The sequence below is a fragment of the Astyanax mexicanus genome, chromosome 1 (assembly GCF_023375975.1).
Source record: "Astyanax mexicanus isolate ESR-SI-001 chromosome 1, AstMex3_surface, whole genome shotgun sequence".
NCBI lineage: Eukaryota > Metazoa > Chordata > Actinopteri > Characiformes > Acestrorhamphidae > Astyanax > Astyanax mexicanus.
The window spans coordinates 86,147,955-86,220,043 of NC_064408.1; the positions used below are offsets into that span (position 1 = coordinate 86,147,955).

Here is a 72,089-nt window from a genome sequence, read left to right on the forward strand (position 1 = left end):
ACATATGTAGCTAGCTGCACATTTTTTTTACACTGAGAAATTGTTAGGTAGATTAGTTAACACCCAAGCTAACAGTTAGCTAGTGCTAATTAGCTAACTAGCTATGGTACACATCAAGGGGGAAAAACAGACAAATCAGTGCTTAATTAGAGTAGTACTGTGTGTAATTTACTGTTTTAAACAATTTAACTAAATTGTTTATTACATTTTTAATTAGTTAACCCTCTGTGGCATAAAATTTATTTTGTTTTGAGGGAACAAAGCTCTGCTTAAAAAGAGGTCTGACCTGTGTTGTCCTGTGGCAACATATAAAAAAAGAGAAAACCTCAATATATTTAATTACATTTACCTATTTTTATATTTTATATTAAAGCTATTTAAATTTAAACATTACATATTATTATATTATTTCATTTTATATATAAAAAAAATCATATAAGTAATTTATTATTTGTTGGCCTCTTAAATAATTCTTATAGTCTCTTTAAACACATGCACACAAATATTATATTTTAAAGTTGCAATATGTGCTTTTTCTGATAAAGTAATATTTCTTAAAGTATCTTCTGACAAGTTACAAAATTACAAATGGCTTAGAACTTGTCTTTTTTATGTTCATATAAGTAAGAATATGTATGTGAACTGTATTTTTAGTGGTTGTAAGAAAGTAATAAATCAAATACATGCTAAAATGTAGCCTTTATTAGAGCATGTTTACAAGTAAGGCTACAGATTTTGGTCCATATCTGCTTTGGGTTTGAAGACGTTTAGCACAGAGGGTGGAGTGGAGCTGGGACAGTGTCCATGTAACTGTTAATGAAATAAATAAATGTGCCACATTTGGACCAGAAATGTAAATGAGGCACAGATCTGAGCCAAATGTAAAGAAATTCACTGTGCCAGTTCTGGCCAAAACTCAAATCATAAGTGCAAAACATAAATAAAATACATTAAAAAAACATAAATTGTGAACAAAATAAGCAGGCCCAAATTTGTCTGTCAGATTTGTTAAAGATGTTCTCACTGCTCTGTGCCAAATTAGTAAATTTGCTATCCGGTGGTCATATTCGTATAACCAAAACAGCTCCTACTACAAGCCCTGTGGTATCTGGCCAAGATCAGATCTTTCCTTCATAGAATCAGCACCCACAGGTAAAAGACATAAGTCTATTTGACCATCCACAACATGGATCAAAAACATGACTCATAACAACAGGTGACCTTCCTTTATTACTTCAAGGTTCAGTCCAGACACTTGTGTGTCCTGTGTAGGTGTTTTGGGCAGTGGACAGAGGTTAGCATGGACACTTTCTGACTGGTCTGTAGCTGTGCAGCTTTGCATTCCTTCAATAACCTTCATTAACATTTCTAAGACTTGTGCCAGAGTAGTTTTTTCTGTTGGTTTTGCCAATCCTCATCTTTATTGCCTCCAATACATAGTAAGCTGTGGCTGTGAAACACCCTGTCACTGAGTATATTTAGTTTTAATTTGTCCATATTTCAAACCACTGTCAATAAAGCTACTCACCACTGTTGACCTGGAGCCCCCTACACCATGCCTAATGCCATGTGTGGGCTAGAGGGGTCTAAAGCCCAGCATTGAGCTGTGGAGCAAAGGAATGATATAGCTCCAGTACTTTTGTGATGAGGTGAGGTGGTGATCATGCAACATTTTGATCTTAATAACGCTCTAGTCACTATACGCAATCAAATACTGTTAACCATTTTCCTACAGACACACATCTGCCAGAGCTACAGCACTGCTGCCTTCTCTGTCCTAGAGAGACTGCAGGCTCTTTAAACTTATTCAGACACACACTATCGGAACATAATGAGATTTCCATCAGGCTCTCTCAGCTGCAGTGTCCTTCAGCTTCTTTCTCTCAGTGCTTGCCTGTGTTAGGTAACGCACTATATTTGATTGAATTCACTTAAGGCTTAGATTACATTGGCAAAATCGTCTTAGCAGACATGACCTTCTGAGATGCTGCATCTCTTAAGTATATTTTTCATCTACAGGTTTTTGCAGCCACTAATATATAGCTGCCAGTAAGGTTATTTTTCTCTCTTTTACCTAATCTATTGACCTTGATCTGTAGATATTTGTGATATTTAATGAAGCAGCTGTCCCAGCACATACAAAAATACTAGCAGACAGGTAAAACAGGATAAATACCCACTTGCTATATTGACTATAATTTCATCAAACTCAATGTACATTAGTAACATTACCTCACAAGCTGCTTTAAGCACACACTTCAATCATAGTAGATAAACAGTTGCATCTCCACTGCTGGGAAACAATATATTCATATTCTCTAATATGTTGTAAAATATGTTGCACAATAAAAAACAAAAAAAAAAAAACATAGTACCACATTTACCCACATGCTTTCTTGTTGACTTAAAACTTATTGGTGCTCAGACCAGTTTTTCACTTAATAAACATATAAAAAATCTCATATTTTGTTAAATTGGATTATGTACAGTGTAAGGTTTGGCTAAACTAGTTCCAAAAACATTACAGTGAACAGAAGTAAAAAGCATAAATTAACAGTGATCTGCATGGAAAGTTTTGTAGTTATCTTTTTTTTGTCCATCTTAAATGGCACAGTGGTTACACTCTGAGGTAACAGCAAATCCAGATAACTATATAAAGCACAAAAATTGGGAACATAATTTGACAAGGTGTCGTACGGGTAGTGTGGGAGTGAGCAGCAGATGGCATCACATGAACACTCTGAACATCGATCTTCCTCAAATAATCTGTGTGCAAACCTTCAACCCAAGCAAAGCAGTGGATTATGGGCATTCATGTTTGTACATTGTACATTATACATTGTTTAAACACTATATATTGCATTGTTATTCTGTTATAGTGCATGGCACAACCCCAAAGTAGAACTGCTTATGCTTTTATACTATAAGAGGCTCAGTTTTGGACACTCCAGAGTCAAGCTTAAAACTAGTGTCTCATTTAGATAACATCAGATCCACAGAGAAAAAGAGGGTAGACTGGCTCATACAGAATAAAGCGGTGCCTGAGATATTAGCAATACACTGGAGAGAGAAAAGAAGAAAAGAAATGGAGCAAAGGAGAACATTAAGAGGGGAGAATAGCTGTGTTTAACTCATCAGTATATCATTACTGCTGAAAAATCTAACAAGAGCTTTTATATAATGAGCATGGCATTATGTAAAGGTGTCAGTACTGATCTACATTTGTGCTGCCACTGCTCGGGTCTTGCTGCAGAGTTCAGATCCACCCCCACTTAATGCCCTGAGAGGAACGCAGCACATGTTTCAGAATCTGTGAGCAAGATCCAGAAAGGACAGCCTGTAGAGCAGAGAATAAAAAGAACTGGACTGGAAGATTTGTTTTAAGCAGTCATTAACAATAATGCAGAGTAATGATGTATATAATATGTGCTTCATTCTTACCTATTCTTAATGTTTTAATGTATTTTAGCCATTTAAAGCTTGAAACATCAGATAATCTAAATGCAAATCTAACAAAAATAGAAACTTTTTTTTTACCCACACCTGTTTCCTCCCCATCAATAGACTTAAAGTAAGCAGCAACTTGACACCTATTCTCCCTCCTACAGCTCTGCAGGATTGCTCCTGCTCTACAACACCTGATTCAGCTGCACTAATGATCACACCCCTCAGGCTAGATCAGCAGTGCTGTGCCACAGCAAACACAGGAGTGTAAAGTGGAGGCGTGCCCCAGGGAAACACTGAGCTGGAAATGTCAAAGGTGGGCATATGTGTGCTTTGCTTAATGCTGACCCTTGTAATCTCAAACACTGAAATAAGATTTTTTTTTAAATCAGTAGAATTTCCCCATATACTCATTTCAAATGAATAGCCTAATGCATTGCATTATTTTGAGAAAAGAAAATAAGTTTATTAACATGTCAACTACAATATCTAAACTTATGATTTATTGTCAAAATATTACTGTAATATTACCATATTACTGTGTAAATATGGGTGATTAGGACATACAGAGATAAAACAAAAGTTGTAGATGAAACATCTTCATTATTACAGAAATTGATAAGTTGTTTGGATATTGTGTTCCATCACTTGAGACCACTTAAAAGTTATGAGTTTCTTTGATTTTGCCAAATTGAAAACCTCTGGAAAATAATCAAGAGGAAGATGGATGATCACAAGCCATCAAACCAAGCTGAACTGTTTGAATTTTTGAACCAGGAGTAGCATAAAGTTATCCAAAAGCAGTGTGAAAGACTGGTGGAGGAGAACATCACTATATCACGGAGATGTCACTACATATCTCTATAACCAAAAATAAATTTGTTGTAACTATATAACTAAAAATGAATTTAATGAGAAATATTTTAGATGAGTCATACAGATGTATACAAACTCATTCACTGATCACAAAAACAAGAGATTATTTACTTGAGTTTGAAGACATAAACTGTGAGCTAAGGACACAGAACCTGCCTGTATCTGTTCAGTAATGAATCTGTTTAGTAATGAAGCAGAAGCTGAACATGCTGTAAGTTCCCTCAAATATCAGCAGTCTATGACCTGGTGAGATTGAATACCTCTTTGTTTGATCAGGAAGTAACTCATGTGAGCCCGACTTATTTGAGTTTTGACTTAAACCTGGCGGAATGTGGTTTATTTTTAAATGGTGTTTAATTCTGGGTTGTATTTCTCTCCAGGCTGAAGACATATTGACGTGGCTTAGTGAACACAGGGCTGACCTCACCCGTGTTGTGGTATTAGTGAGACAGATTAGCTGAGACATCTGCTGAGATTTAGATGGGGGTTTTGTTCTCCATCTGCCAGCCTCTAGGCTTCTGCAAGCTCACATAGCTGTGCTGTAATCATGCCTTAGCCAATGTAACTTAAATAGATATGCGTCATTTCTTTTTGCTTTCAAAACAACACCACACGAGTCTGTGTGGTCAAATTATCATTGGTTCTGTTAAATAAAGAAGGCTTAGATAAAACCCACCAGGCCAGCGGCTTTTATCTGTGAGTGTAAGATTTACATGAGTCACAGTTCAAATAATTATATATTCATTTTCTTTCTCTGAGACATGTTTGGTGTAGTTTGCTTTAATTTAACACTGGAGCTGCAATGCTAATGTAGCTAACAGCTTGTAGAAACTCAGTTTGCATAGTACTAGCTGCCAAAACACTTTCCTTAAACAGTAATCTGTGATGGACTTGACTATGTGGTTTCTGGCACTAGTAAAACCTTATAATTAATAGTAAAAACAAAAAAAAGGTAATGAGTTAATGAGCAACTAAATAATTAATAGCAGTTCCTGAATAATTCATACTAGACACTGGCTAATTCATAATGGATACTACACAATTCATAAAGGATACTTTTAGTAGACATTGGGTATTTTATAGTAGTCCATGAATAATTTATCGTAGACATTTATGAATTCATAGTGGACATAGAAGACACTGGATAATTGACAAGGGTTATTGACTAGTTAATACCAGACACCTGATAATTCATAATGGATACTGACTAATTCATAGTAGACACTGGATAATTCATTATAGATACTAAATAATTCATAGGAGACATTGGATCCTTCATTATAGATACTTAATAATTTATAGAAGACACTGAAGAATTCACAATGGATATTGACTAGTTCATAGCAGGCACTGGATAATACGTAATGGATACTGACTTATTTATAATAGACACATTGGATAATTCATAATAGACACTGAATAATTCATAATGGATACTAACTAATTCATAGTAGAGACTGGATATTTCATTAGGGCTGCTGAATAATTCATAGTACACATTGGATAATTCATTATAGATACTGACTAATTCATAATTGACACATTGGATCATTCATAATAGACACTGAATAGTTCAAAATGGATACTGAATAACTCATAGTAGACACTGAACAACTATAGTTGAGACTGAATGTTAAATTAATCACTGAAGAATGTAAAGTAGAGACTGAATAACAAAGCCTTTAAAGTGAATTGATCACTAAATAATATCATATATGGAATGAGGGATTAAAGTAGTGCCTGTTAAGTGTGTCTGTGTGTGTGAGTGTGCATGTTTTTGTGTGAGTGTGTGTGTTCTTTGGCAAAATAAACAGTGATCAGTGAAGAGTATTTAACCTGTCGGCTGCTAATGCCCCTCTGCCACATGACCCGCAGGCCCACACAGGTTCATTAATCCTCTGTTCAGAGTGTGTGCCCACCCCTCCTGCGTCAGGGCCTGTCTGTGCTGCTGCTGCTGGGCCTGGATCTGGACGAATAGGCTTACAGAACGTCGCCTAGCAACCAGGACCCAGCAGCCACTTCAGCAGAGTGAGGGAGGGAGTGCATGTGAATTAGCTGCTCTCCCTTAAGATACAGAACACAGCCTCTACACTGCCTCTGATCTGCTGCTGGAGGGAGGGAGAGAGGGAGAGAGAGAGAGAGAGAGAGAGAGAGAGAGAGAGAGACAGAGGGGGTTATGAAGTGAAGCAAAGAAGAGGAGAGAGGAGTATGCAGTGTAAACTAGAATAGAAGCTGAAAAACAGAGCAGTAAACACAGAGAAAGAGGTTCAGGGATTTGTAGTTGTGGAATAACCGGCTCAGTGTGGAGAGAGAGAGGAGCTGAAGGTAGGTTTTGAGCTTTTACACACTTATTTTACACAGGTTTATACACACTTATGTATAAACCTGTTGTGCCTGCAGTGTGCTTTACTGCTTTATTTGTGATTAGTAATAAAATAACTATGAGTTAAGAAAAACAAAGAGATAATGCCGATTTCTAAAAGTACTTTATTTCAAATGTGCCTGGTATGTTTCTGACACACATAATTGCTGTCTAAGCACAGCGCAGGTGAATGCTCTTGATATGCCTGATAGGAAGTTCCTTTGTTTAGTGTGTTTCACAGTGATCATTCTAATTTTTTAGATTTGTGTTTAAGAACAGTTTAGATACTATTTGTTCAAATGCATTGGAGTGTAGATTAACATATTTTAAGATAATAAAAAATAATACTTTATCAAATCATTTTATCAATTAGAGTGTTCTAGCACACATACAAGCACAATAGATGTGAAAAATAAAATAGAATATAACATAGAAATATAACATAGAATAGAAACTTACTTAAATAACTAAAACACTCCTAGATTAGTATCTAAAGATTAACTCCTAAAGATTTTTATTTCATGTATATTCATTTGTGTATCATCCATGACTAAAGCCTCATGTGTGTGTGTGGTAGGAAAAAATAATTTGTTTTAGGTTCAAGCTTCATATGTGATCACATAAAGTTTTTTTTAAGTCCTTCTTCATGTAGTTCCTAAATGAGATCAGATATATCAGCCAAAAAATGAATGATTAGTAATCATCCAAGGCCTAGTGCTGAAGGGGAGTTTGGTGCTGTTCTTTTGGTAAATACACTTGAGAAAGTTGTTAGACCCCTGAGGGGGTCAGACCTTAGACCCTCAGGATCACACATTTAAGGCACTACAGAAAGCAGTAATAGTCCCTGACTTGTCTGCTTGACTAACTAACTTATCTTAATTTCTTACAGATAGCAGCTCAAAGTACCTTCAAAAGCACTTTATAACTTGATTAATCTCTTATGTATTAGTATTTTATTTTACTGCAAATGTTTGTTAAAAGCAATAACATAGGATCATTGAGTAAATTAATTGTAAAATGTATACAATAATCCGAATTCAAGAAATATGTTTTTTTTAAATGGTTCTTAAAAATGTTTACCGAGCTTGACTGTCTAATAAAAGATGAAACTGACTTCCACAGATCGGAATATTCATAGAAGTAGTAACAAACAAAAACAAACTGGCCTCTTTAGGTGTATATCTACAGATTAGGTTGCATAGTTGTCCTAAGTCAGAAGGGTAAAACAAGCTGTTCTCTTTTTGACAGCGATGTTTACTAGAAGATGTAGCTTGATTTTTATCCGAATTTCACCACTGGACACCAACTTTACTTCAATTTAGAGCGTTTACAGATGTGCATAAGAAGGAAGTTGACTCATGGACAAGGAAAAATAATAACAAAAGTGACCCTAGAACAGACCCTTCAGTTACAACATATATTTTCTAGATGTTCTCCAAGCATAACAAACTACTGCTCTTCAGTTAGATAACATTTAAACTACTTTTCAAGACAGACCAACCTAGCCTAACAGTGTATTATGATTTATAATGTTAAATGCTGTAGGTCTAAAACTCAATGTTTGAAACAAGGCAATTTCTGTGTAACAATACTATCTGATGTTTCTGTTTTTACACCAGGCCCTGTATACTCTACAGTATTCCAGGAGTGTGTGAGTCTGCCCTGCAGAGTTAACGTGTGTGTTGACTCAGGGTCATGTCGTGGTTCATGTGGAGTGAGCCTCAGTACCGGCGGCCCCGGCGCGAACCCTCAGAGGTGGTGACAGACACACTGATGCTGGAGCTCAGCTGGCAGCTGAAGGAGGCCCAGCGGCTGCAGCGTGAGCGGGACAACCAGTACCGCAGGATGAACACTGGTGTTGACTACAGCTGGCTTATGAGCACGCCCCGCATCACCTACGACATCAGCCAGGCAGAGAGGCTCGGCCTGGAGCAGCTGTGTGGCAAAGTGCAGCCATCATACTGTGGGGCACTTATACTCAGGTAACACACAAGAGCACAGCCATGACACAACATGCCAACCAAGGGTCACCCAACTGTTTGTGGGTGCCATAGATTAAGGATTAGGTGTGTGCACACTGAACAGAGATGGATAGTAACAAAGTAGGTCTACTTTACTACTGTATATTCATACTACAATATGTATCTACTAGAGTATTTTTTTTTTGTCCTACTTCCACTTTTATCTACATATTCTCTATAAATTTGGCATCCCGTTCAGGAGGGGAAACATACAAAACATACAAAAGAACCCTCTCTGTTTTGCTTGCTCTTTATGAATATGAGGGAAGTGCCTTTCTCTCCCTCTCTTTCTCTCATGCAACTGGGGGGAAAAAAAGACTGTTGCATGCGTGTGCGTTTGTGTCTCATTCTAGATTCTGGGAGATTTTATCTGACTTACAGGCATTAGGGAGCCATTATTGATATGCGCTCTACTCCCGCCACTTTCAGGAGACTTGCGAACTCTGTGTAAAGAATCATTCCGGACCCACATTGTCACTAAAGCCAGAGTGGTAGATGCTCTGCACTGTCACCGGGTTTGATGAAGCTACTCATCAGTGAGTGAATCAAGAGATTAATCTGATATTATAAGAAGATGCTGCCTTTCACTCTGAAAACTGTCCACTGCTTTCTATAATAACTATATAACACAATATAATACTTTTACTTTTACTTTCAGTACTTGAGTAGAACATTTTAGAATAAACTACATGCAATACTTCAGTACAAAATGTTGAATACTTTACTTCTACTTTACTGTACTTCTACTTAGTGTGGCACTTAAAGAACATTTCAGTGACACAAAATCTCACAGTCAGTGAGATTTTTTTTTGTATGTGTATGTATGTAGACAGATGGATGTACACTGGCAGATGTAGCCAAACCTATCTAAGTTTGCTAACTAGCATAATGGCACAAGCAGACACCTGTTTATGTATCTAGCTATCCAACTAATTAGAACAAAACTAGTTATCTACTTAGATAACTACCTAATTGTTGGTTTCAGATAGGTTACTGGATTTTCTTGGTTAACACTCAGCATAAGGTAGTTTATGGACAAAAATATTGGCTAATTGACTTTAATATTAGCAACTTATGCTAGCTAAAGTCATTACTTTAGAACTGACATTACTGTTAATTTTTCTGTCTTCTTTTAAACTCACTTCCTGAGCACCAGCTGATGTAAAGTCCAGTTTTAAAAACAGCCTGTCCTAAATTGGTTCTAAAAAAGCTGTTGAGCTATTTACAATTATGACCAAAAAAATCTTGACATCAGTCAAATCCTTTACTAAAACATTTAGAAGTCTCAGACAAATCTTGGAATCAAATGCAAAGTATTAATGTGCCTAAAAATATATTTTAAATTTAGTTGTTGTGAAGGGGTTCATATTCAGCATTACCTATATAAAAAGACACATGTAGCTTGCTTCCCTGGTGGTTTTGGGTAGTAAGTAAATCATAGATTTTTTATGTAGTCATTCTTGTGTAGTGGTCCCTGATTCGTCTAACTACCACTGTAAAGAAACTCTTGAACTAGAGTCTGGAACAGCATATTTAATCACTCACTAAAGGACTTATAAATTAATATATCTCACTGAATCACACATATATTACACATATATTTTATTTGGTCTAGTGGTCAGATTACAATCAAAAATAGTTTCGTTTAAAATGCCTGTTTACATTTGCATTATTACAGAAATGTAATTGTATTTCCTTTGTTAGCTTTCCTGCAGCCACATGATGCTAACTAACCCAGCTTAGCTGCGATGAACATCTTTAAATGTGTGGTAGATTTCCAAAGCATTTGCCTCTCAGTTGGTCTAGCATAATATGACGGATAATTAGGCACATTTTGACCTCAGGAACCTGATGCAAATCATTTTTTTACGATCTGTTAATTGCAGCTATCACAGGAACACATCAATATCGCTCCCTAATGGCTCGTTATATAGATAGGACAACCATTATAGCAGCTGCTGTATGCAGTATAGCCTTCATTATGGCTCTGAGCACAGTAAGCACATGGGTGGGAAGGAAAAATGACTCTCAGTTTTTCACATGGAAGCAAAAAATATGTTTTTTTTATTCTGTGTTTGTGGATAGAAGATTGCTTTATGCAAAGCTCTTTTAGGAACAGCAGGATAGACAGTGATTTGTTGGTTAGTGTCTGCCCTGCTAATCATATTAGAAGTCCATTTAGGCCTCTTAGAACTTTGTACCTACTAGAAGGCTTTATCCAGGGTTCATATGATCCAGAATGCTTAGAGGTATATTGTTTTGCCAAAGTACGAAAAGCCTCATTTTGCACTTGTCAGTTTGTCTGGAGTTATTCATTGGTTTATTATAAATTTAAATATACGATTACAAGAAAAAAATCCCAGACATGTACTAAGCCTATTTGTAATTATATATTTTTCAATTTAACATTTCCATTTAAAATGTTGTGTAGTCCAATACTAGGCTTAATCCCTGTCTGAGGAACTCATAAAATATCATAAATAGCATAAATTTCCATCTTAATTTAAATTTTGTTTTATCAGAAAAAAACTGTCTATATCTATATCTTTGCAACATGTTTGTTGATGTGAACTGTTTGTTGTTTGTACACTGACACAAAAGTTGATTCTGTTACACCAGCACAAATTGAGTTGAAATTAGGATATGATTGAACCAAAGACTAACTTAACTTTGATTCAAGAAGCTTAGCAACAACCAAGCATTAAACATTTAAAAATAACAGTATTCTATATAACTACAGACCAATCCCCCAATTTTATTGGTTTAAAAGTACTGAGACAAATGAAATATGAAGCTTATTGAGTTTCTTTATTTGTTTTCAGTTTTGTCATCAGTAAGTGAAAAGCTACTCAAATTATATTTCTGTAATGTAAGATGTTTTTAGGTTGTTTTTGTGATTTGATTTATATTATTGTGGATCTTTACTGTGAAGCACCATTTTATCAGTTTTGCAGTATTTGACTGAATCTGAGAAGAAAGTATAGCTTTCCATGCCTGAGAATTTACCCTGCTATTTCTGTCAGCAATCGCATCACTAATAAACACCAGTGACCTCATTGTCATCATAACACTGCCGTTTGACAGATGATGTGATATTACTTTAAATCTGGAGCAAAGAGATTTTTCCAGAGCTAGGCAAAAACACTTTGGGTTGGTTTACTGAACAGATATTAAGCGGGATCTCACACTAAATTTTCATTTCAATTAGAAATCTCAAATTTTCATTCTCCAAATGCTGTTTAGACCAAGACTAGGCATAATCCCAATTTTAAAGATGGCACACTTATATTCTTGACTTGAATGAGTGTTGAAAAATGTTCACAGAGGAAAGAATTCTGTGATCATCTACTTTTGTTGTCTATGGAGTATTTTCAGGTTTTTGGGTGTTGTTGAGGTTGGCAGTTTTCTTCACTTGCATTAACACTTCTTTATATCTCATACTGAGAGTTCCCACACTGTAAAAAAATAAATAAACCTAACCTTAAGTTTGGATAGCTATAGTGCACAAACTGCTAAAGACTACCGTAATTTAGCAACTGGAATCAACTCCAGACCTCATTCTGTTTGTCATAAAATAATGGAGAAACATGGTCCATACCTGGACATAAAAATTGCCCTTATCAGGTGTTTATCGAGTTAATATAAACCTGTGAATGATTTTTTGATTAATCCACACCTTAATCCACAGACTTCTAGACACCTTATAAATATAGAAGTTTTAGTGTTTCAGAAAGAGCAAGCACACGCTGTCTGATTTAAATGACAGAGATTAGTCTCAGTACAGTGACCTATTTTAAGATTTCCTAGGAACTTGTTGGCCTCTGAAGAGTAGAATAAGTGGCTTTGGCAGGCTGAATTCTCAGCACAAGACCTTGATGAGCTGTGAGCTCGAGTGCTGCTCAGACACACAAAGGGCAATTAGCAGAAATACAAGCATATGCCAGAGAAAACATGCTGACTTAATCTGCTGAATTAAATAGGGATAAGAAAAGATATTTAATAAATAAAAATAAACCGTTAAATGGTTACAAATTACTTTGATATTTAATGGTCCCCAAAATCTCTTTGTCTATAATTCTACTACCAGTGACAGGCGAAGTATAAATAAAGAATAAATAACCTTGATTATCTCATTTTAGTGGTACCAGTCTGAAGGTGGAATATACTGTATATGGCACCGGGTGAACAGTCAGTTTTTGAAAATGATGTGTTGGAAAAAGGAAAAATGGACAAGTGTAAGAATCTGAGACAATTTGGCCAGGGCTGAGTTGTGATGGCTAGACGACTGGGTCAGAGCATCTCCAGAATATATGGCAGGTCTTGTAAGGTGTTCTTGGCATGCAGTAGTCTCTAGTCAGTACCTGACAAAAGTGGGCAAAGGAAAGACAACCAATCAAACGGTGATCTTGTGAGTGAGGTCAAACACTGACCAGTGGGCTCATGACAATGTGATGTAAATAAGTTGTGTGGGCTTTAAACATTCCTTGATCCAGAATGTCATGTGAGTATCTTGGAAAACATACCAGAAAGCATTATCAGCTACAGGGAACAGTGAACAGCACAGTGAGTGGTAATGATCTGTCTACAATTGTCCAAACAAACAATGGCATGCATAGACGTGTCAAAGGTATTAGCATTCATTACTAAGGTAGAAGTATAGATACTAGCGTTTAAAATTCTTCTGTAAAAGTTAAAGTATGAACTCAAGCTTTTTACTTAAGTAAAAGTGTAAAAGTACTGTTTTTTTTACTGCTATAAAACTAAAAGTAATGTAAGGGGAAAAATGTTATTGAGGACAAAAGCCTAGGCTGTGCCACATGAGCCTATAGTGCACTAACCCCACACATTTTGAATTGATATGATTTATCTTTAGTGATCTTTTTTAATCTTTTGCGACTTTTTGACACTACCTCTTTTCTCTTCTGCAGGTTTCGGCAGGTGTTGATGGAGAACGAGCCAGAGGTGCAGGAGGTTTCTGGACTGTTCCGCTCCGTTCTTCTAGAGGCTTTGGACCGGATGCAGGCAGAGCAGGAGGCACAGCGTTTATCCCGTCAGTGGAACAACAAGCGCTCCATCAGCATGTCCCTCCTCAACTTTAAGTCACGTGTGCGCATCAACCCGTTTGGCAGCTCTGTAGGTCTGACTGCCAGCAATTATGGCTCAGAGGAGAGTGCTGGAGAACTTCAGACTGTGTCTCAGGATGTGGAGAAGGGCCTGCAGTACTCAGACAGGGCACAGCGTTTCTGGAGCATGCCCGACTTCAGACAAAAAGGCATCAATGGAAACGTTTAAAAGGGCATTCGACTGGGAGACTCCAAAATATGACTCCACTACAGAGGATCTGGTGTTTCCTACTACAGCGATGAAACACATCTACAATTTCAGACAATAGTTCAGCTAAGAATCAAATAACTCATTTTTTTCTGTTTCTCGTAATGTAGACATGTTTGCTGTCTCAGTTTTCTTTTTCTCCGTTTTACACTGGAGCTCTGAGGCTAATGTAGCTAACAAGGACTGTCCCTACTAACAGCACAGCCAAATAATCACATTCACATGCTTAAAAAAATATATAAGTTGGCTAGGTAACACCATTTGTTGGTCATTATCATTTTATCAAATTGTCTACATTTACCTTTGACACATGTTTCATTACCTTTTAGGTGATCTACTTGCATTTGAGAGAAAAAAATGTGGATAGTGGATAGTGCTGTGTTGCACGATTTAATGAGACACAAATAAATGCAGGTGATAAACTGTATAATACTACGGCTTTTACTACTGTTGATATTCAGTGCATCCTTGATTTTGAACTCGAGTTTGGTAAGACTTTCCTGACCTGGGGGTGTGTTCTAGTTGACATTTCCTACTTGGCACTGTGAAATCATCATCATGATAATGAGCGGAGAAAAACATATTAGAAAAGTTACTTTAGCCTCATTCCACTGCATTACATTATAAAGCAACATTACTTAATTGTTAGCTACATTCGCTACATAAACCCTGTCTAGAGCAAAACTAAAGATACAAATTCAACTATTGCTTTATGCTTAGTTGTAAACATGGCAGTGTATAAACCATATAGCCATTAACATCAGTGTTTCAGTGAATACAGATACAACAAAACCAGTATATAGAAAGGTTTTCTTTAAACATTGCACCTATACTTGCAGAAATGATCATCCACAGTGAGGCAAAGGTCCTACAAACAGAAACCTTGTGCAATATATTATAAAAGCTAAGCAATGATTTTTTTTCCTCTTTAAACTGCGTATGTATAAACATGTACATTACTACATTTATGTATAAAATACAGGCCTAATCATTTTTGAGTGTGTTTGTATATCAGAGATATTTCATATATTATGTACCTTATAACTGCAGTGTGTGAATTTATATTAAATGATATAATTAAAAGGTGAATGTCTCTTTTTAAAACTAACTGTGAAAAATACACAGAAGAGAAACAACCACAAGAAACTATTAATAAGATTAAATAGTACAAGGTAGGGCTTTCTGTGTGTGTTTCAATATGAAAAATCATCTGCCCAAAACAGGGCCACGTCTGCAATTCATTTCTACTAATAATCAAACTCTAATGAATGTCTGAAACACATTTAGGATGTGAGAAACAACAGGCCATCTAATCAGAACTGATCCTCAATTATCTTCATCAGAAGCCAGACACTCAGCAGCACAGAAGAGAAAGAGCATCACAGCACTTCCATTAGTGTACTGACACAGACACCGTTTTGTGTTTTGATCAGATGATCACAGATGTGCATATATCTTATACATACAGTAAAACAGCTGTACTAGAATAGCGTCACTCATAAAAACTATATGAAAAACCATTTAAGTAGGCAAATCCATGATCCAACCCTTTTATGTCATCAATTTTTGCATACACCATGAACACAAAGTCAGACAAGAAAGCTGAGCATTGCACTTATTACTAATCTCACACATGCATATCCAGCATGAATCCACTGTATGTAACTGTTACAGTCCCACAGTAATAATTATACCAGTCAGTATGAATCTGCAGTTTGTGTAATTGTCAGTCTGATAAAATAATAGCATTTAAGTGGTTTCAATCCAGTATGAATTTACAGCATTAGCACTGTAACATTAATAACTGTTGATTGAATTTAAACAGTATGAATCGGAAGTGAAGCGAGTTTAGTTCTTGATGACTGACAATAATAACAGTAATCTTGTTCTGATCCACAGCTTGAGAATATAAAAACAACCTGCACAAAACTATACAAAAATGTCTCTGAAATGTCTGATCATAACTTTGACAGCAAATTACACTAATCCATTTATCTCAGCAATATGATTGTTTTTACCTGAAAAAAGCACCACATATGATTTGAACAGGTGCAAATAAACTTACATACAGTAAAACATGACAGGGAATTCTCATTTTTAACTAAGTATGTTATATCCTGTGAGCCAAGCGGAAGAAAGCGTATATCCAGATTTCTCCTGGATGCTCCTTAGCCAGCATGTGTATATGTTCAGTTCCCTCAGCAGCTCACCTGATTTACCAAATTTACCAAACCAGGTGTTTATTAATATGATGAGAACTAGAAATAACTCTATTAAACTCAGATGAGGAGAGATTAGGAGCTGTTTTAGCCTGCTTTGTGTAAAATTGCTGTTTGTATTTATTGTAATGCTGGTGTTTTACTGAGCTAAACACTTACTTCACAGATAAGAAGCGTAATCTTTACAGAAATTCCCACAGGTGCCTAATACATTTGCACTATACTGTATATAAATGATATGTGTGGCGTGAGGAGGTGGGGGAGTTGTGGGTCTGCCCCACGCCAGATCGCAAAGCCATGCCTGTCTCAGCTGGCCCGCATGAGGGCTGATTGAGCCGCCAGTTGAGACAGGCATATATACTCAGCCACCGCCATCATTAGGGAGGACTTTGACTGGGGAGCTGAGGGCTGAGGCTGCACGGACTCGTATTTAGCCTTTAAAGTAAAACTAAGTAATTCTACAGACTCTAGAGCCCCATTGGGCTGAGTTATGTTTTGAGTTGTTTTTGGGTGTGGTGGAGGGCATTTAAAATAAAAGGTATGATTTGAGTTCATTTACTCCCCGTGTCTGTGTATCTCTGTGAGCTTCCTCCTTCCGGGTCACAGTGGTCACGCCCCTAACCCCAGGGGCCTACCACATATGATATATAAAGCAGTGTTTATACATTTTCCCCAGGAAAAAAAAGGCTATCAAATGTGTTTGCGCACTGCAGGAATAAACTACAAACTGCAAAGTGTGAAATGTTTTTTATTACAAGAAAAACGCCACAGGTTTTACTGTAAGAATCAGGTATATTTTCACTTCTATCACAACAGGACAAGGACAGTGGTCAGACAATATTGAGATTCATTACAGAACTGACCTTACTTCTACACTGCCTTGACAGATGCAACGTCTATACACTGTTCCCATACAAATACAAACTATTTTCTATGTTCAATTTTTAGCTACGTTTTTCATGATTATGTGAAACAACATTTCACCACACATTTCTAACAGTGTGGAAAGGTCCTGCCTCTGTAGTTTTTTTTGGCAGTAAAAAAATAATAACTCTTAATAAAACAGAGGTTTGGGGAAGAAGAAGACAGAAAGAAAATACAAGTATCCTGCTCAAATAGCATGAGGTGCTATTTCTTTAAAGGAGGATGCAAACTGATAGAAAATCTATTATAAACACATTTGGAGCTCATTACCTTATTATCTTAATGATCTACAAATAGGTCAGAAGACATTCACTTATAAACATTAACAGCTAAATAAAACGATCAATGTGTCTAATTTTTAAACAGCTTAAAGACACTTAACAATTAAACCGCAAGTAGGGATTACATTACTTGTAGTTTAGACACAAGAGATAATAAAATAAAACATAATAATAAAACTCTCCGACAGCCATATGTAGCCACACAGTACTGTCCGTTACAGAAGCTGGCCTTTCCCTGAGAGTGGCGTGGCCTGGGTAAAGGAAAGACTGAGGGAGAAGCACAAAGCGTCATCTGCATCAAAATGTAGAGTTCAGAAACTCCAACAGTTCAGCACGATTTTTATCTCTCTGAAAATCAAAGAAAAAGGAGAAAGGTCAGGTTCATAGTTTTGTGCAAACCCTTCTGGAAGAGAGTAATGTTCACTTTTCTCAGCAGCAGGTGTAACAGTGGCTACAGAATAATACACAACATTTTATTAACCTGCTAAATTAAAGTTTAACCCCGTTTCTCCCCTACACTCATTTGGCAATTCTAAAACACCCTTTTTACAAAATACAGTTCCCTACATTACATACAGCAATACAAACTGAACACCCTGTGACTGTGAATGCCAAACAAATTCCACACTCATATAACTCAGTTGAACAAGGTGAGAACTCTTCAGGATATTATTTACAAATCAGAAAGGATGAAAAAATGATCCGGAAAAGAACACACAACCAACATGGATGAGATCTGGGATGCGGGAGCGTGGAGGAGCACACGCAGGCAAAGTACGCAGTCAAAGAATAAAGCGAGAAAGGCTAATACAGATAATGCACACCAGAAGAAAAATTTTAATACTATATTTATAAAACATACTAACAGTAACAATATTAAATTAAAAAAAAACCTGCTGTTTATAAATAAAGCTGATATTCTGGCCAAGTTCAGCAAACATTTCTGCATATATTGTGTGATTTGTTTTTCATGTAATTATCATGACAGGCAGGCCATAATCTAATATAAATAAAATCAAATAGAATAAATACAGCATTTTGAAACAAAGTTGACATACAGATTCACATTAATAGACTCGATAAGTTTAATTATTGAGGGTGATTCCATTTATTGTATAATAAATTGATAATGTAATTATTGTGACAGGCCTATTTAAAACAATAGATATTGTTGAAATATGCTAAATAGTATTTGGAATTTGTTTTGTCTTTCAGTTGTTGACATAAAACACTGACAGAACTACTAGGCTTCTTCAGTATACAGGACATAGCCTTGAATCATAACACAAAATGACGACGGTCCGGACCTTGGCCTGACCAATTTTTTTCTAACTGGACCGTAGTGACTTATAATTAAATAGCACTGCTCTACACTATAGCAGGTATCAGACAGTGTAAAACAACTGAAGTATGAACATGTACTAGTATGCTATTATATCATATACCATACTGTATATAATTTTTTACATTTTCAAGCCTATTTTGTAATTGACTTCCTGCCGTTATGTGTGTAGTTCAGGCGTGCTTTGCAAGCATCATTCTCAGTAATGCTTGCATTTTATCTCCTTACGTCGCAGCACCTGACCCACATCAAGTTTTACTTATCATCACAGCGTATTTACATTTAGTTTTTCACACTCACCTGCTTGTCCTTTTTTGATTTCTTCACCTTCATTTTGATCTTCTTCCCTGAGATCATGCTATATTTTCCGCTTCGCTTCTTCTCCTTCAGATACTGCAGTATACATCCGTATATGTTAGTACAAAACAAACTTTACATGCAGTTTACAGTTTGAGGAGAAAATTGAGTTACCTTTGATATCTGAACTGGACCAGAGACGTCTTCCTCTACTTTGTGCTTCTTTTCCTTCTTTCGCTTACGTGCTTTCTCTTTTTTGCGTTTCTGTTGTTCAAAAACACCTTGTTACTGAATGGTTTGACAAAATAATAATATATATTACAAATAATAATAATAAAAACTGTTTTTATAAGCCAATTTTGTAAGCGTTTCCAAAAAAAGGGAATAACCCTAACGCATTTTTACAAAATGAATGAATGAAAGAATGAAATAATAAATAAATAATTAAATTTAGGGTGTAGAGCACAGACAATAATTTATTGCACTCATTCGTGTTTGATCAAGACTTAAAGTAGGCTGTTATACAAAGGTAAGAAGCACCACCAGAACTTCCACATTTAACATAATTTAAGTCTCAGTCACAATTTGTGGTTTACTGTTATCATACTAGATAGAAACTGACGTTCACATGTAAACATGTGAATAAGAGATTTACAGACAATTTTAATACATTTTAAGCAATCTTTATGATACAGTAACATCACATTGTTGTGGATCTCCTAAAATATTATGTCTGTTTGATGCTAATTATTAAAAATATTTAACATGGCATGGTAATTAGAATGACCTCACTACAGTGAACAAAATATGCAGGTTGCCCTGTAAAGATTCATTTCTCAGTGTGTTTACACTAGCTGGAAGAGGCCCACACACTGCCTACTCTGAAAATGACTAAACCTAAACTATCTATATGGAGATTTTGTAGGCTTCATCACCAACCGAAAAAAAAAACCACTTAATTGAAATACTATTATATAACAATTCTGAAGGCAATACTTGGTTGCATTAGGTGGTGTTGACCAGAACAGAATAAGGGAAAAAAGTACCTTTTTGCCAGGTGTCTCCTTTTTCCGTTTCTTTGAGGCCTTTCTTTTCTTTTGGTAAGAATCTGGTGGGTAAAATAGAAATATTGCTAAAATAATAAACTATTCTTTTCGTCCAGTAAAGCCAAATCATGAGAAATTATTCTATTAGTCCCCATACTAGTATAGGCCATCTTTAATAACAGCATCTGACCATTTTTAACTGAAAACACCCTTCAAACACACACATAATGTAAAGATGTGAGCAGATGCTGAAACTTGATAAACATTTAACTACCGGCTGCAACAGACTGGTTTGTGGGTACTGACTGCCCTGCAACTGGTATTTACATTGTGTCCATCACTTCAACTTCCTACATATCTTTCAGTATCAATCAGTATCAATCAGTATCTATCAGTATCTAACTATCTATAAAGAGAGCTTACCGTTGCTACTGGAGCTACTCCTACTGCTGCTTGAGTCATTGCTAGAAGAGGACCGTGAAGACGATGAGGAGGAGGATGAAGATGAAGAAGAAGAACTCGCAGATGATGATCTGCTTCTGCTACGTTTTCGCTTCTTCTCATCTCGTCCTACAAACACAAAGTTGAAAACAAAACTTTATACTACTCAGGTGTCTAGACAAAGGCCCTGTTTACACCTGGTTAGTTCACATGACTAGTGTCCGGATAAAATCCTGACAAGATCTGAGCCACGTGCATTTACATAGTCAGACCAAAATCTGACTGATGTATAAATGCGTCTTAGACAACCTCGTGAAATGGTTTAGATTTTATGATCTGCTTTACATGAATCTCGGGGGCCTTTACAGTTAATGTTTTTTGTGAGGCAAATTAAGCTAGAAGAGAAAAGATGACTAACATTCTTCAGTGTGTAACTCTAGTGTCTTAACGTATCAGACAATAAAACAAATGTTCTGTGTAGAATGTGTACAACAGGTTTGATGAATTATCCAACATATTCAAGTAAGAAAATCATTATCCAAAAGACATTTAACATTTTGACAGCAAATTTCACCAATACATAATAAAAACAGCATATACAAACAATACTACCTTATATTATGGGTCATCACACTGCAAGCTGGTTGGTCACAGATGTTTCATATCAGATGAGAGAACTTACCTCTACTCCTCGATCGTCTTCTCTCTTTTGTGCGTGTGCTGGACTCACTCCTCTCCTTCAAATCCACGTTTCCAGACTGTTTAACACAAACACAGAGCATCAACACTGATCAGTGAAGTAGTTTCAGTATTGAGGAGACCAGAAGGTAACCGTCTTACAGTGCACACTCTGCTGTGTATCATTTCACCCTAATGGAAGGTTTAATAATGAGCTGAGTGGCCTCAAACAGGTGAAGACCAATTAGCTACTGAGAGTAAATGATCATAGCTAGATTAGCTAAGATAAGTGTCTAAAGAAATTTAACAATAACCTGCGGCTCTTCTAATGATTAAGATCTGACTGAGTTATTTAATCTTTCAGTCTGCGGCATACCTGACTCTTTCAGGTAACACGGATGTGTGTGTGTGTGTGTGTTATTGGTGTATATTGGTGTTGTGGTGAGTTAGGTTAGCACACGGAGCTAACGCTAATAATCAGTCTGTACCATGGTGATGAAGAAGCCGCGCTCTGGAGGTGAGCGCTGTTCGTCTTTCCCCCGCAGACTCTTCTAGAAACTCTCCATTATTGCTGTAGTTCTGTAATAAAACCAGCGCTACTAAATGTAGTTACTAAATACCAACGGACTTCAGCTACACAAACACACACACCGCCTCTCCATCTCTCCGCTCGGCGTTTCCTCCTGTGAACTCCACAGCGCCGCCCGCAGGCCGGAGACACCACAACATCCCGCCCACAAACACAGCCGACCAATCAAATCAAAGACCGTAGAATAATAAAACAGAGGTTAAAAACAGAATCAATACAATAAATTATTTTAGCGATTCCTCGACGATAAAAACCCCACTTAAGCCCTATCCAGACGGTATTAGTTTCTCAGGGGGTCCTGGGATAATGTTCTCTTTTATGGGGGTCCTCTGTGATTTTATTCCCACCACCTGGATTTAAGTATGTAAATGATGTAGGGTTCATGCTGCAGTTGGTCAGTTGGTGTCCCCAAACTCGTGGTTCAGCGAGGCAGCGTCACAATGTTTTTTGCTATTTAAGATTTAAATTGGAAGTTACACATTTAAACTAGCTCAGTCTAACAAAATATTTTTCTTTACTATATTCTTTTTATAAGTCATATATAACGTACACCGTTGCACTGACGTTTGATCTACTTGTGCGTAGTGGTGGCATGATATTGACTACGAAAGAAACTATAAAGAAATTATATTTTTCTATAATGCATTTTATTTTACTATCATTACCATTATTATTATTATTATTATTATTATTATTATTATTATTAGTAGTAGTAGTAGTAGTAGTAGTAGTAGTAGTAGTATTACTATTATTATTATTATTATTATTATTATCTGTGTATAAGTCAGAATCTTGGTAATTTATAGTTATTTCGTTATTTTGTTTCTGCTGAATGTCTAAATCGGTTATACTGTATATAAAAAAATACCATTTATTTGCTTTCTGTGACTACAACTACTACTCTATTGCTAACTACCGTACCTTGCGAAAATAGAATATGTCAAAAGCTAGCTGGCTAATAATCTACTCACACTCAAGTTAACCTACTTTAATCAAATATTATGTACAGTTACCTGTCAACACTATCATCAGTTTCTAAAGTAATGATAGATACACTATTATTATATTTACTATATAATTTACAAATATTTTATTTCAAAGATATAACATATAAACACTCAGCTGTTCATGAAGTAGCATAAAATGAATACGGTCATTTTTTATCCAGTGTGGTGCTTTAGAGGAATAGTGATCAAAATATTTTTCATTCAAAATTTAAGAAAAGAAAAAAGAAAAGAATGATGTATTGCATCGGCGTGTGTGAGAAGAAAATTATTTTGTTTATGGTAAAATGTACAATGGCTGGATTAAAGGTAAATTAAAGTGAAACAACGATTGGAAATATCGAAAACAGTTGTAAAAGACAGTGATTATTATATGTAAGATATAGGGAGGTTATTTTAGTCTGATCAACATTTACATATTCAGCATATGTAATAAATAATGAAATAATTTAAAACAAAGATATTTTGTGAACGACCAGGACCGTGAATTATATAAAAATGTAGTTAGTGCTGATTTTAATGCAGATTTTAAAACATGTTTATTTTTTAGATAAACAGCCATTGTTCAGGTTTTTAGTGGAAGACAGTGGTTTATATCAAATTGATCCAAGGTCTAAGCGAGCACACATGGTGTGTGTGTGTGTGTCATCATGTTCCCTTCAGGAAACATAATATATATATATATATATATATATATATATATATATATATATATATATATATATATATATTTAGATAGAGAGAGAGATTTGCAGACAGCGTTCCAATGCGTTTCTGTAAGGTGACGTCGCAGCGGTGTGTGATGTCACGAACTTAATCGCTTGTTTCGCTCGTTGTTGGTCATTCCACTGAGAGCAGAGCAGCAGAGTGGTTGAGGCCGTGTGCTGTGAAGTCTATAAAGACTGAGCCCCAGTGTGATACTCCATTCAGCCCATGGAGGTGGAGGGAGAGAGGTCGTGTGCTATGAAGTCTATAAAGACTGAGCCCCAGTGTGATACTCCATCCAGCCCATGGAGCTGGAGGGAGAGAGGTCGTGTGCTGTGAAGTCTATAACGACTGAGCCCCAGTGTGATACTCCATCCAGCCCATGGAGCTGGAGGGAGAGAGGTCGTGTGCTATGAAGTCTAAAAAGACTGAGCCCCAGTGTGATACTCCATCCAGCCCATGGAGGTGGAGGGAGAGAGGTCGTGTGCTATGAAGTCTATAAAGACTGAGCCCCAGTGTGATACTCCATCAAGCCCATGGAGGTGGAGGGAGAGAGGCCGTGTGCTGTGAAGTCTATGAAGACTGAGCCCCAGTGTGATACTCCATCAAACCCATGGAGCTGGAGGGAGAGAGGTCGTGTGCTATGAAGTCTATAAAGACTGAGCCCCAGTGTGATACTCCATCAAACCCATGGAGCTGGAGGGAGAGAGGTCGTGTGCTATGAAGTCTATAAAGACTGAGCCCCAGTGTGATACTCCATCCAGCCCATGGAGGTGGAGGGAGAGAGGCCGTGTGCTGTGAAGTCTATAAAGACTGAGCCCCAGTGTGATACTCCATCCAGCCCATGAAGGTGGAGGGAGAGGTCGTGTGCTGTGAAGTCTATAAAGACTGAGCCCCAGTGTGATACTCCATTCAGCCCATGGAGGTGGAGGGAGAGAGGTCGTGTGCTATGAAGTCTATAAAGACTGAGCCCCAGTGTGATACTCCATCAAGCCCATGGAGCTGGAGGTAGAGAGGCCGTGTGCTATGAAATCTATAAAGACTGAGCCCCAGTGTGATACTCCATCCAGCCCATGGAGGTGGAGGGAGAGAGGCCGTGTGCTGTGAAGTATATAACGACTGAGCCCCAGTGTGATACTCCATCCAGCCCATGAAGGTAGAGTGAGAGGCCGTGTGCTGTGAAGTCTATAAAGACTGAGCCCCAGTGTGATACTCCATCCAGCCCATGAAGGTGGAGGGAGAGGTCGTGTGCTGTGAAGTCTATAAAGACTGAGCCCCAGTGTGATACTCCATTCAGCCCATGGAGGTGGAGGGAGAGAGGTCGTGTGCTATGAAGTCTATAAAGACTGAGCCCCAGTGTGATACTCCATCAAGCCCATGGAGGTGGAGGGAGAGAGGCCGTGTGCTGTGAAGTCTATGAAGACTGAGCCCCAGTGTGATACTCCATCAAGCCCATGGAGCTGGAGGGAGAGAGGCCGTGTGCTGTGAAGTCTATGAAGACTGAGCCCCAGTGTGATACTCCATCCAGCCCATGGAGCTGGAGGGAGAGAGGTTGTGTGCTATGAAGTCTATAAAGACTGAGCCCCAGTGTGATACTCCATTCAGCCCATGGAGGTGGAGGGAGAGAGGTCGTGTGCTATGAAGTCTATAAAGACTGAGCCCCAGTGTGATACTCCATCCAGCCCATAAAGGTGGAGGGAGAGGCCGTGTGCTGTGAAGTCTATAAAGACTGAGCCCCAGTGTGATACTCCATCCAGCCCATGGAGCTGGAGGGAGAGAGGTCGTGTGCTATGAAGTCTATAAAGACTGAGCCCCAGTGTGATACTCCATCCAGCCCATGGAGGTGGAGGGAGAGAGGCCGTGTGCTGTGAAGTCTATGAAGACTGAGCCCCAGTGTGATACGCCATCAAGCTCATGGAGGTGGAGGGAGAGAGGTTGTGTGCTATGAAGTCTATGAAGACTGAGCCCCAGTGTGATACTCCATCCAGCCCATGGAGCTGGAGGGAGAGAGGTCGTGTGCTATGAAGTCTATAAAGACTGAGCCCCAGTGTGATACTCCATCAAGCCCATGGAGGTGAAGGGAGAGAGGCCGTGTGCTGTGAAGTCTATGAAGACTGAGCCCCAGTGTGATACTCCATCAAGCCCATGGAGCTGGAGGTAGAGAGGCAGTGTGCTGTGAAGTCTATAAAGACTGAGCCCCAGTGTGATACTCCATCCAGCCCATGGAGGTGGAGGGAGAGAGGCCGTGTGCTGTGAAGTCTATAAAGACTGAGCCCCAGTGTGATACTCCATCCAGCCCATGGAGGTGGAGGGAGAGAGGCCGTGTGCTGTGAAGTATATAACGACTGAGCCCCAGTGTGATACTCCATCCAGCCCATGGAGGTGGAGGGAGAGAGGCCGTGTGCTGTGAAGTCTATAACGACTGAGCCCCAGTGTGATACTCCATCAAGCCCATGGAGGTGGAGGGAGAGAGGCCGTGTGCTGTGAAGTCTATGAAGACTGAGCCCCAGTGTGATACTCCATCAAGCCCATGGAGGTGGAGGGAGAGAGGCCGTGTGCTGTGAAGTATATAACGACTGAGCCCCAGTGTGATACTCCATCCAGCCCATGAAGGTGGAGTGAGAGGCCGTGTGCTGTGAAGTCTATAAAGACTGAGCCCCAGTGTGATACTCCATCCAGCCCATGAAGGTGGAGGGAGAGGTCGTGTGCTGTGAAGTCTATGAAGACTGAGCCCCAGTGTGATACTCCATCAAGCCCATGGAGCTGGAGGGAGAGAGGCCGTGTGCTGTGAAGTCTATGAAGACTGAGCCCCAGTGTGATACTCCATCCAGCCCATGGAGCTGGAGGGAGAGAGGTCGTGTGCTGTGAAGTCTATAAAGACTGAGCCCCAGTGTGATACTCCATTCAGCCCATGGAGGTGGAGGGAGAGAGGTCGTGTGCTATGAAGTCTATAAAGACTGAGCCCCAGTGTGATACTCCATCCAGCCCATAAAGGTGGAGGGAGAGGCCGTGTGCTGTGAAGTCTATAAAGACTGAGCCCCAGTGTGATACTCAATCCAGCCCATGGAGCTGGAGGGAGAGAGGTCGTGTGCTATGAAGTCTATAAAGACTGAGCCCCAGTGTGATACTCCATCCAGCCCATGGAGGTGGAGGGAGAGAGGCCGTGTGCTGTGAAGTCTATGAAGACTGAGCCCCAGTGTGATACGCCATCAAGCTCATGGAGGTGGAGGGAGAGAGGTTGTGTGCTATGAAGTCTATGAAGACTGAGCCCCAGTGTGATACTCCATCCAGCCCATGGAGCTGGAGGGAGAGAGGTCGTGTGCTATGAAGTCTATAAAGACTGAGCCCCAGTGTGATACTCCATCAAGCCCATGGAGGTGAAGGGAGAGAGGCCGTGTGCTGTGAAGTCTATGAAGACTGAGCCCCAGTGTGATACTCCATCAAGCCCATGGAGCTGGAGGTAGAGAGGCAGTGTGCTGTGAAGTCTATAAAGACTGAGCCCCAGTGTGATACTCCATCCAGCCCATGGAGGTGGAGGGAGAGAGGCCGTGTGCTGTGAAGTATATAACGACTGAGCCCCAGTGTGATACTCCATCAAGCCCATGGAGGTGGAGGGAGAGAGGCCGTGTGCTGTGAAGTCTATGAAGACTGAGCCCCAGTGTGATACTCCATCCAGCCCATGGAGGTGGAGGGAGAGAGGCCGTGTGCTGTGAAGTCTATAACGACTGAGCCCCAGTGTGATACTCCATCAAGCCCATGGAGGTGGAGGGAGAGAGGCCGTGTGCTGTGAAGTCTATGAAGACTGAGCCCCAGTGTGATACTCCATCAAGCCCATGGAGGTGGAGGTAGAGAGGCCGTGCGCTGTCAAGACGGAGCCCCATCAAGCCCTTGGAGGTGGAGGGAGAGAGGCTGTGTGCTGTGAAGTCTATGAAGACGGAGCCCCAGTGTGATACTCTATCAAGCCCATGGAGGTGGAGGGACGGAGGGAGGCAGTGTGCTGTGAAGTCTATGAAGATGATGAGGAAAGTCTGTGGCTGCTTCTACTCTTTATTTGTTTTGAGGAAAAAGCTTAACATAAAATGTACTTCTTGGAGTACATGGTCATCCTTACAGTAGTAGATGCTTTTAATGAAGAATAATAAAAGCAAGACGAAAGAAGTTTGGTGTTTCTAGCTCATTCTTTTAAGTACATTATTGTACCACATTGAGGTGTTTTCATGTGAAGGCAAAACAGGTGGTGTTGAAACGGAAGGCGACAAACTGTAATAAGTAATAAATGAAGTAAATATTTTTCACAACAAGTCTTTCACTCACTTACTGTTAACAACATATTACTAGTAACCTCCTCCACCTAACAACCAAGTTGCTGTGGTCATTTTAGTTTTCATCAGTAAAAAGCTATAGATATAAAGCTAAGGACTGAATTAAGAGGAATTAACAATTAAGAAAATGGACCCTTTCTTAAATCCTGCTACCTTATTATTAGAACTATGATATTTATACAGGTATTCTATATTAACCATGGACATCTACTACTAAAAGTACCTCATGGTTGGGTTTACAGAAATACAGTTATAGTAGACAGAGTATCTGTCAAAAATGCTTTTAGAATATATTCGAAAATTATAATTTTGTTTTTTAGAATTCAACACAAACAGATGACAGCTGGGGTCAGTGAAGCTGCTGACTGCAGGACATTTCTGAACAGAGTCTCAGCACAAGCCAAAGCTAATTTCCCTTTTTCTGCGGTGTAATTTTTGGATGGGACAAATCAAACTGTTCTTATACTGTTCCTACCAGTTTCAGCTAACTGGCATTATAGTTATTATTATATAATTGCAATATTATATAAATACATCAGTACACGTGAGCTTCATCCTGTCTTGGTCTGCCATGTTGCCAATTGATTTTAAAGTATAAAATCAGCTCAGGCCAGGCTAATTTTAGGTTTTCCTTATAGGAGGAGACTATAACTCTTCATGTGATGTGTATTTGTTCTGGCCCAAGATGAAAAAGTCCTTCAAAATCACACAGAAACTTCAGCTTTATATTCATTTTTTTTGTGCATTATGGCTCGGTCTGCCATGTTGCCAATTAATTTTACAGTATAAAATCAGCTCAGGCCAGGCTAAATCCAGGTTTTTTTTAAAGTAGAAGACTAGAACTCTTTATGTGATGTGTGTTTATTCTGGCCCAAGATGAAAACATCCTTTAAAATCACACTGGAACATCGATTTTATATTTATTTTTTGTGCATTATGGCTCGGTCTGCCATTTTGGCAATTAATTTTACAGTAGAAAATCAGCTCGGGCCAGGCTAATCCTTTAAGTGGAAGACAAGAACTCTTTATGTGATGTGTATTTGTTCTGGCCCAATATTTAAATAATCCTTTAAAATCACACTGGAACATCTTCCTCATATTTTTTGGGTGCAATCGCTTTTAAAATATAATTTTATTAAATAATAATGTTTTATATATTACACTGTTAATTATATATCAATTAATAAAAGTAAATATTACAGTATAAATTATCTCGGACAAGGCTAATGCCAGGTTTCCCTTAAAGCAGGAGGCTACTTCTCTATTTAAGATATTTCCTACTTAGGAATAAATTAGAACAACAAATTCATGTTGTAAGTAAAACTGAAAAATGATGGAAGATCGTGTATATAACATTACATTTAGTAGCATAGTGTATAAAGCTGTTCTGCTTTCCTTCATTATACCTCCTTCAGTATTAGTCTATGAGGTGTTTAAGACAGTCTGAGCAGCAGCGGTCCAACCTATGGTGGTTCAGTGAAGCGGGAGCCGCGAATATCAAACCAACTTTAGCCGGGGAAAACGAGGCTGCAAATATAGAGCCAAATGAATCTGGAGCTACGAATATAAACCCAACTTCAGCCTCGTGGTCAGGTCTAGGTTCAGTAACAGTATGTGCTGAAAGAATGAGATCAGCCGACTACCTGAATACACTGAATATAGACCAGGTTATTCCATCAATGGATTTTTTCTTCCCTGATGTCACGAGCATATATTCCAAGATAATAATGTCAGGATTCATGGGGCTGGAATTGTGAAAGAGTGATTCGGGGAGAATGAGCTCATCATTTTCACACATGTATTGTTCACCACAGTCCAGATCTTAACCTCATTGAGAATCTTTGTGAAAAAATAATGCAACGCTGCATTTAAAATAAATCTTCTGACACTGCAGATGTTTATTGAAACAATGCCACAAGACAGTCCAACCTGCAAAGCAATAAATAATGTCCACAAAATTAAAAGTATTTAAAATTATAGTGTTTATTTCAACTTCTGAACAATTATTAACACATTTTTATATATGTCTTTTATGTTTGTATTTTTATTATATTTGATACAAGTGTAATTTTAGCTACAGCAGTTTACGAAAACAAATAAGTCACACGATTGTTTAAAGACTTTATACCCATGTGAGTTGCCTTTTATAATTACCCCATACTTGCTCAGAACCATTTCTAAACAGTGATACCACATTCATAACTAAATCAGAAAATTCAGTAAATAAATGGTTCTAGTTATTTTCTTGCTGTGGGCACATGACTAATTTGTTTATTTTGAGGTAAAAATACTGATGCAACAAACAACACAACAACTATTTCACAACTGGTATTTTCACACCATACTCTAGAAATCAGGTCAGACTAGTTATATAGAATATAAAACATTTAATTAAAACATGGTTCTGTGACACTGATGTAAAAATGAATTAGAACGTTGAGCCACTTCACAGAAAATACACATAAATGTCACAGTAGATTTAAACCCTTGTTACCACATTTATTTAAATTTTGAAAAAATAAAACAACAGCAGAATTAATAATTCTTTATCTTTTTTGTTGGTATGGCACAGATTCATTATATACTGTTGAAGTGGACATGTATGTCGCGGGTGACGGCAGGGGGCGCCAAAATACAACAAAAATACTAGGTGTGCTGTATTCAACATTTCACAGCTTTCTCTTATAAAACCAGACAATAACACGACACCACGGCCCTGGTATTTTTGGTTTAGACCGGCCCCTCATAATTAGCGGAGCACTACTGACTTGTAATTTATGTATGTGGGGTTAGAGAAAAGTATACTGTATTATCAACATATTAAATATAAGAAGTTAAGTGTAGTGCTGGGCAGTATACCGGTTCATACGGTATACCGTTGTGCAATTTTGAACCCTAGAACATCACCACCAAAGAAACATGCTGTGTGTCCAAATACTGTCACTCTAACTCGCAGTTCCCAGCTGCGTGAAAGAAGGGCATTGTGGCTGATTTTAATACTGTAATGGTTGTAATAGCTTAAATTATTTATTAAAATATTTAGTTTTGTAAAGTAAACCGTGTTAAAGTTGCTGGTGAATCTCTTTTTAAAGTCTGTTGTTTATATTCTTCAGCTGTTTTTCTGCTAATAAAGTTTGATTACCTCAAATATTGTGTAATTTTATGGGACAAAGTAAACCCAATAGTAATCAAAGTCTTAATTTAAAGCCTTTGTGTTTCATATCATATGTACTCCTAAAAGGACAGTCACAAACCTATATAAAAGCCAAGTCATGCAAAAATATATAAGTAAATAATAAATAAATACAGTTATATACCGTGAAACTGTCAGAATCTTGAAAAATACAGTGATATGCATTTTTGGTTATATCACCCAGCACTAGTTTAGTGTCTATTCTTAAAAGCATTTGACACTGTTTTACTCTTATTCACTGTGGGCATACCTTTTGCTAATGTTACTTTCATACTTTTTTACACTTACTTTAGTCATGCTTAAATTGCAAAGCTTTTACTTATCATTTATCAATGTTAAAATCTGTTATTTCACTTGTTTGAGTGCTTTTTAAAACATGTTGAACCACAGCATACAGGCTACAAACTTAAATTACTATGCAGCTTAAACAGCTTTAACCTAAATATCTAAAATGCTATGATGCTGCCTAAAATGGACACTTGCTGCTCATCCAACACTTCTTGACCGTTTGCTATTTTATCAGAATAAGGGGGCGTATGCAAGTAGTCAAATGCCAATTAATATCGATACTAATCAATGGCCACTGCTAATCGTTCTCATGTAATAGAGCTAACAGTACCTCCATCACTTCAAAGTCTCTGTGTTATCCTAACTTTACCTGCTTACATACTACACTTTCCTGCTCAGTCTGTCCCTCGGTTTCTCTGCCACAAGCCTGCATCTCTGTCTGCTGCTGCGGAGGACGCGGAGGCTACAGCAGCGACCATGTCTGTGATTTTTACACATTCTGTAGCAACTACAGTGAAACTTTTCAGTTTCTTCATGTGTAACTTCTCCGCAGCCCCTTTCTGACGCTTCTGTTTCACCATGCAGCCTCTCCTTTAACATACGCGCTCAACACTGAATGTAGTGAGAGTTACAGCGGACATAGTGGGAGTTCAGTGGACCGCACTTTGGTCCTATATCCTGATTGGTTCAGTCAACTGTCTTTATTGAAGATGTGCCAATGGGCCGCCACATATATATTGTGGCCCAGTCTCTAAGAAAAAAAGGGGAAGAAAAAAAAATCCAACAGCATCGGCCCCTGAAGACTGTCGGCCCTTTTTTGTAATGTATTGCAGCCCTGAATTGCAGAAATTAATGTATTCATATACAGTGTTGGGCACGTTACTTTAAAAAAGTAATTAGTTATAGTTACTAGTTACTTCTCCAAAAAAGTAACTGAGTTACTAACGGAGTTACTCCACTATAAAAGTAACTAGTTACCAGTAAAAGTAACTATTGCGTTACTTTTACTATTCGCCCTAAAAAAAGGAAATCAATTATGTAATTACTATTATTATTAGAAAAATAACAAACAAAAATAAACCCAAAATGTTGACAAAAATATAATCTAACGAATTTCAAAAAAAAACAAAACGAAATTCTCCACACAACCAAAGAAAATACTAAAACTTGTAATACTGAAAAAAACGGAAAAACGCATCTGGGGATGAAATTAAACAAACCAAGCCACACTCAAAGGAAATATGTATATATAAACTAAACAAAATAATGGACAAAAACAACAATTTAATGACTGTTAAAATGGTATTAATATAACAGCTTCACCAAAAGAGAATAGAGCTTAGATCGGGCCCAAAAAATCCGACCCGACCCAGCCCGAGCCTGAGCGACTCAACCCGAACCATAACCATCTGTTTTCGGGCTGAGCGAAATATAATCAGAATTATGTTAATTAACACTGTAACATAGAAGCATAGAACTATTATTTAATTAACATGATTTTAAGAACAGCTACACACAGTGCTGCAAGTCAAATGCGGAGGCCTTCACGTGCGCCCAGAGCTACGTGATTACATTTTTCATTTTTATTATAGTTTAATTTTATTTTGTTTTACTTTTTTCTGTTCAGTAAGTTTTAATTTGTTTTTAGGGTGGGCTTGCTATTTTTTTATTATTCACACATCTCATCAGAGAGATCAATCTAATAAACATGAGAGAGAAAGAGAGAGAGAGAGAGAGAGAAAGAGAGATTTCTGGTAAGAGTTACTCACAGGTAAATGTTCTCACATACTGTATCTCCTGTTTCTCTTTCATCTGCCTGGCGCTCATATTGTAATCCCATACATATTTCTGCACTTTCAGTGTTTTCTGTCGCATTTTGCGGCTAGCGCGAGCGCTTTACACAATAACTAACGCCATGGACCACGAAGTGCCGCGCGCTCGGCACAACACCGCCCGCTGTACAACTCCGCTGTACAACAGCGCTTATAAATAAATTAAACACGAAAATGAGGGTAGGCCTATTCTATCAGTAATTTCAGTTCGTTTTAGTTAGTTTTATGAACACAAAATACAGTTCGAGGTAGTTTTTTCCTTTTAATTACAGTTTTTATTAGATTCAGTTAACACAAATGTTTTTTCACTCTCAGTTTTCGGTATTTCGTTCGCTTTAGTGAACAATTAATAATTGGTTACTTAGTAACATTGTGATTATCACACCAGAGCTTTATTTAAAATAAAAATAGGAGCCCGATTTCGGGTCGGTCCTCGGGTCAGGTCGGGTTCTGGCAGAGAATTTAAACTCTAAAAGAGAAAGCAGCAGCACCACAAAAACCGGAGCAGCTAAAAAGAGCTTAACGTCCCTAAATCGGAACTTGGCCTGTCCACAGCAATCACTGAATTGATTAGAGCACGCAAATCGTCACAATTGTGCCTCACTTCACCACGCCAAACCACAGGCACAGCGGCCAGAAGCTTAAGTTCACCGGAAAAAGGAGGGGTTAACCAGGGCAAAGCGAAGTTAAAACAAAAAAAAGCGGCTAAAGTAACGTGCAGTAACGGGGTGTCGGAAATAGTAACGGCGTTATAGTTACAGTCAGAGTAATTAGTTAGATTACTCGTTACTGAAAAAAGTAAAGGCGTTAGTAACGCCGTTAGTTTTAACGCCGTTACTCCCAACACTGTTCATATAAAAGTGATAAAACAAACATGAAATATATTGGCTCTATATGCATTCAAAAGTTCAAATAAGTTATCCTTCAAACAGGGGTAAGAAGCACTGTTATTGTAATTTAGAAACAGCAGGCTGTTTAAATAATGCCTGCTAAAATCAGAGTAAGTAATCCAGACAAGACAGCATTGTATAAAAACATATTTATTAATAAAGACAGTATATATTCATTACACTTTTATTCTTCTTGTAATACTTCTGGTTCTGCCAAGCGGACTACATTTGCCTAACTACGCTAGTGGCTTGAGCATGAGATATAAAAACACACAAACACACACATGCACACTATCAAACATTCAAATACAACATGCTTCATATTAAGTCGGCCTTATCTCTCTTGCTGTCTGGTTTGTGCTGGTTCTGACTGGATTGTCCTTTCAGTATTGTCTAAATCCTCTCACACAGACCAACAGCAAGAACACGAAGACCGCCTGTGTCCACATTTATTAAAGCGACAGTTAAAAGACAAATCAGATTTATACAAATCCACCCCTTTACCATAAACATAACCTATCTGCAAATCCTTTGCTTGCTTCTTTAGCGGCACTGATTTTTTAAGGCTAATGTAGCTAACAAGTGGTGGAAGTGCATGTAGCCCATTAGCAAGGTGCTAATTAAATTATCACACATTCGCCTCAGGGCTTGTTTGTAAGGTAATCACTATTAGATTTACTAAAGTAATTTTAAAAATACATAAGAGTTCGAAACACACACAGAATGTGCACAATGCTAACTGGTGTACATAGGCTTTCAGTACTGGTTAGCCATATTAGCCTGTTAGCTCCAGTGCAAAACTAAAGAAGTAAACTTAAACAGACACTAAACATGTTAACACTAATGGACTACATTTAGAGTAAAGGTGAGTACTGTGTCAATTAGACTGACATGTGAAATCTAAAAGTAGACTGTTCAAAAATAATAAGAAGAAAACAAAATTGTGAAAGTTATTTAAAATATACTTAAATGTTATACGCTACATGTTAGAATAATGTGGTCAGTTACAATTATACATATATAGATAGTTTCTGCATATTAACTTTAACAGTGAGGAATCTCATTTTAATGGGCTTCTTTGTATTAGCTTATTTGGTCTAATTGTATTCTTTCTTACATTATAATGCAATTCTGTAGTGGAAACTGTGTAAAGCAACACTGAGGAAAGATTGTCCCTAATCCTCAGGCTATGGCTCAGAACTTCAGCAAGAAATAATGACCAAATGTCATAGCCTACAACCAGTGTTTCTCCATCCTGGTCCTAGAGACACCCTGCCCTGCACATTTTAGGTGATTTCATGCTTTATCACACCCCCTGACACTCTGGAAGGACGTAAAAATGGACAGATTAGTTGAATCAGGTGTGTTGGGTGCAGGAAAAACACTAAAATGTGCATAGCAGGGTGCCTCCAGGACCAGAATTGAGAAACACCTGGACTACAACTATCCACTGAGAAATTGCACTATAGCTAAAGAACTAAATAATTAACTAAAAAAAATTAAAAAACTCAAACTAAAAAAAAAATGGTTGGTTCTAACTAGTTGTATTTGCTTCATGGATTTAACTAGTTGGTGTATTTAGATGGTTTTGATTAGGCGGGTTTAACTAACTGGAATAAGCTACATGGGTTTAGCAATTTGAGCATTTTAGCTAAAAGGGTTTTGCTAATGGTGTTTTAACTAGTTTGATTAAGTTGCTACTAGAATTCTATGCTTGCTGTTTTTGGACCTAACTCATAAGCCAGATCCAACTATTGTGGGATTGTTGGTTTTGACATATCAATGGAACATCTACTAGAATGCTGATGTGTTCCCCCATGTGCACTAGTCCACACAGGTCCCTAACTTATTTTGTGCAGATCTGCTTTTATTTTAAGTTTTTATTGCACACTGTGGGTCAGTGGGAACAACATGTTTGCTGGTAAATTGGGTTTATTTTCTAGTTTATAATAATTTGCTCCATCTGGGACTTGGTAAAATGGTCCCAGATTAAAATGTATCAATATTACAACCACCCAGAAAAAAGCTTTAGTGAGGGCTGAATGGTTATAAGAGTTAGTTTAAGGTTTACAGAAGCTGCTCTTGAAATGATGTGCTGGTGGTTGAGTACCCTGAGTTGGTTATGGATTTAGATTTGTGGGTGTTGGTTCTCTGTAAAGGGTTTATTAGGGCTCTGATTTGTTCTTCGAATGATCAGCATGAGCCAGACTCTCGCCGGCCTCCTCTTCCTCCTCAGGAACCTGGAGAACAACCATACAGTTTAGACATGGATGTAAAGCAGCAAAAAAAATATATATATATGAACACTAACAGCGCCCCCCTGCATCAGCCAAGACTGCTCCTTAAAGTTTCTTTACTAAATGAATGCCTAAATTATAACAAACCAAGTGGAATTGTTAAGTGTCTCCATGTCTCCCCCTGCTGGGACGTTTCAGGTAAGACTTCAGACTCCCAGCTCTAGCTCTTTTTGAGCTCACAGCCTATCTGGAACCTAATTTTGATGCAATTTTTTACCTGCTTGCCTGTGTTTATATCCCTGCTTGTATGAATTTAATTAAATTGAGTGCTGAATTGCCCCTAATGCAGTGGTTCACAGAATGCAACTTGTCACACCTCATACATCACATTAAGTATTTTTTTTTCTGCCAGATTCATTAATTCTGCAGCTAAAGGCTTACCTCCCAATAGATAGAGTCGTCAAAGCAGTTCTGGTCAGGTGGCTGCCCCCAGAATGGAAGCTTCAATATGAGACCTTATGGAACAAACAGGATTCTTATTACTGAAGCGACCAAACAAAAATACTCACTTAAAAAGGGATTGGAATATTTCAGAACTATTTGTCAGCAAAAAAAGAACCTTTAATATATAATGTTTGACAAATACTATCCATAAAATATATCTAGTCACTCACCAGTGATTGCACCTCCAACCAGGGCAAAACCAATTGATGAGGCCAAAGCTGCAGCCTGAGTGCCTGGAAACACACTGATAGAAAAATACAATATCAGTGCATCATGAAATATCAGGTAGAGAAGCATTACATTCTTATGAATATAACGTTTTTACAAAAGCCCCAGAATATTTTGTCACATTCTGCTCTAAATGGTCCTTATCTCGAGTGTGCACGACTAGCAAAAATGTTTAGCTGATATTATCATCTTTCTATTGTGTGAAATTTGTGTTTTTCAATTATGTCACTTAAAGTTCTTTAAAGTTTTTACACTTGCTGTTCTACATCATGATTAATTTAACATTATAATAATAACATTTTATAATAGCTACCACAAAAGATAATGTGAAAAAGAAAACAAAAGAAGATTATGGCTTAATTTATTAAACATATAAATTCTTATAGTCTAAACTTAAATGCTGTGATAATGATAAAATATTTTTAAATGATAGAACTGATGGGTTAGTTTGAAACGCCAACTAATGGATTCTTAAACGGACCATTTGGCAGTTAATAGCATTTACTTTTTTATGTATCATGAATAGTTGTCAGTGCATAGTTTAGACTATGCTGAATAACAATTATTAAAAGGGCCTGTGAGGCAGTGTTTGAACAGTGTTGTGCCTGCACTGTTAAAGCTGCAAAACACATAAATATAGAAATGATCCCTAGCGCAAGAGGTTTATGTCCAAGACACTGCTACCTTGCGTGTGTATTGTCCTCTATTTAGTTACACTTTCTTTCAGGCTTATTCATTTTGTCTTTACATATGTGTGTGTATAAATGTGTTGTTGTATGGTCTTACTTTTCTTTCTTTCCCAGTAGAGCGGCTAAAATTCCAGCCAAGCCACCTAGAATGCCGGGCATGCCATGCAGGTTATGCACTCCACAAGTGTCCTGAATTCCCAGGCTGGATGCAAGGATGGGCTACAGAGAACACAAGGGAAAGAGGTGATAATATCAATTTACTGCCCAAAAACGTTTAATTTACCAAGCAAAACTGACTGACAGGCTGGGTATTTAGTACTGCAATAGTCCTTAAACTAACATTCAGTCCAATAGACCTGTTCGGCGCACACTACCTTAGAACAGAGAATCATGTTACAACAGCACAGGATCAGCTAAACAGATGGCTGGCACAGGCCATGTAACATAGCTGGGGATCCATTGCTTTCCTCTTTGCATGATGGCTACTCAGAGGGTCCCCCATGGCTAGGTGGGTTCTAGGTGGGCATGAGTGGACTCAGAGTGGGTTTGTACATGTATTTTTACTGGGAAACAGTTGGGATTTCCAAATGGACCAATCATTGCAGACTATCTAATTCTCATGTAGTGTACAACCAAGATGTACTGACCCTGATGGGGCCCATCACTGACATCCATATGTGGGATCAACATGGAACCTATTAACAAAACTTGGTTCCCAGGTGGGCTACACATACAAACCCCACATTACCATCTATCTGTGAAATACTAATATTTGAATAAAGGCAAATTAACATTAATATAGTAAATTATGATTTGTGGTGTGTGATCTACTGGGGGATAGCCATTATTTCCAGTTCATATCCAGCACCTACCAACTACTTTATTTCCTTTATTTGCTTCTAGTGGAACTAAAAACTGGAACTAAAGTCAACAACCAAATCTATGATTTTGTTATGTGATTGTGTAGACTGTGTTTTAATATGTATGTATAGCTGGATGTACATACAGAGAGGAATTTGAAGCCGAGAGTGGAGATAATTCCAGCACAGACTCCGATCACCATGGCTCCGAAAGGACCAATGGCCATATCAGCACAAGTTCCAACAGCAACTCCACCGGCCAGTGTAGCGTTCTGGATGTGGACCTGCAAGACAAAAACATGGACGTTTTTAAGAAACATAGGATTTAATATTATTATAAACATATTTTCTCTCCATATAGAAATGTGAACATTTAAAAGCTTAATTGCAAAAACAGGCTGTTTTTCAGCCTTCCACAGTTTAGCTCTGCTAACTGAAACTGAAGTTCTTAATCAGAGTTAATTTCTCTTATATCAGTAAAATCACATAAAACCACACAAATGTGGACCTTAAGACATACATTGTAGGATATGGAGTTTTTAGACGTTCTAAATCGTTTTTGAATATCCTTGTAGATATTTAATCCAACTTTATTTTTTTCAATGTTCTGTAAATTAAATTTTCTCTCACCATGTCCAGTTTTCCCTTTCCTTCCACCAGGCTGGAGGTGGCATAGGCAGCCAGTGTGCACGCAGCCAGAGAGAAGTAGGTGTTAACAATGGCCCTGAGCTGTGCAGCTCCGGGTTCAGCGATGGCAGAGTTAAAGCTGGGCCAGAACATCCACAGATACACAGTACCTACAGACACACAATTAACAGTCAAAAAAGGCAAACAGGAAGTAATTAGACAACATATTTAAAATATGAAATTAAAAAATGCATGTATTTTACCACATCCTAATTAACTGTATTGCATTTTATGTATGCAAACTCATGTTCAGAGAGTTGTTTGCTTTTTTCACTGAACTTTGTAACAAATCATTTTGCATTTTCACATTGCTAACAACTAAACATTCCTCCAAACTGCCAGCCACCTCCACTGTTTGGTAGCATTACTGTTACTGGTTATTATTAATGATGGTCTTGCGTACTGTACTGCAGCTGTAAATGAAATGTACCTGATCAGTTACTGTCAGTGTGTAACTGCTGTATGTAATTCCTGGTAGAGTTTTTGCACATACCAATCATTGCAAACAGATCAGAGTGGTAGACAGAGCCTTCATTATCGTGGCCGTTACGCAGACCAGGACGGTAAAGCACGCGAGCCACAGCAAGCCCAAAGTATGCTCCAAAAGCGTGGATGGTCATGGAGGCACCAATATCAGAGGCCTGTTAACAGAAAAAAATTATTTGTATAATATTGAAATTATTGAGTAAGTACTCATTTTCACATTTTCACATTTTTTTTTACTCCCCAGTATATTATTTTTACAATTAGAAATCCAGGTATTTACTCTACTTAATGCGTTGTGAATATAAAAGATATAGTGATGATCGTAGAGGGAGAAAGCCTAAAACATCTTGGCTAAATGAATTGAGATCTGCATCATCCACCATGACTTACATACACTCATCTTTGACTTCAGTGTCATGATAATGTTGAGCTGTTTGTTTTGGTCGATCACTCTTAACGCCCTGTTAGTGATCACGATTGATTAAAGCTGGGTTGCATATTTTTTATTTTAATGATTTATTTCAAATTCATGTTTTATCCCCGATTTAGCTAGGCCGACTCTCCCATCCATTCAGCTGTTAGTCAGATGTATATCCAACATCACAAGTGATGCTATAACACCAGGAGGGTGAAGACTAGCACATCCCTCCTCCACAACATGTGGTCAGCCTCCGCCTCTTTTCCAGCTGCTCCTGATGCAGCATTGCTGAGCAGCATCACAGCACTCTCAGAGCCTAGCGATCTCCTGATCATAGTGGCAGTTTTTAGTCCGCTAGACCACTCAGCTTCCTGTGATTGCAAATCTAAGAAGAATTGTCAATGATTTTTATGTCAGTATTGTGTCTTCAAGCTGCTTCTTAATAAACTACCCAAATTCTCACCGTCAGCTCAGAGAAACTTGGTTTAAAAGGTCAGAAATTACTCAAAGTCAGTGAGACACAGGCCTGCAATAAATTGCAAGGGACTGGATCAGCAGTGTCACTGTCTACAGTGAAGGACAACATATTTAATATGTAACATGGCTAAAATGTGGACACAGCTGGGTGTTCCAATAGAACATTGACCCAAAATATACATCAAAGCATTTTTGTTGTCATGCTTTGTGTCTGTTTATGGTGAAAGCAGGCGGGCCAGACTTTTATATATTTACCTGTGTTTAATTTAACCACAGGATACATTCTTTTCAGTTTCCATGTTTGTTGTTTTGACCAGGTCAATCTGAAGCCATAAACTCATCCATACTAACCATAAAGTTTCACAAAAAGGCGGTAAAACAAGCAGTATTCAATTTTTATTTTATTATTTGTATCATGCTATATCATGATATACTTGGGTAATAATTTATGTCTAACCCCACGTAATAATAATATATGTTGTCCACATTCTAATCTAACCTATTCATACATATGTAGATCTGGTGATTTTGTGGAGAATTGTCAAGCTTTGAGTTCTGAGGTCTGAAATTGTTCCAGTAAGTTAGTGATTAAAACTAGGAATGAATAAATCCACAATGCATACCCCCAGCATTGTGACAGCCAGGTGCTCATTGATGCAGAAGGTGGTGATCTCCAGCAGGGTCATGATGAGCAGCTGCACTGGACTGGTCTTCCCCAGTACGGCACCAAACGAGATCAGCACTGTGGCTGTGCTGAAATCTGCGTTGATCATGCTGTGTAGAGAGGAGCGCAGGTTCCAGTTAGCTACTGTATATTATAAGCTCTCTTACAGACCCAAGGCAACTACTAGAACCAATGTCCTTGAATGAATGGTTCTGTGCATTTTTAAAGGACATTGGTAAAAAAAAAGCATTTAGCAGAATCTTCATAGTACCTTTTTTAAAGGTTACATATAGCATCAAAAACGGTGTAAATTGTGTAACACTTCCTATTAAACCTGTAATAATAATGCATTATGAATTCATAATAATTTATAAAAATGCCATAAATTTTCTTATAGTGACATCCATAACATGTATGTGTGGTAACACTTTCTATGAATGTCATCTTTATTAGACTCTATATCTATATTCATAATATATTATAATGCATTCATAAGGCATTATAAACATGGCTATAAATATTTATAAAAATGCATAACCCACTATAGCCATGTTTATTAAGCATTATGATCATAATACATTATAAGCTATGCTTATGATATACGTGTTAAAATAGTATATATCTATCGTTAAAAATCTAGTCCCACAATGAATCTTAAGACCTCGGCTGTTCTTGCAGACCTTTCCGCATCTGCAATTAACGATAAGCAAGTGCAGATGCGGAAAGGTCTGCAAGAACAGTCGAGGTCTTAAGATTCACCAAACCCGGATGAGATGTTTGGAGGAAGAGCAAGCGCCACAACGCACAGGTACTCAACCTGATGAGACGCAGGAGGAGCCAGGCCCGGAGATACCCCACAGAGCCAGGAACCTCCAAGTGCCGCAACCAATTCCTCGAGACAGACTTCCGGAGACCGGAGTACAGACTTCTGGAGACCTTCCGGAGAGGATTCAAATCAAATGGCCACAGGCCTGCAAGACAGCAGTCTGGCAGCAGTTTGATGAGGATGCCAACTCTGTCTTAGATGCAACGGCAAAGGGTGATGCGGACCGAAGGCTGCAGACGATGACGACAATCATCGTCAGGCTAGCTGTGGAAAGGTTCGGAGTAGTGGAGAAGAGGATAGGAGGAGCACCCTTCACCATGAACCAGAGAGCAGCAAAAATCCACCGGATCCGGCAGGAGCTCAAGTCTCTCAAACTGCAGTTCAAGGAGGCAAGTGAGGAGCAACGCCCTCCCTTGGTAGAGCTGCGAACCATTCTGAGAAAGAAGCTGCTGACCCTCCGCAGAGCTGAATGGCACAGACGGAGGCGGAAAGAAAGGACCAGGAAGCGAGCATCCTTTATAGCCAACCCCTTCGGCTTCACTAAGCAACTCTTGGGACAGAGGCGTGGTGGGAGATTGGCCTGCTCCAAGGAAGAGATCGATCGGCACATCCAGACCACCTACAGCGACCCTGCCAGGCAGCAGGACTTAGGCCAGTGCAACACCCTGATACAACCACCTCCGCCCACCAAGGAGTTTGATGGCAGGGAACCACTCCTGAAAGAGGTGCAGGATGTTGTGAAGAAGGCACGATCTAGTTCAGCTCCCGGTCCAAGTGGAGTGCCCTACAAGGTCTACAAAAACTGTCCCCTGTTACTGGAAAGGTTGTGGAAGATCTTGAAAGTTATCTGGAGAAGAGGAAAAGTGGCGCGGCAGTGGCGATTTGCTGAAGGAGTCTGGATCCCAAAGGAGGAAGTTTCCAAGAACATAGACCAGTTCAGGATTATTTCCTTGCTGAGTGTCGAAGGGAAGATTTTCTTCAGCATATTAGCAAGGCGGCTGACCGACTTTCTCTCTAGCAACCACTACATTGACACTTCAGTACAGAAGGGCGGCATACCTGGAGTACCGGGGTGCCTGGAGCATACAGGAGTGGTGACCCAGCTCATTAGAGAAGCCAGGGAGAACAAGGGAGACCTGGCAGTGCTTTGGCTAGACTTGGCTAATGCCTACGGCTCCATCCCACACAAGCTGGTCCAAACAACCCTGGAGAGGCACCATGTGCCGGGCCAAGTGGCTGAACTCATCATGAACTACTATGACCAGTTCAGCATGAGAGTATCAACAGGGTCCATAACATCAGAGTGGCACAGAGTGTAGGTTGGGATCATCACAGGCTGCACCATCTCCGTGATTCTTTTTGTGTTGGCAATGAATATGCTTGTGAAGTCTGCCGAAACTCAATGTCGGGGCCCAAAGACCATGACAGGAGTGCGTCAACCACCAGTCAGGGCATTCATGGACGACCTGACTATAACCACCGAATCAGTACCCGGCAGTAGGTGGATCCTTCAAGGGCTGGAGGAGCTATGTGGGTGGGCTAGGATGAGATTTAAGCCCGAAAAATCAAGGTCGCTGGTTTTGAAGCGGGGCAAAGTTGTGGATAAGTTCCGCTTCAGTATTGGAGGGGCATCAATCCCAACTGTCTCAGAGAAACCAGTGAAGAGCCTGGGCAAGGAGTTTAACAGCAGCCTGAAGGATTCAGTATCCGTTCAGGGAACCTGTCAGGAGCTGGAAAGCTGGTTGAGAGCGGTGGACCGGTCTGGGCTTCCTGGTAAGTTCAAGGCTTGGATCTACCAGCACGGCATCCTGCCAAGGGTACTGTGGCCTCTGCTCGTTTACGAGGTGCCAATCTCAATCGTGGAGGGCTTAGAGAGGAAAGTCAGCAGCTTCCTCAGGAGGTGGCTGGGTCTGCCTAGGAGCCTTAGCAGCATTGCTCTCTACGGACGCAACACCAAGCTCCAATTGCCCCTGAGATCACTGGAAGAGGAGTTTAAGGTGACAAGGGCCAGAGAAGTAATGATGTACAGGGACTCCAGCGACCCTAAGGTGGCCCAGGCAGGGGTCAGAGTGAAAACCGGGAGGAAATGGGTAGCCGATGAAGCCGTATTACAGGCAGAGTCGCGGATACGGCACAGAGCTTTGATTGGAGCTGTAACCCGCGGTAGAGCTGGCCTGGGGACCTTTTCAACACCTCAGTATGAGAAAGTCAAGGGGAAGGAGAGACACAGACTGGTGCAGGAGGAAGTGAGGGCAGAGGTGGAGGAGAGGAGGATTAGCAGAGCTGTCGGTTTGAGGCAGCAGGGTGCCTGGACAAGGTGGGAGCAGGCCATGGACAGGAAAGTCACATGGTCTGAGCTGTGGCGGGCAGAGCCGCAGCGCATAAAGTTCCTTGTCCAGGCAGTGTACGACATCCTGCCCAGCCCATCAAACCTCTCCATCTGGGGCAAGACGGAGTCTCCCAACTGTCCGCAGTGCCCAGGCAGAGGAACATTGGAGCACATCCTGAGCTGCTGCCCAGTAGCTCTTGGGCAGGGGCGATACACCTGGCGCCACAACCAAGTCCTGAGACCCATTGCGGAAGCCATCAGCATGGGAATCAGCAGTAGCAAACGGTCCCACTCCACCACCCAGATGATCGCCTTTGTGAAGGCTGGCGAGCGCCTGGGGAAAACCACCGGAGCCAGAAACCCAGCAGGACTGCTGGCGACGGCGAAAGACTGGCAGCTGTCGGTTGACCTGGAGAAACAACTGAAGTTTCCCCAGCACATAGTCGCCACCACCCTGAGGCCAGACATCCTCCTGGTCTCAGAGGAGACAAAGAACATCCTCCTGATTGAGCTAACAGTTCCATGGGAGGACCGATTGGATGAGGCCCACGAGAGGAAAAGGACCAAGTATGAGGAGCTGGTCATAGACTGCCGCAAGCAGGGCTGGAAGGCAAAGTGCATGCCCATCGAGGTAGGCTGTAGGGGGTTTGCAGGCCAATCACTCTACAAGACCCTGAGCGCTCTGGGCATAACTGGGATGGAGAGAAGAAGGGCCATCAAGAAAATCATGGAGGAAGCAGAGAAAGCCTCCAGATGGCTCTGGATCAGGAGAAGTGACCCATGGAGTAGTAGCAAATGCCACCTGAACACAAGCCGGGTCTGATCAACCTAGGCTGGGTCGCCAAGGAGAGGGTGTATGATGTTGAAAGACCGGAAACACCCGAGGACCCTTGGTTACATCACTGACGATGTGTTCAGGAGCATCCTAGAGATGTATTTCATCAAGTAAGCTATGCTTATGATATACGTGTTAAAATAGTATATATCTATCGTTAAAAATCTAGTCCCACAATGAAAGTCTACACTAAAGTGTACTTGTAGCCACATTATTAATCAGTATATTTTGAAGAGTGTTAAAATTGAACAACTTTTTTGTATTTATTATACTATAAAAATACTACAAAAGTGCTATTTCAATTGTGCTTAACTGTACTAAAATGGAACTATTTAAACATACTACTTCATGTATTTAAGCCCATATTTTAAATATTCTTACAGTAAAATTATAATACATTTAATGAATATTACAACTGTATTACTATTATACACAGGGTATATTAGGAATGTACTATTGAATTGATGTTAAATATATTTACATTAGAGCACAAATATGCTTCTTGTTCCTGTCTTTTGTACGTAGCACACTTCTAGTTTACTTTGTTGGGTAAAAAATATATTTTAATATACTGTACTACAATTTTTAGCCTGTTACAAATTTACTTAAAATTTTATAAATGTAGTAATTTAATTTACGTTCTAAAAAGTTACATGATGCACTTTAAGTGAACTACTGTATCAGTTGTTTTTAACACGCTTTGCTAAAAATGTACAAAAAAGTATATTTGGAAATAAGTATTTAAAAAGTATTTTGAATTACATTAAACCAAAAGTTTACTTCATAGTAGTCTATTTATTTAAAATACACTATATTGTACTTTTAAAAAATACGTTCAAGACATGCTCTGAGAAAATTACAGGCTGAATTAGCTACTGTTTTTCACTGAACTCCATGGCCCTCTGGTAATTTTAATCCTATCTGGACACAAATCTCTGAGTTTTGTAATCTTGCGTTTAATACAATAACTATTTGTTCACTGCTACACACCGTAATTATACTTTGGGTGCACGTTTCCACGGAGATTCACGTAAACACAATAGCGAGTGCAAATGGAGGAGCTACTGAACTTGATGACACTGCAGAATGTATTAAATGTACTGTCTTAAGCAGATACACTATACTGAAGACATGTGTGTCAGGACCTAGGTCTTTGCTACTAGTAAATCTTGGTATAATTTTTCCACAATAGCTTTTTACAGAATTCTGCAGGCTCTTTATTGTAAATTGTACATTTTTGATCATTTGGTTTTGTGGTTTGCCTAAAATATTTGTGTTTATGAAGTGTTTTACAGAGAGTATTCTCTGAAACATACACCTGTTGAAGACTGTTTTTGATTTATTGTACAGCCAGTTAAATATTGTTCTGAAGATTTAAGAGTTTTTTTTTATGCATCAGCAATGGAGGCCTTTCTTTGCCTACTAGTCTCTTTGTGAATATAAAGCTCATCACTGCATTGTTTTTCTTAATAATATTCCTCACAGTTGGTTTCAGTAATTCCAAAGTTTGGCAGATGTCTATAATGGCTTTATTCTTGTTTTTAAGATTCATGATTCATCATTTGAGTTCCACTGGCACAGATCCTGTCTTTGTATTGACTCCAAAGGTGTTTTAATTAGATTAGAAGCAAGCCAATATATGCCCATAATGCAGCATTGAATCAAACCTGAATAATCATTATCAGGCAGGCAGGCAGGCAGGCAGGCAGGCAGGCAGGCAGGCAGGCAGGCAGGCAGGCAGGCAGGCAGGCAGGCAGGCAGGCAGGCAGGCAGGCAGGCAGGCAGGCAGGCAGGCAGGCAGGCAGGCAGGTAGGTAGGTAGGCAGGCGATCCATTTACCTTCCGACAGAAACCATGATCTTTCCATCGTGCATGTGCCACATGTTCTGCAGGAGTAAACCCCACTGCAGACCGAAGGCAGCCAGCAGCAGGTTGAGTCCCACACTGCTAAAACCATATCTCTTCAGGAAGGTCATGAGGAAACCGAAGCCAATGAAGATCATCACGTGGACATCCTGAAACACTTAAACACACATAGAGAGGCTTTCATCAGAATGCTGCTCTGAGCTTAGTAACAGGGGAATTTAGACATATTGTAGCTACTCAATTAGTTGATAATTATTGCTTAGTGCTCTGCTGCACTGCTCTTTTCACTTCACATGACTCTAATCATACTGAAACAAGCACCTTGTTTGTGATGTGATGTGGTTATTGACCTTTGACATTCATACCCAGTTAACCAATTAAAGCACAGTTCAGAAGAGTAAATATAATTTTTTTTTCAGTGTAGGATATTTGTAGATAATAAAGGACCATCAAAATAAAAAAACATATAGGGTATGCATTAAATCAGTTCCAGCCACAGCTTACCAGATTTTCTTTAATAAAGGAGTTGGTCCTAGAACTGGAATAAATATTGGGCACACAATACATTACATATTACTGCATTACTGAAATTAATATTTAAGGATTAATTTTACATATTATATTTAGGCCAATAAAATTTGCTACAGATTGATGAAGGACGTGGTGTTTTCTATGTGGTGTTGGTCTGCTACGTGTGGGTGGAGGGTCCGCATTTCATATTAACTCACAGGACATTAACTCCATCATGTTGCCGGAGATTGGAACTGATTGCAGCGCTTCCACTTGGCTGGAGACTTTAGACAATGGAGTGTGGAGGCGTGTGAGGCGTGGTGTGTGTACTAGAATTAAAGGATGCACTCCAAACTTCCCCAGAAAGGTTTCCAAACCTTTGTAATTGTTAATGAAATAAGGTGTGTCTCTCTACTAGAGGAAGCCGGTACTGTACATCAGTATCAGCATTTCCGCTCCAGACGCCACATCTGGTAAACTCGTCACACACAGCACAACAGCTCATAACAACAGTGCTCAATCAGAAGATCAGCAATCAGCCAGAAAGCAGAGAATGAATGCATTTACTAGAAATGCAAAGTTGGTGCTACATTAGGGATAAGCAGAAGAACTATGTAAGCTGATGTGTAGCTTAAAAACTTTCTTTGGAGAACAATTTGGACTTTCTTTTATAGTCATAGAGCATTTCTTTCAGACAAAAAACATAAAAATGCCTTTTAAAAACAATCATAACAAATACGTCATTAATAGCACACAATTTTGATGGTCTGCTGGAGTTGCTGTGTAGATGTACATCTTGTTGAGTTTCACAATAATTTGAGCATTTGTGGGTCATTTATAGAATTTATAGACTCAGGACAATGAGATTTGCAGGGGAAACAGGACTTTGTATAAATATTTTGGTGGCCCAGATAATACTTAATAGTAAATTAATCAGGAAACATACAAAAGTTGAATTGAAATGAATATAAATGCAACTAAAGGCATTTCTGATTAATTTAAGTGCTAGTTTTGCCTTGTTTGTCCGTAGAAAGTTTTGAAACTGAAATCATCTCTGTTTCCACTGTTACTGTACTTATCCTCTGGATTAGTCTAGAACTGAAAATCCATGCTAACTGCTCAGAGACAATTATGCAGAGATAGAGGCTCAGACTAAACAGGAAAAACTCCCCTTCACAGAGATTAAAAATGCTAATTTCATTCTTATCAAAAATTCCATTCTTATCATAAATACAAGTCATGGAGAAGAAGTACACTTCTTCTACAGAGCACCGCCCTGAAGAACCTTCTACACATTATTAACTAGTCAGTCTGAGGCACTGGATGGACAAAACAGTTAGAATCATTTGGTGGCTTTGTTTATTGTGGCCTATATGTAAAAATGAATGTCAAGGGTTTTTTGTAGTAAATGCAATGATACAATGACATTTAAAAGAACTCTTTGGATGCTTTTAGGTTTGTTGTTTTTTTTGTCTTGGTTAAAGGTGCCTTTGAATTGGAGGGAAGCAATATTATCTGCCAACAATGTTACATTATCATTATGAGTCAAATACTTTTTTTTTAGCACTAGTACTAAAAATAATGACGTGTTACTGGAAATGTACCTCACAAATGCATTAGGCCTTATAAACATTTCCATTCAAACTAAACCGCTGCAACTAGCAAATGTTAGCTACTTTTAAAATTATACCTTATGTTTCCATAAATGTTGTCAATAATTGCTTTGAGTAATATATACTCAGTGTATATATTCCTGTGTGTTTGTACTGTATCTTTGCTAAACATTGCCAACTATTCACGTTGTATAACTGAATGATCTTTCTGTTTATTTTGTTGCTGGTTGTAGGTTGAGATTTGGGGAAGCTGCTTTTAGCAATTACGGCCCAAAGCGTTTGGAACGCTCTTCCTGCTTCAAGCCATTTCAGCTTTGTGCATTTTTAAAAAGAGTATTTAAACATTTTTATTTAAATGAGCATTTTCATAAGGTAAATGTATATATATTTGGGATCACTTTGGGTTGCACTTGTGTATGAAAAGTGCTGTATAAATAAAGATGATTATAGTTTTACATAGTAGATTAACAAGCAATAGTTGAATATTATCGTTTAAAAAATAAGGCTTTTGGCTAATCCACCAACTTTTGAGCAGAAATAAATGAATGAGTTGTTCTCTGTGGACTGGTTAGAATGTGTGGTCAGAGATTATCAGCTACAGTTTGCTCACTCTAGTCCTGCCATTTAATCTTTTCATTCATCCATTGATCTAATATTTCACAAGTCTGGAGCACGTTTGCAGAATGTGCATGTTTGCAGAAAGAACATAAACATGAGAGGCCAGATAAAAGCTGTGTAGTGTGTGTGTGTGTGTGTGGGTGTGTGGGTGTGTGTGTGAACACAGGCAACTGGAAACATGCTGTTCAAGGCCATTCTTAGACTAATAACCCATGAAGCAGATCAGACTTTCACTACAGGTGTGTTTTACGCATTTCAGGCCTTTAACTCCCTCTTTTATCCCCACAGTCTACTTTTACTTATCACAAACCAACAACCCCTCTTTGAACCATACAAGTTTTTTTTAGCTCCTATTCATGCGCAACACAGCTCCTGATAAACACCTCAAAGGCTTTATTTGTTGTAAACTGGAAGGAGTGACTCAATTACTTTCTATCAGCACTAATTTGGCACCTGATGACAAAGCTAATGCTTGTGAGCGTTTTGAAAACTGCATTCCTCACCCATTTTTTTCTTCTTTGAAGCTCTAATCACGAAAGTCTGGAGGCCGCGTACAACCTCGATTAGTAGAGACTGACCACTACAATTTTCCCACAGCAATCCAACATCTGGGACCCGCTCTGCATCACGGCCTTCTCTTTCATCTGCGCTTATCATCTTTTTCCCTTTTTAGGAAATTGTTTATGCAAACGGGTCAGAAGGTTCATTCAAGTGCAACTGATGTTTATATGATTATCACTCCTTCATTAAAGCAAACAAAAATTGTATTTATGAATCTACAGTACATTGTAAAACCCAAAAAGTTCACTAGACTCGAAACTTTTGTTGTAACCGGTTACCTAAGAAATTTTAAGTTCATGTAACATAATTTTTTAAGTAAAATTAAGATTTAAGATTTAAATTAAGACTTTTCTGAACTTATTCGCTTATTAGTTATAAAATTGAATAAGAAACATTCTTTTTTAGACTAGTGTTTTTTATATAATTATAGAATTCCATAATAAAACAAGCACCATGTAAGAACTTGAAAGTTAAAATAAGTAGTTTATAGGGCTATGGCTTGTTTATAGTCATCATCAGAAAAGGTAATGTGATGGAACTTTCACAGCCTTATGACGACTCTATAAAGACTCCTTAAACCATGTCCCAACACCTAGCTGCCATAGACTCCTTTGCCCAGCTGTCTAGCACTTACAATTAAAATAATTAATACCCACAAAGCAGATCGATAGCCATTTTCATTTAATTGTGAAATGGCAAAAAAAAAAAACAATGGTATTGAAGTAGAGTTCTAGGAATTTGATTGCACAAGACCTTCAGGATGATATAGAATATTCTGGAGTGGTGGCGCACTGTTCTACTGTGCAGCAGTACCTGGAAAAATATGATTTCCATGAAAGAGTCAACAAAAAAAGACCTTTCCAGTATGCTTACAACAGAATTTACAGTTGAAAGCACTGAAAGCAACAATTAAACAAAATTAATACAATTTGAAAACAGAAAATATTAAAACAATTTAGCCAAAAACTAGCAAAAAAATGTTTGAAAAAAAAATAGTGCAAAAATAGTGCTTCAGCTGTTAGGCACAGTTTGGATCAATCATGTTTAGCTTTATGTTGCAAGTAGTGACGAGGGAACTGTTTACTGGATGAGGGAATGAATTCAGTCAAATATTAGCAAATTCTAGAAGCAAAAATTACATAATCTGTAAAAAAAAGGCTGACCAGAGAATGACTTCTACAGCTAGATAATGGTCCTAAAGATTATTAGAGGTAAAAGCTGACGAGATGAAGCCATGTTCCTCAAAATCTCCATCATTATATATAAAACCTCTGGGTAGACCTTCAAGAGCAGTTCACTGAAGGCAGGTCATGAATCCCAAAGAACAATGAGGCTTTTGCAAGTAACAAAGAATGAAAATGTGAAAGTGTTTAATAAAAAAAAAAGACCACACAAGGTACCCAAACTTTGTGTAAAAAAGCCTTTCAAATCTTTTTTTTTTGCTTTTTTGCTTACACTATCAAATTTTTCATGCTACAGTACACGATTCTCTTCCGCATGCAGAAATTTCTGTTCTACGACACAACCCCACAATTTTGATCTCGTCTGCAAGTGAAAGCTAATCTTGAACGCTCACACACTCCCCGCCCTGAAGTGGGCTTCTGTCCAAACGCGTGGCATCAGTGCAGGATGAAGATAAAAGTAACTGTAACATCTACAACAGGATATTAAACACACACTGCCAATGAAAGCTTTGGTTTTAAATAAGTCGGTACTAGTCCATAACAGCTTAATATAATAAATAGAAAGTTGTTTAGGTGTTTAATCAGTAGTAATTAGTAAGACGAGAAAAGTTCTATCATGGAAATAAAGTCAAAGTGGGCCAGTCACCAGTTTATCCATATTTTGGGGAATTAAAAAAAAAAAATTGAGTAAAAGCTGCTCTTCATATCCAGGAAGACACTTTTAAGAACATAAAGGAAGGATTTTCTTAATTAATTGAAAATAAATGGTTAGTAAACATCAATTTCAAAATAAGGCAAAGTAAACCCAAATGTGCCACTGATCCCTGTTCAGATGTTCATACATTCTCTAAGCTTAATGCATTTCTGTGCATTTTAATAGGACAGGATTGATTTCAATGAGTAAAAAAATCCAATGGCAAAAATAAAGCCTGAAGTTTGATTTGATAAAGGTTTGATTTATATGAATGAAAGACTGATGTGGACTTGGTCTATTCCACAGACTTTCAAATGAAAAGTATATCATCTGCATTAGATTCACAATAATCACAATAATTAGCACCTGTCCTACACAATATTCAGTGTTTGAATTGCAAAAACATTCATTAAATGCATGTTACTATAGAAACTTTTTTTTGCCCTGATAATGATGATCAATATGATCCACCATCTCTGTAACTTTCTTTATTTCTCTCACTCCCTCCTATCTAACCCCACCCTTCTCCACCACCAACTAACTCATCATTGCAGGGTGTTCACTTCCTGTTTGTTGAATGTACAGTATGTTAAAGCTCAGATGAATGAATTCAAACATACAACCAATTCCAATAAACAAAGAGGATTTTGCAAGAAAGAATGGGTTAAGGTATAATTAATAAAGTGTAATATGTAACAGTTGGTATTAAATTAGTGTTACATTTTTTATTAAACTGTAGTTTGCATATAAGTAGCCACATTTGGTTCAAAACTGAATAATAGTTCAAACCAATAAACATATTAATAAACATGCAAAACAGTATCATCAGTCATTACAGCAGCATGATCCCAATGCAACACTGCAGTGAATGCAGGGCTGTAAGAGGGGGTACTTACTAGGGTACAAGGCCACAGGGTTGCTCTTCTCATGATGAGGGTCGCTGCTGTTATCTTTGTCATCATGACCTGAAGATTTGCCATCATCGTACACCACGAACAGCGCGTACAGGAGAATGGTGACGAGCTCCAGTATCAAGGCCAAGATGGGAAACTTGAGCCTCATGTTGGTGGAGTACGCCGGCATGCTGAGACTCTAAACTGCCCTCTGTCTCTTCCTCACTATCTGCCCCCAGCCTGCTGTGATCGGGGCAAAGGCTGAGGTGTGGTTTTAACTTGGCCCCAGGTTTGAGGATGACCAATGATAAGAGAGAGAGGCAAAGCCCCCAGTCACTCCCCCTACTGCCTCTTTACTCAGGGAGATCCCACTGCCCTCCTGTGTACAGCTAATATAAACAAGTAGCACAACAAGAAATGTCATTTACTGCACTGGTAGACAGCTTGTAGGCTGTGCTGATGCTGCAGACATGAAAATAAAGCTTAATTTAAAAGATCTGCCTCTGTACACTGACAATCATATGTTATTTATTATTATTAGAATTATTTTTTCCTAGAATTATTATTTTTTTTAAATAATTGTTTGTTAACTTTTATTAATTTAATATATTTTTTTTTATTTAATATTTTTTTATTATTATTTAATAATATTTGAGGCGAATCCAAAAAGTACTTTATTGTAGTTGTCTATTTTAGTACAACCCCAAAAAGGGTTTGGACAGCATGGAAAATGCGAATTTTAAAAAACAGAGTGCCTCTCATATTTACTTTGAATTTTATTTTATTGCAGACAGTCATTTTTATTTTTTATTTAATTTTTTATTTTAATGTCTTGACTGGTCAATTTCTGATCACTGATCATTTAATTTATTTAAAGGTCTCATTACATAGTTTTTTCATTCATTTCATTGTCTACTTGTGGTCTCTAGTATAAATTAATATAATGTGAGACGTGCTCAGGTGTTTTTATTTAGCCCTGCTTTAAATCACTGAATAAGAGGTCTGAAGAAAGACAGGGTTTGGCTCTTGCTCATGAAAATTCATACATGCAAATATATCACCTCTGATTGGCTAACAGCACTGCAGCAGAGAACGCCTACATGCCTCACCCCCACAGTCAAATTTGCCGCTCTAAAATAATGTTTTTATAATGTTGATAATGTTTCTTTCACCTACACTAACGCTACTAAACTCGGACTTGGTGATTCGGAGCTTGGGAGTTCGCTCTATATCATAAAATCTGACACGAATGGTGCCTACTTTGACCAGTGTTCTATCGAGTTGTGCTACCTTGTCAAACCGTGCTCCCCTAGTGTTTATTTTAGGTCTTGGTAAAACATGGAATCATCTGATTTAAACCTATAGTAAACAAAAGCTGTTAGCTCCGCCTCTGCGCAGTCCTGAGCCGAGGTGGGCAAGTCACTGGTTGACGTAGACACCCTAACGTCTCTCTGATCAACTTTTTTTCCCTGAGGATTTTCTTTTACTAGCTACTGCAGACAATGGAGGTTGAGGAACAGTTTTATTTTAGCGGAAGGAGACCTTAAATATATACATCTAGTCCATTTCAGCATTTGGGACCTGATAAAGCATTTAGCACTTTGTAAAGTTATCAATTCTTCTCATGACACTTGCAAGATGTGTTAGCATCAACAATACCAAGCAATTAAGTGTTTAAGATGTTATTTTGTCCCGTTCTTTCTAAAAATGTGTCTTGAGGTATGCAGCATTACACGGTCATCTTTGTTGCATTTTTACTGTAAAATTCTCCAGACTGGGGACATGTCAGAACTGCGGACAGGTCAGTCCAGTATATTCTTCTTACACTAACAAAGCCTTTGTAATGTGTGCAGCATGTGGTTCTGCATTGTCCTGTTGAAAAATACATGGATGTCCTTGATGTCGTATTGAAGGAAAAATACAGTATGTTTCTCTACTTTTATACAGAAGTGAACTGACACAACCCCATACCACAAAGAGTTTACATTCTCTGCCTGAACCAACACCCAAGCTGTACTCGGGACAGGTTGACACTTCCCCCCACTTTCCTTGAGCCCTGTTGGGTCAATCTGAGACATAGGTCCAAGTTTTTTTAAGGCTTTTTTATTTGATATAAAGCTGTGGCATGATAACAACAAATCACACTGTGATCGTAAAAAAGTTAGAATGCAGATTGGGCTGCCAGGTAAGACAACGGAAGTACAGACACCTACAATTCAGAATTGTAGTTAAAAGGTCAGTTTTACAGCTCTACTTACTTAAAAATGTTGTTTTCACAGCTTTTTTAGAGTTTTTAAGTGGAATTTGGAAAAGTAACTCTGTATTGTAGTTCTTATCAAAGGTTTGCTGAAGTAATCTCCTGTCCGTGTGTTTCTATCAGTTATTGTTGAACGTGTCATTTTGTTGACCTGGAAAGATGAAGTCAGAGGAACAATGGCTGAACCTGTGAACTGACCAGTTGAACATGGAAAAGCTTACAGCTCCACTGAAGAACAACACTGAAAAATGTTACACCACTTACCTTGTATTAATCTACTTCCTGTAAGAGAGGTACCCCCTTTTTATCAACACCTGAACTTTCCTCAAAGCAGGTTCCACTTTCTCTTCTCTTCTTTATTAATTCACATTCTCTGCACCTTCACTTCTCTCTCTCTTTATCCATCATCCTGCACAGGGATACAGTGGATCAGGAGCCTTCTCACAAGCATTGAGCAGGAACATTACTCCTGTGGTTCTTCCAAACAGCATAGGTAATTTAAAATATCATCAAAAGATTCAAAGAAGAGAAACATTTTGCTTCAGAGAGACCAACCACTGCCTCTCTAAAACACTATTTTTATAACCCATTCATATGGATAATTGTGCATTGCTCCTGCTGCAGCTGTTTTTATCAGTAGCACACTTTTTCACCCATTTCCTGTGCCGTCCCCACTTTTCTGATGTTGCTGCAATCAAGTTCAGAATGAGTTAATGTTGTTTAAAAATGGTAAAATGTCTCACTTTCAATCTGATATGTCTTTCCTGTTCTATTGTGAATAAATTATGGGTCTATGAGATTTTCAAATCATTGTATTCTGTATTGATTCACATTTGTTTTGTCACAATTGTTTTGGGATTGAGTTGTATTAGCAATACATACTGTCTAATACTGTATAAACCTTTTGCCCTCAAAACATCCTCAACGCTTTATGCCATGAATTTCAGAAGATGTCATATCATGGTATATCAAAATGATAGGGAACAACATATGGTATTTGATTTGATTAAATTAAATAAATAAAAAAGTAATCAAAATAAAAATAAAAAGTTTTATCAAAATATCACTCTGATGCTGAAAATAAATAATAATATGCTAAAAAAATATATATACTGTTGGTTAATATACTGTACCTCATACAGGGCTTATATACAGTACGCACCTTAATTTATTTTCTAAATTTTAAATTAATTTTAAAGACAACAAAACAATTAAGAGACATATGGAATTACATGGTGAACTAAAAGCAGCCAACTTTTGTTCAGCCCCTTCAGGAACTCCTTCAAGATGCTGAGAAAACTATTCCAGGTTTCTCTACCTCATAAAGACACTGAAATTGAAATACCAAGAGTGTGCAGATCTGTAATCAAAGCTAAATATGGTACTCAGAATAATTTAAAGTATAGAACATATTCTGGGTTGTTTAACATTTTTTGTTTACTAAATAACTCCTTTTGTTCTTGTATAGCTCTAATGTCTTTCATATTAAATTTATGATATACAAATCATTTTCGAAAAAGAAAATGCATAGAATGAGAAGAGGTGCGTCCAAACTTTTAACTGGTAAGGTAAATGAATTGTTCAATATTGTAATGGCATAAGAAAAATACCTTTTTATTCTTTCTCATGGTATTTCCTTGATTGCAAACTCTTAATAATACAGTAGAAGCTTATTATTCTAATTTCCCCTATTGTTCTCTGACTTTCACTTATGTTCACTTATGTATTGGCTTCCATACTTCTCGTTCTTGTCTGTGTTTATTATTCTTTACATATATTACAGCCTAGTATTGAAAAGCGTTGCTCCATAAAAGCTTATTTAAATGGGTGATTGATTATGTTCAGCTATCTGGACCCTTATGTTTATTATACACATCCTAGCAACAACACACTTAACCCTAATACTCCTGTTTATACGATCTGATAATTACTGTGTTTAAACACTAGCTTGGAACTATTGTCTGTGTGCCAGTATTATTATTCCAGCAGGAAGAATGCCATATAGGAAGCTGGCTAAAGGACCTGAAAAAGTATAAAAATATTTATATTTTCTTAACCTTTCTTGCAGAGGGTGATTTAGGAAAGGCTTTTCTCTCATATTTAACAGTGTTGAATTTAAAAAGGAGGTGTGCCATGTCAATTGACAAATGAGATTGAAGAGGAGCTCAGAAAATGTGTTATTAAAGGGCCATATCCAAACACTGATTTCCGCCTGAAGTCTGCTTAAGTCCACATGCATACTCCACAAGTTATAGCATAGCTCTTTTTTATTTTGCCACAATTTATCCTCAATTCAGCTTAGTCAATCAACCCACCCGCTTACTAGGACCCCCTTCCCCCATTCCACCTGCCTCCTTTAATACACTTGCTAAAGCACAGACACTAGGGAGCCAGCATGCTCAGATGAAAATGCTGTATCCCCAGCTCTGATAGATCAGTCACCAGACCATCACTACAAGGGGGTGATGAAGGGCATGGGGGCTCAAGCACCCCTAAAAGAAGTCCCAGCACCCATTAGAGTGAAAGTGTAAAGTTGTGATTTTGTCAGAAGGTTGTCTCTTATAAGCTAAATCTACAAAATGACTAAATTAAACACACATTATAATATTTTTTTATTTAGTTAGCTAATGTTACAGGTGCTAAACTAGTATTGTCTGTATGTGTATCAGCTAATTAATGTTGCAGAATAATAGACGATATGATGGGTCAGATGATTTCCCACTCCTGATATATCCCAGACAAACCAAGTCTCCCTGAAGCTGCAGAAGTCTCCTGCATTTCGGCAGTGGCTCCCTGATGCCCGCGAGTCACATATAATCTCCTGGAATTCAGAACGAGTGCCCCAAACGTGCACACAGGCGACAGACTTTTTTTCTCTAATCGCGTGTGGGAAGGAGAGAGAAAACAGAGATGGTTCTGATTGGCCTGTTCTCTGCAAAGAGTCTGTGATACAGCCAATTAGTTTTTAGTGTGGGTGGGCAGTGTTTTTCCCCCCTCCCGGACGGGATTTGTTCAGCGAGTGAGAGAAAGCAGATTATGGTGGAGGCAATATTAATAATTATTGTAATATGATATCAAATGTTTTTGATGTGCAATTTTTTGTGATATTGTAACTGTCAATTTGGCAAATAAAGGCTTTTTTTCCAAAAAAAAAAAAGAAAAAAAAAAGGGAAAGCAGACGCAGGGCCTTCCAAAAAGAAAAAAGATAAAACTCATTTCACCTCTGAATGCTCTAAATTAAAAAAAACTAATTATTAATAAACTAATTAATATAAAAGTAAAGTTTCCACTTCAATTTCTAAATCAGATTCTCTGATTTTGCTATTTATAGGTTTATGTTTGAGTACAATGAACATTGTTGTTTTATTCTATAAACTATGAACAACATTTCTCCCAAATTTTATATAAAATATTGTCATTTAGAGCATTTATTTGCAGAAAACAAAAAGATGCAGAGCTTTCAGACCTTAAATAATGCAAAGAAAGAAAGAAGTTCATTTTCACAAAGTTTTAAGAGTTCAGAAATGAATATTTGGCGGAATAACCCTGGTTTTTAATTACAGTTTTGATGCATCTTGGCATGTTCTCTTCCACCAGTGTTACAAACTACTTTTGAATAATTTTATGCTACTCCTGGTCCAGTTTTGAGTAGCTTCAGAGAGCCCCATTTATCCACCAACGAACGCTTATGGTGCTCTTTTGGACGGCGGCTGCTGATAGGAACAATCTTTGGGCTGTCAGAATATCATTATTACTAGTGTTGTATTATTATTACATCATGTGACTGTGTGGTTAGCAGGATTTTCTAACATAAGATAATATGTTAAGATAAGATGCGGTTTTAAACTTCAGATAAGATATGTTTCTGTAATTCTCAGAAAAACAAGTACACTATTATATTCCACTCCTGAGTTTAAGACAAATGTGCAACAATAAACTTTTACAACACCATGCAAAGTCCCTGAGGTTCTAATGCACATCATAATTCAGTGAATTTTGGAGGATTATCATTGACGCAGGTTTGCTCAATTCCTGTTTTCCCAACAGGCTCTCAGATATTGCGCTGCTGTGACTGATTTAGGACCACCAGAGTTCTCTGTAAGTTTATAACTGCAGGATGTGTGTATTTTATCCTGTGTATCACAGGAGATGCTTGTCTTCTCTTTGGCTTCAGGTCCACTGTGTCACGCCCTTTTGTTCCTGCCTTATTTCAAACACACTGTGTTTTTCTCTGCCTCCTTTGTGGTCAATGGAACCTTCATTGCTGCTGAATTAATAGCTTTGCACTGTTTGCGTGTGACTGCACGCTGTATATCTCATCTCAGAAAACATCTTAAAAGTGACACAGTCCTGCTGCCATATGTGCAAAATCATTGAGCGCATAAAAAAAACCCTTACAGAACTGGATACAATTAAAACATAGTTGATGTGAACTTTAAAACTCATAAAAATGTCCCAAACTGTCTGCAATTTTTTCCCAAGTAATAAGACTTGTGATGATTGTCTACAATAAACAGAGCTCAACACAAAGAGAAAACTTCAAAGGCTTTTTGGAAAGTATCTCTAAATCTGAAAAGTATTGTGTGAGTGCCCAGATTTGATCGTTCCTGACCCAAACCCTATCTGGATCTGACCTCTGCAAAACCCAAGCATTCCAGGAAATCCATTAGGCCATTTTCTTTACTCACCAAACAGCTGCTTTAAAACGCCTCAGCAGGGAAGGAGTTGACGCGCAACTTCATTCTTTTTCTTCAACATAAACAAATGCCTGTTCCTGACCGAGATGGAGTGACGTCTTTAGCAGAGATTGGAAAAAAGTAGGCGCTTAATACTGAACATACCGAACAATATGGTCTAACACAGCACCCCCACTGACACCACATCACAATAAATGATTGGCAGTACTTTCTAAGAATAAAATAACAAATAATTACAGTTGGAAAAATAATGAATTGATTCCCTTCTGATTTTGTATGTTGACCCCCTTACAAAGAAATGAACAGTCTATCATTTTATGTTAGGTTTATTTTTTTTAAAGAGGAAGAGACAGAAATCAACAAAAATCCAGAACAAAAACATTTAATAAAAGTTATACATTTACTTTTTTTGTTTATGTGAAAAAGTATTTGATCCTCAAGTGTGACTTGGAGAAACCTTTGTTCCTAATTTCAGAGCTCAGGTGTGTCTTGTTGTTGGTCACCAGGTTTGTGATTTTTCTGATGCACAGCACATTTTGCAATGAAAATACCAGACAAACCAAGTCTCCCTGAAGCTGCGGGAGTCTCCCGCATTTCGGTAGTAGCTCCCTGATGCCCGCGAGTCACATATAATCTCCCGGAATTCAGAACGAGTGCCCCAAGAGTGCACTGCACACAAACGCGCACACAGGCCAAAAACCTCTCTGAAATCAACTTTTGCAACTTGGGATGTCTGAAATACCAATTAACATCATGACCCTCCAGCATCCACACAGAACCCCTTTGAGGTTGTAAAACAGAAATTAGGGTTAGCCCTTGGTGTAACACATAAACCCATGAATATAAGCACAGAAACACAAAAGAACACATTACAAATAAGTCTATATTTGGGGCAGTTATTTAGGGGTTAAATCAGTGACCTGTTTTAACATTAATTTAAGGTTTGATAATGTTGATTAATTTAAGGTTTGATAAGGTTTCAGATTGTAAGTAGCCTGTTCAAATTAAGCATGGTTGTATGACCTAGAGACTGGTTAACAGGATTGTGCACTATTATTTGCATTGCTTTCAGTATAGTAATGTGTTTCACAAGTTAATTTTATGATGCTGGACAGCATCTGCGATATGTGACAGCACTAATTTATTGAAAATCAGCATTCACGCAGAGTAGCATGAAAGGATGGGAGCAGGTGGGAAGTTGGAAAGCTTCTCAGGATCTTCATCACTTACTCTAGAATAGCAGCTACAAATGAATAACTCATATTACCAGTGTCTAACTTTGACTGAGCTTTCTCATATATACAGTATTAAGGAAAATATATTTATAAATGCAACACATTGAACATTCTCTTTACTAGTTCAGGTGAATTTAAAATCAATGTGTTCTGGGAAAACTGGATCAATGTTGTTGGGACATGCTCTTTCATTGTTTCTGTCAAAATAAAGGGTATCGAAGGGTATATCCTGCTAGTGCTCAGTATAGTTGTCTATACTGATTAGAAATGGCTTTCTACATCGCAACAGTGTTAGTGAGGTCCGGACACCTGATGATCAGCATCCCACATTATTCCTGCTTCTAAAAAATCACCCTTGACTTGTTATTAGACATTGTGCCAATAGGTTCATCTTTATCTGCTCCAGAGAGTCTTAATCTACTAGGAGTACTTCTCTACATGGACTAGAGAAGCTGTGTGTGTGTGTGTGTGTGTGTGCATTTGAACATCTGTGTCAGCAACTGGTGGAATTCAAAGTAGCTGATAATCATGAAGAGATGTCCACAAATAGTTGGACATGTAGTGTAGGTGCTTACAAATATATGAAACATATGGGACACATAAATGATCGCACAGCCTGCTGTGTGTGGGAGTAGTATGTGTAAGTGAGCTGGGTGGGTCACACCCATCATCAGAATGCACAGCCAATCTAGCAGCAGGAGCTGTATGTGTGTGTGTGTGTGTTTGTGTGCGTGTGAGAGAGAGAGAGTGTGTGTGCTTTGTTTTCCTCCAACCCTAACTTTGGAGGGCAATCTTCTTACAGCCCATAATAACCCTGCTCTACTGATTTATTATAAGTGCGCTGCAGCAGAGAAATAGAGCAGAAGAACATAGATAGAGAGATAGAGAGAGAAAATAAGATGTGTAATAATAATAATTTAAAAACAGACAGACAAACAGATAGATAGATAGATAGATAGATAGATAGATAGATAGATAGATAGATAGATAGATAGATAGATAGATAGATAGATTTCCCCTTTTTTTGACTTCCCCTTTTACCAAGAATGGGTAATAAGAGCAAAATGCTCCCAGAGGAATTGGCTGAAGCTCCAGCTCTATATTAGCCAGTACCACTGCTCCACTGTCTACTGGATAGCATTAGGTATGGTGACATTAGTGGTGCAAACCACTGCCGACACTCAACACTGCATAAGTTTTGACTTAAGTTGTAAAGACATAACCTTTTATGTTTATTCAACTCAAGTCAGAGAAAATGATAACTTATGTTTTGTTCACAAAACAATTGTTTAATGTGCTCAAATGGTCTCTTTAGATATTGTAGATTTAAGTAACTGACAGCATAATCATATTCTTAAAGTTTTAAGAGATCAGAAATCCATATTTGGTGGAATAACCCTGGTTTCTAACTACAGTTTTCATGCATCTTGGTATGTTCTCCTCCACCAGTCTTACACACTGCTTTTGGATAACTTTATGCCACTCCTGGTGCAAAAATTCAAGCAGTTCAGTTTGGTTTGATGGTTGTGATCATCCATCTTCCTCTTGATTATATTCCAGAAGTTTTAAATTAGGTAAAAAAAATCGGTTTCTTATTTTTTTAGATAATGGGAAATATGTATGAACCAACACTAATGAAAGAGCCTTGGTGCATGCATAATAAAGGTTATAATTATTATAATAATTTCTAATAATAAAAGTTCGTTTTTTTCATTAGCCCAGTAAACATTTTTTAGGTTTTCAGGCTGAACTATTTTTATTTTTATTGTACTGGCTGCTCACTCAACATACTTTCTAAAACATGTTCACTCAACATAATAAAATTAATGTGAAAAACAGAAAGTTCAACACACTCTCTGACTGTGCGTGGTCTTGTTCGTGGAATTAATTCGTTTTTTTTTTCTTTAGTAGCTTCTGTTCTGAGAATATGCTCTTCCTCTTTTAATCTTTTCTCAAGTGTCAGTTTTTTCATGTCCAGACCAGCAGTGTTCCTTCATACACCAATGACTTTGAAGTGACACACTGTAAGGACATTTACACTGACCTGCTCACTCACTCTGTTTTCATCCATCATTGCCAGCTCCCAGCTGCTGGACTCATCGCCTGTATAAGCACGGAAACCTCTTCTTCAAAATCCTCAAAGACCAAGGCCTCCGAGTCTACAGTTTCATCCACAGTGTCAGTACTGCACTTCATGCACCTTTGTTTGACTGCACCAGCTGTATGAAAGTTCAAACACGTAACTATATTGTAAAACTAGATATAGAAATAAAGTTTAAAAGCTGCCGTATCGTTTAAAGGAATGAGGATTTACTTTAGCTCAAGTGTAGCTACTCTCTGAATTACTCTCTGCACATTGATTTGACCATGTAGTAATCTTTTTTTTTTACCTGTTCCAATGAATGTCTTTAACTTATTTAATTTAAAGTATTGCCATTACATTTCAAATTAAGACAATGTAAAACATATAGGGACAGTTTCCTAAATAGGGTTTAAACCTATACAGTGTTTTAAACTGAGATTTTAAATTAAAGGAAAATATAGTCTAGAATCCCCGTCTGTGAAACCAACCCTTAGTGTTTCAAATGATTCATTTTAGTTGATGCAATAAACATCACTTTTACAGCCACCTCTAACCTGTATTTTCTGAATAAATGTAGAATATTACAATACATTTTACATTCAAGTGTAACACAAGAAAGAATGCAGCACATCAAACAGATCCACATGCATGGTCTTAAACACTGAACTGAGTCAAGTCAAGGAGTTAGAATGTAGTTAAACTGATACAGTTTGATAAGATATAGGAGTTTAATCACAAATTATGTAAATATACTCTAGACGGCTCCTCGCAGAGTTACTGATTTAACCTGCCAGAGTTTAATTTACTGTCTTTTTGAAATCCATGCCAATATGAACACACTTGACTATGCAGATGTAGAATTTAAGGTGAAAAAATACAAATTATAGCACTTGAATTTCACTCCTTTACTATTAAAGGTGGAACAGAAGAATGAAAAAAGCAGCCCTTAATGTGGAATAAAAAAGGAACCAATGTGGCTGTCTATTCTCCAGCTTGCAGAACTGATCTCTTGTAACTGCTTTACTGTCTGAGGTACAACAAAATGGATACAGCGACAGCATTTAAGGTGGAACTAGTGTGATTGTGTGAATATAGCGGAAGCTTTTAAGATGGAAACAGTGTGAGTGTGTAAATATAGCAACAGCATTCAAGGTAAAATGAGTGTTATAGTGTGAATAAAGCGCCAGCATTTAAGAAGAAAATAAAACTTTGAAGAACTCAATCAGAGGTAACTACTTTTTAAGAAGGAATTCATTAGCAAGGATTTATCGGTGTATTTCAGAGAGTTTTAGCAAGTACTACATAGTATAAAACAAGTTCAATTTTAATTTTTCTGCTTTTGGTTGATGTATGTTTAGTGTGGAGCTGTGTTTAAGGCTGTGGAGAGCGCGGCACACCTCTTAATGTATCATTGTGTCTATGTATCTAGTTTTTCTTCATCTTTATCTTCACTAACTTTATAAAAAGGGGTGATGGGGGAGGGGCCCTCATTAATTTGCGGGGCCCTAGACACAGCATGCGATAATGAGCATATACAGGCTCTGTACATACCTATGAGAAGATAACCTGGGGTTATCTGGGAATGACTACACACTGACTGTGAGAATGAAATAAATGGTGGCAGAAGCCAATTTAAAGGGTTACTAAACCCCCGATTTTTTCTGACTACACCTTCAGCACAAATTTGAAAAAGGCTGAAAAATCTGAAAAATGGGAGCAGTAGTAGAGGGAGGGGCACTGGTTGATGTATGGGTTTAGGAGTGGCGAAGGAGGGAGAGCTGATTGGCTGAGCTGCAGCAGCAGCAGTGTGCCACTGATAGCGGTGAGATGCAGATGCTTGGACATCATAAGGGCAGCAGTATTATTGATTGACAGATTTGCATATTGTGACTCATTATCCTCACCTATAGCACAGTTGAACCTAAGAGGGTGTTGCAGAGGCAGAAATTACCACAATAAAAATATTTTTTAAAGGTTAGGAAAGGTTTATAAAAATTTTAAGTAGGACCAGTATGTTTCATTACTTCAAAGAAATACATTTAAACTATTAATGACAAAAATATGGTTTAAGGTTTAGTGCCTCTTTAAAGGAAAGGTGTGTGTGCTTTTATAGTCTTGCGTGGGACGATCACTATACATTTGCAAAGAGAACCTCAACTCAGTTCTTAATAGTTGATTTAACAATTTATAAAATTAACACAGATGTTCACCTATTTCAAAATAATGGAGGAATATGTGGAATATATTCAGTTTTTGTAGAGCCATGTCATTAAACTTTAGAAACATAAGTTCAAATGCTGGCAACTTAGTTTTGAAAAAAATCACAAAACTCAATTTAGTGACAACTTAGTATTAGTGAAATATTTACACCCCAGGTGATCACATGTGATTGCTGAGGAAATCAAAGAGCACAGAGTGAAAAAAGGTCAAACACATGATCTACCTATGTTAATTGCTAACATTACTTTGCTTGTTGTTTGATATTACTCTGTGCTAAGTGAGGCTCAGTAGTTATTACTAGACTTATGCTCTTGTTGTGTCGGCTGCCCAGAAACTGTTACCAAAAATAAAACAATGCAATCAAATTTGGTTGGCACAAGGAAGTATTAAAAATAAACAAACAATGGTCAGCTAGAACAGGACTAAGTGGAGCAGCTGAATTCAGGAAGGAGACAGTTTGAAACTAAAAAGTTTTGATGTACTTTAGTCAATTACTATACATAACTGATATTTACAACCCATTCTAGGAGTTCCCAATCCGTGGTTTGGGGACCATGTGTACTTTTTTCTACTCTACAAAATATTCTGTTACCTTGAGAAAGGTAGGACACTTATATTTTTATTTTGTGGATTATACTTTACTTGAGTATTACTGGAACTGAAAGAAGCCAAATAAATACCAGTGTTTTCTCTGTGACAATTCAGACAATTTCCATTGACATTATACATTTTTTTGGCACTGGTTGTGCCTGGTTGTAACAATTGTTAACTTACAAATAGACACGTGGGAGGGGTTAAGCAAAGGGTTTACTTATGAACTTTTTTCAGCCTATTTGATTAGAAAAAAATAAATTTAATAAAAAAAACTTCTGGAGCTAGAAGATATAGACAAAAAATGCTTTCTACAAATTATACATGCAATATACAGTACAGGTTAAAAGTTTGTTTTTTATTGTTTTTAAATGTTCAGAATTACAGAAATAACACTAAAACTATTTAAACTATGAAGAAAAACATATGGAGTTATTTATTTATTTTTATTTAGTAAACAAACATTGTTTGTTAAAAACAGAATATGTTTTATATTTTAGATTCTTCACAGTAGATACAGCTTGCTTAGATGACAGATTTGCACATCTTGGCTGTATTTTCTCAGTCAGCTTTATGAGGTACCTGGAATGGCTTTCAGTTAACAGCTGTGATGTGTTTAAGAGCATCAGTTGTAAAGTTGTAAAGAGTTAGAGTTGGTATACAGTAAACGTCCCTGTTTAAGAAATGTTCTAATCTATATCATAGCAAAAATGTTTTTTGAAATGAAGGCCAGTAAATCTGAAAAAAGTCAAGAACTTTGAAATTACCCTCAAGTGCAGTGGCTTTGACATTAAAAAAACGTTATGATAAAAAAAAACTGTCTGAAAATGAAAGGCTGGCTACACCACTGCCACACAAATAAAATTTGATGATGGTTTCCTTTAAAGCAAAGCACTTCCACTTGTTAACAAGCTACCAGTTCTATCTCTGACAACTGGGCATTTTCATTTGATTGTAGTTTAAACATGTTTTATGAGGAATTTTACCCTCATGACCTGCCCACTTACTCATTTTAGAGCTGCCACAAAAGATTACGTGCTTCTGAAGCCCTGGACACTTGACCTGTTCGAGGCAGACTGGAAGGTCTGGACAGAATAACAGCGTGCAGACATTTTCCATAGGGCCCAGTGAACGGATCGGCGTAAACTCTCAGGATAATCTGTCATGTCCTGCAGACCTTTAAGATTTCAGCAGCTGCTGTTCAGCCTGGTAGTTCCCCCTCCCTATAATCCCCCCTCCCCACTTTTCCTGTAGTGAGGGGCTGCAGGGAAAAATTTGTGCATGCTGATAAGGGGCCAGGAGGAAAACTCACGCAGACCTGCAATCAGTGTGTTAGATGTTCATAATCAAGAACAATCGCATGTTATTTTCTTGTTTACTTTGCGCTGGGTCCATACATTACACACACACACACACACACACACACACACACACAATGTAATACAGCATTTTAGATAATGGAGCCTTAACCATGACGTAGCTGTGAACCTGCATCTCCATCTCTGTCCCTGTTTAGAAACTCTCCTTAAGAGATCCTGTTATCTAGGAAACTAAACGTATCCTCAAAAAATAAACTTCATATATACATACATTAATCAAACTCGAAATTCCAACTAAATATTCTAAATAGTTCTTGTTTATTAACTTCTAAACCGTTTTCATTAACCAACCAAAACACCAACCATTATCATTCCCCTATGTCGGCTATGTTCCTTCAGCACAAAATGTCACCTCAGCGGATGGCTTAGAAACGTTCACACCTGTGTACGTTGCGAGGTGTTATCTTATGAGTGAGATTGAATACTGGTCAGAGTGTTCATGGCAATGAGATGTGAAATATTGCAATAATAATTTTAATGCAGGAGGCCCAGCACACATAACCTAAAGATCAGTGCAGCATTCTTTATCTTCAGTGGTACCTGACAAAAGTCATGGGACACAATACTACCAGTGGAATGTCAGTGTAAACTTGCTTTAACTTTTTTTTTTTTTTTAATTATTTAACCGGTTTATCCAGGCAAGTCATCCTCAAAAAGATGAATATGACTTATTTTCCTTTTTCCCTATGGGCTCAATTGGCAGTTTTCCACATTTTTCACTTACACCCACGACTTAGGTGTATTTTCTGGAATTATACATGATAGACCAACATAAAGTGACAAGTATTTCTCCACAAAAATGTGAAGAAGCAGGGTTATTTTACAAAACTATCCTCTGACAGCACAGGCAAGGAGAGTACTGCTTAGAGAAGCAGTCTAGAGGCCCATGGTCACTCTGGATGATCTACAGAGATCCACATGTGGAAGAAACTGTCCACAGGACTATTATTTGTGTATTCCACAAATCTTGCCTTTATGGAAGAGTGCCAAGAAAAAAAGCCAGCCATAAAAAATCCAAAAAGGGGACACAGCAAACATGTGGAATAAGGAAGGTATTTTGATTAGATGAGACAAATGTTTAACTTTTTGTTTAACTAACTAAATGGCAGAAATAAAATAAATGTATCTGTGGGTGTAAAGTAAAACAATGTAAAACAGTTCAAGGGGTATGAATACTTTTTCCAGGCAATGTATGTGAATGTATGTAAGGCATGTCCATCTTTCTACACACAATCTTTCTAGTGAAAGAGCTAAAGCAACAGCTTTTCTTTTAGTTCTTACTGGTGTAAGGACATGATATTGGGACAGAAAAATTATGGGCAGATTTTTTATTGCTTCTAAGCTTTCTTTATGATAACAGATATAATACTACAAGCCAGGCTACTGGATACATTATCATCACTCCCACACTGTGCACTTCTAAGAAAGACACTCGGCTGCTTCACGTGAAGTGTTCTTCTCATGTTTAACCATTTGGATGCCTTCGTCATGTAAACACACGGCATGTTTCTCCAGGCATGTGCGTGTGAGTGAGAGTGTATCTGGCTGCAGGATTCCAGAAATGTCTCACACCATGACCTCGCGGTGATGGAGATCGTGGCATGTTTGTTTGACAGCAGCCTGGTGCTGATTTACTGCTGGATTTACTGTTACTGCGATTTGAGATTCTGACAGAAAGCAGTAGACCAGAGTGTCGAAAAACACAGCAATTAAAGCCTGGAAAATCTTAATGACTTAAAACGACAAGTCATAAATATATATATTTTTCCAAATTTTAATCACCTCATCATATTATTAAAAGTAGAAGCGGTGATTAAAGTACGTTTTTCTATTTATTGCATTACTGGCCTGCTGATCTATAAAAAAAACATCTACATGTTTGACCACGTCCAGCATTTGTAGATCTTTTAGTTTGTCACAGAGAGGTAAACTCATTAATAGAGAATTATTTCATACTTTAGTTTAATAATTGTTGTATTTTGAATGCATACTCACAATGCTTGAACAAAAAACAACAATCATAGTGCCACCAAAACTGTAAAAAAAGCATGCAGCTTATTTTACACAGCGACCATTTAAGCACATTTACACAATCTGTGTTGCCCCATTTCATAGCAGTGCCTCCACCATGTTTGATAGCCCTCCCTTTTCTTCTCCATACTGTTCTTTTTCCATTATTCTGACACATGTTCATATTGGTTTCATCTTTGCAAAGAATCTCGCTTATTAGGTCTTGTTGCCAGTAGTTTTTACAGTATCTTGAGGAAAACCCTTTCTACATATTCATGTAGGTATCTCTTGATTGAAGACTTTACACACCTACCTCATAAATAGTGTTCTTGACTTGATGTTGTGAATGGATGTGACAAATGTCCCCGAATATTTATGCTCTTTAGAAGCCTATTTTAACTTTGTCTGTCTTCGGGTGTCTGTGGGATGGTGTGTACGTGTGTGTGTGTGTGTGTGTGTGTGTGTGTGTGTGTATTTGTGTTATGCTTAACTCAGACTTTTGATTATCTGATTATATAGGACTAATTACTCTGAAAAAAATCATTTTAATAAACTATCTTTAATTAAAATATAATATTCAGTTGCTTGTAAAAAAGCTACATCATCACAAATCTCCACATAATGAGTGAACTTTTAATAGTAAATTAATAGTAGTAGTAGTTTTGGTTTAGCTCTTAGCGTTGCTGATAAGTTAGGGTGGCACAGCGCGTTAGGATTACCAAGAAAAGCTCTGTACTCAAAAATATCCATGTGGATCCCACCCTGCTCTTTGATCCCAGAGTTTAATGGCCTGCCCACTGTATCTTAGTCCTCAGAGCGGAGGAGACGTCGAGACAGACATGCTGGAGCGCTGAGGAAAAACTCATTTGCTAATTAGCGTATCCCATTTCCTGTTTTATCTGTAGGACTTCCTCCATCCTTATAAGATGGCTGAGAGAATAGATCTTGCTTTGGTTTAGCTGCAGACAGTAGAAGCCTTACGAGCCTAATTACAGTATGTTTTCATTATTTACAAATGGTACCTTATTAATTAGTAGGGTTTTGAGGTCAGGACTGAAGGTATAGGGTCAGATTACTTGAGGTCACCTAGTTTAGAATTTAGTTGGCTGATTTCATATCTAAGCTATTCATTTCATCGTAAGAGAAAGTACACATTTTGAGTTTAGGGGCATGGCCAAAGAGTTAGAAAGAGTTAGAGAAAGAATTTTAACGTTTAGGGCATTTTTATATTTATAGTTCTTATCTTATCAAGTTTGTAACACCAAATTTAAAGCATACAAAAATGTCCAATTTTCTACTGCAGGGCCGTAATCGTGTAATCGCGAGTACTGTATTCCCACTTGTATTATGTGAGTAGGTGACTATGGCATGAGTCCATGAGCAACAATCCTCTAAGCAGCTTGAAAACATGCTAGATCTTGTATTAAACAAAATTTAAATGACTTTTACTTTAAAGAAGTATATAAGGCCAAAAATATCCATTAAAGAGATAAGTTGCTAAGGACAGAGATGTGGGGAAGAGAGTAAAAAATTATCAACAGTGTGGACATAGCATGATGCACTCCTCCTCAGTAATGATGAAACTAATGCCAGCTTAAGCACACAGCTTGTTATTGTACTTTTCACACTAATTGGGCAGTGCCTAACTGTGCCACATAACAATGATATACAATACACTGCAGAGAACTTCAGGAGGGAGGGTTTTTTATTCTGTTGTTCTCATTAATGTCTAGTCAGATTTGATTTTCACTGTGTCAAAATAAAAGCTAAACACTTTAATCCCCCTGAAATGGATGAAACAAATGAAGGATGAAAACAAGAAAGAGGGCTAAGGTCATATTTTCAGAGTGATTGTTGCATTCAATTATATTTTTTATTCTACAAAGTAGATTATTCACAAAGAGCAGCTGTGGGAAAAAATCACGTCATTTACATAGATTGCTAGAATGTTCAAAAAGCCTTTTAAAGCTCGCTGTCTCAATACGTATAGAGAGCGATGTATGTAACAGCCCATTAACAGCAGATAATGTGGGCTCCATTAAACTAAACTTTGAAGTCCTCCAGCCCGCCCTTCCTCCGATCACTTATGAAACTGAATCATTATCAGCGTATCTGTGCAGAAACTGATGATTATGACTCGGAAATCAGGCCAGAGAAAAAATGGAAGAAAACATCCTGGTAGAAGGAACACGGAGCGTGGGCTTTGTGTGTAAGGAAGACAAAGATTAATTACAGTCATGTCAGTGCAGAAAAAAATGAAAACGCTTTAAACCCCAGAGAAGGAAAAGGGAGGCATGACTTCTCACGCAAAGAGTGTGTCTATGTGTGTGTGTCTGGAAACGTGGAGGAAAACT

General features: G+C 38.0%; 3 protein-coding genes and 1 long non-coding RNA gene across 17 annotated transcripts; 2 read left to right on the forward strand and 2 right to left on the reverse strand.

Moving 5' to 3' along the window:
• Positions 1-6,334: 6,334 nt before the first annotated feature.
• rd3 (retinal degeneration 3, GUCY2D regulator) lies at positions 6,335-16,812 on the forward strand. The gene is made up of 3 exons (XM_007255502.4): positions 6,335-6,645; positions 8,302-8,664; positions 13,632-16,812. The coding sequence occupies exons 2-3, from the start codon at positions 8,378-8,380 to the stop codon at positions 13,993-13,995; spliced, it is 651 nt and encodes a 216-aa protein (XP_007255564.3). The 5' UTR covers positions 6,335-6,645; positions 8,302-8,377; the 3' UTR covers positions 13,996-16,812.
• A 172-nt stretch (positions 16,813-16,984) lies between these two features.
• si:ch211-22i13.2 (uncharacterized protein LOC553945 homolog) lies at positions 16,985-21,947 on the reverse strand. Its single transcript, XM_007255504.4, has 7 exons — positions 21,751-21,947; positions 21,267-21,342; positions 20,567-20,713; positions 20,144-20,205; positions 19,272-19,361; positions 19,101-19,193; positions 16,985-17,806 (listed from the first exon to the last, which is right to left on the reverse strand). Exons 1-7 carry the CDS (start codon positions 21,751-21,753, stop codon positions 17,756-17,758), a joined length of 522 nt encoding a protein of 173 aa, XP_007255566.2. The 5' UTR covers positions 21,754-21,947; the 3' UTR covers positions 16,985-17,755.
• Positions 21,948-23,668: 1,721 nt separating this feature from the next.
• LOC125804968 (uncharacterized) lies at positions 23,669-27,730 on the forward strand. 14 transcript variants are annotated; one of them, XR_007441188.1, is made up of 10 exons: positions 23,669-23,885; positions 24,040-24,270; positions 25,035-25,111; positions 25,189-25,634; positions 25,943-26,096; positions 26,324-26,414; positions 26,644-26,706; positions 26,861-26,937; positions 27,169-27,399; positions 27,455-27,730. It is a non-coding gene; the product is annotated as an uncharacterized LOC125804968 (long non-coding RNA). The 14 variants fall into 14 exon arrangements; XR_007441202.1 differs by lacking the exon at positions 25,035-25,111 and adding an exon at positions 25,789-25,865 and having other exon boundaries at positions 26,020-26,096; XR_007441197.1 differs by having other exon boundaries at positions 24,040-24,193.
• Positions 27,731-34,219: 6,489 nt separating this feature from the next.
• On the reverse strand, positions 34,220-53,531 carry rhag (Rh associated glycoprotein). Its single transcript, XM_007255505.4, has 10 exons — positions 53,267-53,531; positions 47,164-47,347; positions 41,295-41,445; positions 39,784-39,931; positions 39,234-39,400; positions 38,750-38,887; positions 37,841-37,962; positions 36,997-37,070; positions 36,764-36,837; positions 34,220-36,325 (listed from the first exon to the last, which is right to left on the reverse strand). The coding sequence occupies exons 1-10, from the start codon at positions 53,451-53,453 to the stop codon at positions 36,251-36,253; spliced, it is 1,320 nt and encodes a 439-aa protein (XP_007255567.3). The 5' UTR covers positions 53,454-53,531; the 3' UTR covers positions 34,220-36,250.
• Positions 53,532-72,089: the final 18,558 nt, after the last annotated feature.

Bases quoted from the DNA above. Each gene is read 5' to 3' on its own strand.
- rd3 (XM_007255502.4), top strand. From the start codon at position 8,378: ATGTCGTGGTTCATGTGGAGTGAGCCTCAGTACCGGCGGCCCCGGCGC. The intron at 8,665-13,631 runs GTAACACACAAG...TCTCTTCTGCAG, and splicing joins TGTGGGGCACTTATACTCAG to GTTTCGGCAGGTGTTGATGG.
- si:ch211-22i13.2 (XM_007255504.4), bottom strand. The intron at 20,714-21,266 runs GTAAGTTCTCTC...TTGTGTTTGTAG, and splicing joins AAGACGATCGAGGAGTAGAG to GACGAGATGAGAAGAAGCGA. The intron at 19,194-19,271 runs GTAACTCAATTT...TGTATACTGCAG, and splicing joins GTCCAGTTCAGATATCAAAG to TATCTGAAGGAGAAGAAGCG.
- rhag (XM_007255505.4), bottom strand. From the start codon at position 53,453: ATGCCGGCGTACTCCACCAACATGAGGCTCAAGTTTCCCATCTTGGCC. The intron at 37,071-37,840 runs GTAAGACCATAC...TTTTTCTATCAG, and splicing joins CTACTGGGAAAGAAAGAAAA to TGTGTTTCCAGGCACTCAGG. The intron at 36,326-36,763 runs GTAAGCCTTTAG...GTTGTTCTCCAG, and splicing joins ACGACTCTATCTATTGGGAG to GTTCCTGAGGAGGAAGAGGA.